The sequence below is a fragment of the Argentina silus genome (assembly GCF_951799395.1).
Source record: "Argentina silus genome assembly, chromosome: 19".
Taxonomy (NCBI): domain Eukaryota; kingdom Metazoa; phylum Chordata; class Actinopteri; order Argentiniformes; family Argentinidae; genus Argentina; species Argentina silus.
Window position 1 is genome coordinate 4,803,623 of NC_139673.1, and position 69,442 is coordinate 4,873,064.

The 69,442-nt window shown below is 47.0% G+C and overlaps 2 protein-coding genes across 3 annotated transcripts in view; one reads left to right on the top strand and one right to left on the bottom strand.

The window, feature by feature from the left end:
* Window positions 1-5,845, top strand: part of lrrk1 (leucine-rich repeat kinase 1) — a 40,052-nt gene extending 34,207 nt beyond the window's left edge. For both annotated transcript variants that reach the window (XM_083691559.1, XM_083691560.1), the window contains exons 32-38: window positions 10-127; window positions 714-830; window positions 2,158-2,355; window positions 2,531-2,745; window positions 2,972-3,427; window positions 3,627-3,728; window positions 5,495-5,845. In XM_083691559.1, the coding sequence (XP_083547685.1) occupies window positions 10-127; window positions 714-830; window positions 2,158-2,355; window positions 2,531-2,745; window positions 2,972-3,427; window positions 3,627-3,728; window positions 5,495-5,672 (1,384 nt within the window). In that variant the 3' untranslated portion in view covers window positions 5,673-5,845. The remainder of the gene's footprint in view (window positions 1-9; window positions 128-713; window positions 831-2,157; window positions 2,356-2,530; window positions 2,746-2,971; window positions 3,428-3,626; window positions 3,729-5,494) is intronic.
* Window positions 5,846-16,335: 10,490 nt separating this feature from the next.
* On the bottom strand, window positions 16,336-60,570 carry chsy1 (chondroitin sulfate synthase 1). The gene is made up of 3 exons (XM_083690962.1): window positions 59,920-60,570; window positions 57,864-58,359; window positions 16,336-19,235 (listed from the first exon to the last, which is right to left on the bottom strand). Exons 1-3 carry the CDS (start codon window positions 60,228-60,230, stop codon window positions 17,637-17,639), a joined length of 2,406 nt encoding a protein of 801 aa, XP_083547088.1. The 5' UTR covers window positions 60,231-60,570; the 3' UTR covers window positions 16,336-17,636.
* Between the last annotated feature and the right edge of the window lie 8,872 nt (window positions 60,571-69,442).

Sequence of the window (69,442 nt, forward strand, 5' to 3'; positions counted from 1 at the left end):
TCTCTGTAGGAACTACTCTGTGGTGAACATGGAGAAGGGTCAGGTGGAGGTGAAGCGTATGCCCTGTCCTGGAACCAAGCTAAGCTGTCAGATGAAGATGGACAACACCCTCTGGACCGCCACCGAGGTTGGCCAAGCACTCACTAACACTGGATTTCACTAGGCTAGTTTACATAATGCTGTTTGCCACTGGGGTTGGCCAAGCACTCACTAACACTGGATTTCACTAGGCTAGTTTACATAATACTGTTTGCCACCGAGGTTGGCAAATCATTGCCAAACAGGATTTGTGAATTTAACATTGTGTTATGTTTCTGGAAATGTACTTACTGTAGCATGCAATGTTTGAAGTAATTAAGGGACCGCCTCTCACCATACAATGTCTCCTTTGATCTACAAATAATGTTAAATCCCTGTACGTCCGTATCAGAGGGAATGTTAGCCCAGGGTTAGAGCAGTGTGTTGCTGTTTACCCCGTCATTGTTGCATGTGTCAAACCCAAAGAAGTGCCCTGATAAGAACTGATAGCTCCACAAATTGATTTATTATGCATTCCAAATGGTACAGTACTGCAAAACACAACATGGCCTCCAGTCCACATATACAGTACATGGCCCTGCACAAATTCTATGTGTAGAATGATCCTCAGTGTTCTCTTGGTTTTAAGTGTGTTGTTTTTTGTGTTGTTGTTGTTGTTGTTGTTGTTGTTGTAGGAGCAGGAAGTGTTTATCTACAGTCTGAAGGAGATGTGTCCTCTGAGCCACCCTCAGAAGCAGCTGTCCTTCCCTGCTGCAGTCACCTGTCTGTTCCCCATGCCAGCCAGAGAACAGGTGAGTGCCCTTCCCTCCCTGTCACCACCTCCCCCTCCCTGTCACCTCCTCCCCCTCCCTGTCACCTCCTCCTCCCTGTCACCTCCTCCTCCCTGTCACCATCCACAGCACTGCACTGTCTGTTCCTCACAGACGTGGCTGTGGACAGACCCTCTTGTGTTGCAGCTATAGAATGGAGTACAGCACACATTGTACATTGAATAGAGACTAGAAAAGAAATGTAGTTTGTTCTTCCCCACCTACCACATTCCAAAATAGGGTAATCTGCTATATTATTGGACTATATTGGATTTATTGGTTTATTTATGGACTTTCTGTTTACATAGCAACCGTATAGTACTTGGTAACAACATGGTTACTGGTTGCCAGCGAATTGCTCCCCAAACCAACCAGCCCACGACAGTTTAGTGCGTTGTTACGGTTTATTTGTGGTGCGACTGTCATTAACTTAACTCAGCCACTGTGGGAAAAGGACTGTAAAACGGGAGCGTTGCCTCTTTTACCCCCCTTCCTCTCCCCTTCCACTCTGGACCCCAAGCCCTTTGAAGTGTCCTCTCGCTAGGGGAGTCCAGGTGTTGAGCCTGGTCCTAGTGGAGCCTAGTGGAGTCTTGGGGCCTGGGGAACTGAAGTTCAGGCTTAATAAATGTTCGGGGGGGTGTGGGGGGTGAAGGATGAGGGATGAAGGACGAAGACACATCTGACCAGGATGAAGAATCATCTGACCCTGAATTGGTTAGGGGGTGGCGCCATGTCCACCTAGTTCCCTTTGATCCTCAGCCCCTCCCAGGTCTGGCCTCTACTGAGGTCAGCGTTAGTGGTGGACCTGTCAGCCCCGCTGTACTACAACAGTTAAACAGATGGTTGTTGTAAGGGGCTCGGAGGTCAGGACAGGAACTTGGAGGTGAAGGCCTCAAAGTGACACAGAACCTCTGGCCTTATGTAACACACACAATCAATCACACACATATTCCACCCTAATGAGAAGACATGGATTTAGACACGGACATGGATTTATGACCTGTATTTACTTTACCTGTTTAGAAGGGGTCCTTCAACCTCTACACAGCATCTCAGTCCAACTGTCCAAGTTTTTATTTTATTTTTCCATTCATGTTTTTTACACTGGAGACACTCTGTCCTACCTTCGGCTCTTCGAAGCATTGCTTTCCCACTGTATCCATCTTCAATCATTTGATTTATTTGTATAGCGCATTTCATACACAGAGGCAATACAGTGTGCTTCATAGGAAAATCAATATCTTGATCAGGCTTTCTCTTCCTCTCTCGCTCCCTGCCTCCCCCTCTCTCCCTCTCTCTCCCCCTGCAGTCCCTGGCGCGTGTGTTCGTAGGGATGTCTGATGGTCTGATGGCTGTGTACACCCTGGTGGATGACATGCCCATCGAGGGAGAGACCTACCTGTGCTCCCACACCCTCAACAAGACTGTGTTTGGCCTGGAGGACTCAGACCCCAGACAGAGACCCTACCCTGTGAGGAGCATGGTCCTGGTGGGCAGTGGCTCCCAGGTAGGGATGGCTTCTAATATCATGTACTGATGAACCTGCTATTCACATATACTGTTTTTATATTGTGATATTCCAATATATCGTGATATCATATCATTCAAATTTCTTGTTTACTAAATGCTACACATTGATAATAATCCAGCTCTCCTTATTGTCCTCTACCCCCCTCCTCTAGCTGTGGTACTCCCACGGTCCGGGCCTGCTGGTCATCGACTGCCTGACCCTTAAGGCGGTGCAACGCCTGGACCCCTACGGCCCCCCGTCCTCCGTTCGAGCCCTGGCCTCCAGCCTGTGTCTGTGGGGAGATGAGGCGGTGTGGACCCTGGACGACCACACCAACACCCTGCTCCTCTACCACGCTGCCAGCTACCAGCTCTGTGCCAAGTACAGGTGGGTGACACACTGCTACACATGGGGTGGAGGGGGGGGGGGGGGGGGGGGTAGGGTTAGGGGGTAGGCACAATATGAAGGGCTTTGAGTCCACAGTATGATGATAGGATGTGATATTGTGATGTGATGGATCGATTTCACTGCTGAAACGCATGCGTATGATAAACACTACAAACATTGATTGGCTGGTGTCTGACGTGGATTGATCCTCGTTGTGTTGTTACAGCTGTGGCGACACCAACCCTCTCCGGGACGTGTTCACCGTGACATTACCGTGGGTCACCAAGGCAACGACCCCTAACCTTGACCTTGACACAGAGGCGAGGGACCTGGAAGGAGAGGATGATGGAGAGTGGGGTAACGGGGAAGTGACGTTGATCTACAGCGAGAAGGCGGGGACTCAGATCATCCAGCACCAGGATTCGCTGACAGACTACTGCTCCATGTCCTCTGACTCCGCCCCTTCATCAGAGCATCTGGGATTTGATAGGTCCAGTTCCGGGGCTCTCAGCTCATTGGCTAGCTCCAGCAGTATGCCCCTCTCTACAGACTGTGAGCAGGACCACCAGGCTGACGCCGACCCTGAGCCTGACCTTGACACCACTGTGAACTTTAACCCCCCACCCATCCACCTGCAGGCCCTCACTGTGCTGGCCGTCAACGAAACTCTCTGGATCCCCAGGTAGGTACCCATAATGCAAAGCACACTATCCCGTCAAGTCACACACCAATCAATTGCCCCCATGGGTTGGTGTATGATTTTATATGATTTTAATTGTTTGTACAGAAGCACTGTGTGTTCACAATCATGTTCCTTTGGAACAATAAAGTTTGTCTTATCTTATGAACTGTAAACTGTAAACCAGGTGTTGTGTTGACAGGCATGGTGGCGATGTGATGGTGATCGAGGTGCAGCCGCAGGCGGGACAGCTCAGGGGGCGTGTCATCGCTGTTCTCAGCACCCCTTGGACTTCCTCTTTCGGGTGAGGCCACTCCCTATCCTGTCCTTTCCTTCCTGTCCTGTCCTTTCATTTTTACATTTACATTTTTGACATAAAGCGACTTACAACAAGGTCGACTGTCCTTCCTGTCCTGTCCTGTCCTTCCTGTCCTTCCTCCACCATGATTATAAAATCACAGCTTCAGCAGTCTTGCTTTTGCATGCAATCCTCTTAGATGAACAGGGGTTTGTAACTTCAGAGGGCACTAGTACGTGGATATATCTCTGAAGCAGGCGCACACTACCTGGATCTTCAAGGGCTGCATTGTCTGCATCTTTCCTTTGAGTCAGTGACTGAGGTGGACCTGGGGAGCCAGGTGTGTGCCCTCCACCCTCGCTGGCCAGTCAATGGGGCTGATTGTGAGGGGAAAGAAGAGAAAAGTAGCCCATTCTGCAGTGGACCGAGGAGGAGGACAGCTGCTCCGAACACTTCTCTGCAGCTGCTCTGCCTTTAGATGGATTGCCCTGCCAAAGAATACAAAAGCAATTATAGCATCCTGACCCCATAGAATAGTGGGGGAAAGGGGTCCATTTGCTATAATGAACCAAATGCCAGGGCAATCTCTTTCTGCCGTAACATCACTTCCCCGGGCCCGTGGCAAATACGGCAGTGAGAAATGGGCCTCATCACAACTTAATACCCCGGAGGGGTAGGACCTCTCTATCTGCAGCTAAGTCTGCAGTACTGCCACAGTAAAAAAAAAAAAAGAAAGAGCAAGATATTAATTTGCTGATTCAGCTTCAATAAAGCCTTAGCAAGATCCTTCATCATGTGCTTACGGTGGTAAGCCCCGCTCTGTAATTATTCCTATAAAAGGCCCAGCAGCTGCTCGCAGGCAGTAAGGGCTTTTAGCAGCAGGCAATAAAAAGGCCACCCAAAGCAGGGTCCTTAATAAGCAGTCATGTCAGCGTGCACCTGTAACACAGGTGACACTTCACCAGACGACATGAGAGGCAGTGAGAATCAGACGGGGCTTCTGTTCTGGGTTTCAGTGAAATTCTATGAGTAATTCTATTTCTATATTCGCTCATTTCTGTTTCCTATGGCAACAATTAGTGGTAACAACCAAATGACGTGCTTTGAGTGATTATTTTTGTTAACCTTGCAATTAAACGGGAGGTGAGAAATTACATTTTCTCTACTTATGCTGCGACTAAATGGAGGGTTAATTGTCATGCCTACCATGTGTTGATGTTAAGTTATGTCTCATTTTGCTCGGAGGGAATAAGTACTATTATACTCGCCTATGCATGTAATCATCAGGGGTTGTATATTACAGAACAGAAGAAGACATCAGTAGAGGATAATTATACACCTCAGCTCAAGCAACGACAATGGGAAGGAGATAATAAACAAGGGTTGTTCTGTGTGATCAAAGGCAACAAGATAGGTCAGCGCCCTCTTCCTTCCCAGAGGTCTTAGTGTCAAGGCCCTCATAAATCATGATTAGGATGAAGTTGCCCACAAGCACTGATCTACGGTCAGTTATCTCTTTTTACTTCTGGTTTAGGTCAGTATTTAGTAATAGAGGGCAAGCTGATTCTAGATCACTGCTTAAGGTAATTTCTACCTGGGGCCATAAATTACATGTAAACAGCTTGTTCTGTGTCCTTAGTGGCCTTCTGCTTCCCAGTAAAGACCTCTAGGCTTCTACGAAGTCCACATACTCATTTCAGGGTGCCCCGAGTTTAACTCTCTCTCTCTCTCTCTCCCCCCCCACCCCCTCTCTCTCTCTCTCTCTCTCCCAGGACCCTGAAGGAGGCTGCGCTGGTCGCAAAGGACACTGTTGTGTGTGGCTTTCGCAACGAAAACAGCGAGTGGTGCCTGTGTGTCTGGAGGGACTGGGGCTGGCGAGAGCTGGAAGTCTTCCACCAGTCCTACGAGGAGTTGGGACGCCTGGAGACCAGCATGAGAAAAAGAAGGTAGCCGTTGTGCTGCGCCGCTGCTGCTGCTGCTGCTGCTGCGGCTGCGGCTGGGGTGCAGAATCGCAGCTCTGTGCAGACACCCGGCCCGGCCGTCGGGGAATACACACTCACAGGCCACCAGTGTTCGTCAGAGCGGGGGGCCGCGGGAGTTCTGACATCAGAGCGACGTGCTAGAAGGGGGGTGGGGGGGGGAGGAAGGGGGGGGGGGGAGACAGCGTATGGTGAGGGAGAGTATATGGGAGGAGAGGATGGTCGAGGGCAGGAGAAAGGGCAGCATGAGAGGGGAGAGAGGAGGTGTTGAGGGAGGAGCAGCTGAAGCTCAGGCCCCTTGGACCCTGTCAAAGGCACCTGTGTGTGTGTGTGTGTGTGTGTGTGTGTGTGTGTGTGTGCGCCACCTAAACACTACTCTGAGGACGGGGGCGACAGCTCTGGTGGAGGGGACAGCTGTCCAGACAACAGGACAGGCTCCCAGGCCCTACAGCACTGTGACAGTCTGACCCAGAGTGGGTTAAAGGTTGTGTGCGTGCGTGCGTGTATACTTGTGTGCGTGTATGACTATCCCTGTGTGTGTGCTTTTGACGAGAGCGAGTTTAGCAATAAGTAAATACTGTACCACCATAAGAAGTTGCATGTTAGCCTCCATGACTCATCACTATGCAGACCAGCAAGCTGAGGCTGACAGAACAGACTGCTTCACCACTGCATTGTACTGTATTTCTGCCACCCGTGAACCACTCTTACTGCTGTAGCTCTGCTGGACATCAGAGGAGGCTCCGCAGAATTGTAAACATGTCATGACATCAGTCAGGGTTGGATCTATTGGTCAATTCTATTTTAATTCATTGAATTCAGCAAGTGAATTCCAATTCCGATTCGAGAATTTAAAAAATGCCCGTTGACAGTAAATGGCACATCTTAATTCTACAATTTCTGCAATTTCTGGTCACTCCTAAGATGACTGACTTGAGATGGGAATTGCCCCTCCATGAACACAGTGAAGCCCATCAGATTTGCTCAGACCGTCTGTGCTCTTACAGAAGATGCCAGTGTACTGCACTATCTAGTGTGTTGCTACCTGCTTGCAGGCCTTTTATAAATACTCACTGTAAGAGAGTGGGAAGGAATCTAAGGGAGAGAGTGAACCTAATTTATTCTGTAATATATTCATACATACTTCCTGCATGTGTAAATAGACTGTGTTGCACTGTACTGTATATATTGTACTTGACAATGAATAAAGTTCTTATAATAGACCATTTCATTAAATGAAAACTTTATTGACGTGCTGTTGCTTCCTCTTGTCAAATATGAATACTGAACTATACTAACAAGAGAGAGAGGGACGTGTTGAGAGAGATGGGGGGGGGGGTAGGGTACATCCTAGGAGAGAGTGAGATATGCAGGAGGATTCAAGGAGAAAAAGGGGGGACAAAGGGGGAAGAGTGATACAGTAACTTGATCCTAATAGTTGTCGCTGTGGGACGGAGGGAGGGAGGGAGGGAGGGAGTGATGATAGAGGGAGGGAGGGATGATGGATGGGTGAAGGGAGCTGATGACAGGCCCCCACATGGACGGAGGAATACAGGCCGTCTGCACCAGACCTCAAGCTGCCAGACAACACACACACACACACATACTGTACACACACACACACACACACACACACTGTACATACACATACACACACACACACACACACATACACACTCAAAGGAAAACCCCTAAACCCTGCATTGATCCTTGGAGAGGTTGATGCATGATGTAATGATCTTCCGATAGAAAACTGATCCGCCATGTTGTCCAGATCTGCACTGCGTGAGCCATAAAGCACGATGGGCCAATGAGACAGGACCTCTCAGCCGGAATGATCCAGAAGTCTTGAAAAGAAGCCACTGATGGAGGTTTTCTTGGATGTACTCGCAAATCCTCTCGTAAACAAGATGACAGAATGGGTGCCAAGGGTTTACTTAGCAGCAAACATGGTGGCATAGAAAAATATCATGAATGTTGCTCTTGTGACCTAAAAAGACTTGGCTTTCTGTAACTCTGATATGAATTAAGTCTTACTCAAGCTTGGGGTGCCCGAGTACAAACTCTTAACTGAACAGCAGTCTATACCACCGGACTGGTGCACACAAAATACATGGCCTCATGGACATATCTGGATGAGTGGAGGTAGAAATCAGAAGATGTGTGTGTTTTGGAGGTAGAAATCAGAGATTGTGTGTGTTTGATACCATTCCTCATTCTATTCCATTCCATACATTACAATGAGTCCGTCCTTCAATTTCTACCTCCATCAGCCTCCCCTGAGCTTGATGACCCCACAAACACCCAGTAAGCTCCTTCCGCTGAACTAATTCAGCTCTCCTCTATTTGAAATGTCAATTTGGTCGATTTTCAATTTCAGTCGGTAGTGCAGAATAGATTAGGTTTTCTAGAACATTCATTACTAGGCTGTCAATGTTCATCCCAAAAGAAAAAGACTGCCAAAAGTGTTAATACAGTATATAGAAAATAGGCCACAACATCTGAGTGGCAACTGGTGGCCTCTCAGCTTTGATTCTGCCCTTCTGTCAGGTAGTCAGACAGAAGAGGGCAGTGTGGAATCCTCTACTCCACTGCTCTCCTTCAGTCAGTGTCACTGCTCTGTGTCACTGATCCCTCAGGGCTTGACGTAGACGTGCCTTTACAGCAGGTTTCACCTTCAGGCACAAACCTGGCATCAGCTCACCCTCCCTCAGTCCGAGCTCTCACCGTCTACAGGGAATAGCGCAACACTGACCTCGGCCCAGCGCCTACAGAGGTAACTTCATCCTACTCCAAGACGAGGAGAGGTAGCACAGGCTCAGTTTACATTTCTTTAATCCCTTCCGGAACATTCTTTCCCACTCAGTATATCACAGATAACGTAATCATCCACACCCAGTCGGCAGGAGGAAAGTGATACGGCTGAGGTGCTGCTTCCCCCTCCTCCAGGGCACCTTGCCCCCTTATAGCAGTCTATGGGCTCTATTTTCAGCCAGCACAAAACCAATGCAAGTCCAAACGCAGGCGTATTGGCAATTTGTGTCGGCGGTAACTGGTGAAATCACCACAGCGCTGAAGGCTATCTCGCCTGCGCTCAGGTGGGCGGAGGAGTGGTAGAGGCATGTTCCTGACAATGGGCAGGTCAAGGTGCGCTGCTGATTCCTGGCCTTGAAACTAGCGTTCATATTTCAGACACACCCCGTAACGCCGGTGTTTGTGCTGTTTTGAGTCGAGTGAGTCAACAGCACGTTGCTGAGGCATGCACGCCGCATCCCACTGAAGCCAATGGACTTCCGCCGGACCTCAACCACATCGGGCAGTCTATGTGCACGTGGCGTAAAACGGGGTTTGAATAAAACCCAACGTTGTTGAGAGGCTAACCAGTGTTGTCGTGGTGATAACAGTTAGCATAGTATGTCACAAAGTAACTGTAAAAGCCGACTTCCACCGGAGCACCGCGCAGCATTTCAAAGCAGGACGCGACGTGTGGTGTGTGGCAGGCGCGGTGTTGCATCATTCGCACGAATCATGGTACACATTTGTGAGTAATACTGTGTGGAATATTGGCAGTAATCTATCTCCATAAGTGACGTTTTAGGGGCTGCAAATTAGTAAAGGAGTGCCTCGCATCCACGTTTCTGTCCACATGTTTCTGTCCACATGTTTCTGTCCACATGTTTCTGTCCACATGTTTCTGTCCACATGTTTCTGTCCATATGTTTCGTGTTCTATGTGGTTTATTTGTGATTAACATTACTGCATCGTGGACAGTTTTGCACTGGATGTTCTCGTTTTGCTCTTGGATGTACAGCAGGATCCAGCCCTACGGTACAAGAGGCTCTGTATGATGAGCCAGCACAGCTAGAGCCAAGCTCAGAGTTGGAGTTGGAGGACAGAACACACACACACACACACACACACACACACACACACTCTCATTCATACACACAGTGGGAGTGAGGAGAAGAGACACATACTGAGAGGGAGAAAAGGAAAAGAAAAGAAGAGAGAGAGACACACACACACACACATTCTATCGCACACAAAAGGGACGGAGAAGACGAAGACACACACACACACACACACACACACACACACACACACACACACTCTATGACACCCAAGAGGGAGGTAGAAGATCCACACACAAAGGCGGATGGACTCATTCATACACACACACACACAAACACTCATTCATACAAATGCACACACACACACACACACACACACACACTCATTCATAAAGACAGAGGGAATAAGGAGAAGAGACACACGCTAAGAGGGAGAAGAGAAGAGAAGAAGCCCCCTTCCCCCTCCACCACACACACACACACACACACACACACACACACACACACACACACACACTCAAGTAGACACACACTTATCCAGTAATCCAGAATCAGCATGGCCTGGGTTGAACCCGTGTGCTGTGTGGTGCAGCATCCCTCCACTTCATGCTATTATCAACAGATGACAATTACACATTCTCTAAAACACCACTGCCCCAGAGACCAGCCTCTCCTCTCTAAAACACCACTGCCCCAGAGACCAGCCTCTCTTCTCTAACCCACCACTGCCCCAGAGACCAGCCTCTCCTCTCCTCTCTAACCCACCACAGCCCCAGAGACCAGCCTCTCCTCTCCTCTCTAACCCACCACTGCCCCAGAGACCAGCCTCTCCTCGCTAACCCACCACTGCCCCAGAGACCAGCCTCTCCTCTCTAACCCACCACTGCCCCAGAGACCAGCCTCTCCTCGCTAACCCACCACAGCCCCAGAGACCAGCCTCTCCTCTCTAACCCACCACTGCCCCAGAGACCAGCCTCTCTTCTCTTCTCTAACCCACCACAGCCCCAGAGACCAGCCTCTCCTCTCCTCTCTAACCCACCACTGCCCCAGAGACCAGCCTCTCCTCTCTAACCCACCACTGCCCCAGAGACCAGCCTCTCCTCTCTAACCCACCACTGCCCCAGAGACCAGCCTCTCCTCTCTAACCCACCACTGCCCCAGAGACCAGCCTCTCCTCTCTAACCCACCACTGCCCCAGAGACCAGCCTCTCCTCTCTAACCCACCACAGCCCCAGAGACCAGCCTCTCCTCTCTAACCCACCACTGCCCCAGAGACCAGCCTCTCCTCTCTAACCCACCACAGCCCCAGAGACCAGCCTCTCCTCTCTAACCCACCACTGCCCCAGAGACCAGCCTCTCTTTTCTTCTTTAACCCATTACCCCAAAGCACAGGGATGAATCTACCCACGGTAACCGGAGAGCTTGAGAGCTCCAGCCCATTCACCCCACACACAGATAAGTGGCCATTTCCCAGGCCAGCCAAGCTCTCTCCCTCGCTGTCTGTCCATCTCCATCTCCATCTCCATCTCCATCTCTTCTACATACCCTGACTCACTCTTGACTCAGGAGCACTTACATAAGATAAAGAGTCATGACATTCCCTATTCAGTCCACATTATCATGGATAACACTCCTGGTCTGCTGTAACTAGTAGAGGGCGTTTTTCAGATATATCCACATAATGGTGTAAAAGAATGAGTATGTTTTGTTCATAATCTGATGATCAATCAAACATTATTATATATACCACATGTTGTGCAAAGAATGTAATGCAATGCTCTTTACAAGAAACAAAAACACAAACAAAACAAAACACTGGAGAGATGATATTACTCTCTGTGCGTACTCCGAAGATAAATTGTAGCATCCACACATTTGACAGACAGCTCAGTGGGAATACTGATACTTCCCCACCCCGACTGTAAGACAACGTAAACAGTGAATCTCTACTATCACTGATAATTCATTCCACGTTTCCCCCCCCGACTGGGGAGGAATAAGATCAGCACAAGTTTACTTTACGATTTCATGCGTAGATTACAGTAACATGCACGAACGCGGAGCATAACCCTCAACTTTACGAGGCTTGGCTTGTCATCCCGCTCGCCTCTCTCCTTCTCTTGTTCTCGCTCCCTCTCTCTCCACATCTGTTCTCGGCGAGGGGAGCGGAGCTTTGATCCAGCTCCTCCGTGGATAGTTGAGGACCTCCCAGAGCTGTGCAGGGGAGACGCCTGTCAGTCAGCCTCAAGCCAGAGCAGAGGAGGGAGAGGTGCAGGAGACCACTACAAAGTAGGATTTCGCCAACTGTTTGCTCCCTTGTTTTGTGAAGATTTTAAAAATGACTACAGTCTCAATCAAGCCAGAATGTTCATAATGGGGCAATTCATCATAGTAGATTTTCAAATGACACATAGCAGAGCAACATCACGTACATCATGTATACATTGAGTGAGCCTTTATTTGACATCTGTGTGTTAAGCAGGTACTTACTTACAAAGGACTGGGGGGTACAAGCATTATTACCTGGTAATTGCATCATTAATTACACCTGCTTGTTCTTTTACATTCACGGACTCAAGCGCCAATATGTGCCATTTAGTACCAGGTAGTTACCAATGGTGTGGAATTTATTCAGGTAAGTACCAGAATGTACCCCTTGTAACACATACGTAGTTACCAAATAGTTTCTTCGTAAATACTGGGTGAATACCTGATGAAACAGGGCTGTCAAATAGCGGCTTACCAAACATTTTGTTGTCATGAAACTAGTATTAATGGAGGACAATGCACCACTCAGCACCTCCAGGCCAGCTACGTCCATCGCATGAGGCATTGCACAGCAGTTTGATAGTGGGGGATCAGAGCGGGGGAACAGGGGGGTTTATAAAATAAACAACACCTTAGCATTCCCCCCACAGGCTGGGACAATGCCTCTGTTGTTCACCAGGGTTGCATGCTGTTTAATGTCTCAGGGAGATTTGGCTTACTCAGGAGGAAAGCCTCCCCAGGACGCTGACCGCCTGCCTGCCTCCCAAAAAGATTTTGTGTGTGTGTGTGTGTGTGTCTGTGTGTGTGTGTGTGTGTTTGTTAGAGCTTGTGTATTGTGCAGTATGTGATGTGTGTCATAAGCAGTTCCAGGCAACACACACACATATACACACACACACACACACACGGTCGTCATCCATTACGTGCTCTTAGGTCCCCCCCACCCCTACCCCGGGTGTGTTTGTAATGGGTGGCAGTTTCACAACAGCACATTTACTTGGTTAGTTGGACACACATTGGTTTGGTTTGGTTTGAAAACAAAGCAGGCATACAATATTAACATGATTAAAGCAATCTGTCTGAAAAGACCATTGTGCTCCTCTCAACCGTCGAGAGGCATTGTTTTCTAGTCTTATTTGAATAAAAGAGTTTCAAGGAATAATTAGAGCTTTGCCAATAATTAGTTTTTCGATGCTAAAAAAAGTTTCATAATCAAATGGATTTGTGATAAGACATTCAGCCTAGTCAAGGGAGGATATAGATCTTGTTTGAGGAAATAAGTTAATATACACAGCTTATCTTCCGCCCATCTTCCGCCCAAGACCCATCTCTTCAGGCTACATCTTAACTGTCCCTCCTAAAGACCTCTTTTTTTGTGACTGCCAATAGCCAATAGATATTGTGACTGCCAATAGCCCCTGGTCCTACCATAGATTACTTTTTCTTATGATGACTGATGGATTCACTTACTTAAACAAATGCAATTGTTGTAAGTCGCTTTGGATAAAGCCAAAGATGCCAAAAAATGTAAATGTTATCTATCTTAGCACAATAAACAGAACATCAAAAAAAATTTTTATAATCTTTTCAAAGTCTGTAACATGTTCAACATTCTCATTTTATCCTGCTGTGATTTGGCCTTATCATAAAATAGCCTCAATGTTTGTAAAACATTGTCAGTACATTTTTACTTGTTTACAATTGTCTCAGCCATGGCTCTCATTTTCTGTGATGTGGACATGCTATTGCTCCCATGATGGCGACTGCCACAGATGCTGTCATCTCATGTGTCGTAACATCCCGGCTCCTCTCCCCGGTCAGATCAATCTGAGGACAATCTGGAGTGTCAAAACCATGTGGGCCACAGATGATGGCACAGGGCAGAACAGTGTTGTCTCTAACGCAGAGGAACCGGGATTGGGAGAACGTAACAAAGACGATTAGCTCAGTGCTCGTACCCTGGGGAGGATGTGGAGGGCATGTTTCGACAGATTGGTGCAAGATTAGGGCACCTTCACAGTCCACAATAGCCCCCAAACACACCCAGATCCCTGCAGGAAACCTCCCAAATTGTTTCCAGTTCAAGTTTGCCCCTGAGGAATGGCAGCCGTTACACCCTAATCAAAATAACATGTGGCCAGGCCAGGAGAGCCAGCAGAGCACAACCCAACGGAGGAGGAAGATTGAATTCTATCCCCTTAAGAGTGGAGCAGCTCCAGCCACGTTTCATCTGCCCAGAGGAACAATCCATTCCTTTATTGCCGAGTCATGGCTTTTTTGTTTTGTGTTTTCTCTCTCTCTCTTTGTGCAGAAACAATAGACACTTGTGGAATACTTTGCAGGGAACAGTCTATTAAGTCAATATCCGTGACTGATGTGGAACGGCTGGTCCTGGGTCCCCTGTGCTGGGGACCAGGAGCAGAGTGGAACAGAGAGCAGAGGAGTGCGGTTAGCTCTGAATAACCGAGCACAGCGTGTCGTCCTCTGGTTGGAACATTACGCAACGTGGACCTGTCACTCCCTCTCTCAAAGATGGTTGGCTATGGGCTATGTGCTGAGAGAGAGAGAGAGAGAGAGAGAGAGAGAGAGAGAGAGAGAGAGAGAGAGGGGTTGGGGGGGAGAGTGAGAGAAAAGGGGAGAGAGAGAGAGAGAGGGGGGGGAGGTGGGGGGGAGGAGAGAAAAGGGTAGGGAGAGAGAGAGAGGGGGGGGGTAATGAGAGAGAGTGAGAGAAAGGGGTAGGGGGGGAGAGAGAGAGAGAGAGAGAGAAAGGGGTAGGGGGGGGGAGAGAGAGAGAGAGAGCGCACCTCCTTGCCTTTACCATTAGGGGTAACAACACAAAACTGACCTCAGTTCAGTGTCCCTACTTCCGTCTGTCTTGACAGTGAAACTGAGACTACTTGGCTGATGCAGGCTGCAGGATCCTCCTACAGGGCCAGTAAGATAAGGCCCTATGCAAATGCCAGGATAAGTCAATATTGTGCTTTTGTGTCTGCTCTGGGGCCATAAAGACCACAGGGGGAGGGTCGAAAGAGCCCAGCCGTGTCTAAGCCCTGCATACATACACGGAAAGAACTCCACACACATCTCAGGCATGAATCAGACGCGCGCACACACACACACACACACACACACACACACACACACACACACACACAAAAGGCATGTCACCCAGGCATGTCTTAGGCCTACAAACACAGAGACATAGGGACCAAAGGGGCCCCTCTGACATTTCACCTCTCACAAAGACACAAGCCGCCTCCTGAGGAAAATATACAGCTTGAGACTTTCACTACTGGCCCTGAATGTACAGACACATGACCCGAGAGATGCCATGAAAACTCTAGAAAGGCCTAGGAACTCTGGCTGTGGAGGGGCCATTCAGTATACCGATCTTGATGTCTTGATCTTGACTGTAGGTGCAGCTGTACCTTGAGTACAGAGATTCCCCTGTAAAGAAGCTTGCTCTAGACCAGGGGTGCCCACACTTTTTCGGCTTGCGAGCTACTTTCAAAATGACCAGGTCAAAATTGATCTACCTACATTAAATATAAAAATATATATTGCGAAATACATACATGCGAATGCATGGTGACACGTGACCCGTAGAAGAGAAGCGATCTCAGACTGGCCGCATTGCACTTCACACTGGCTCAATTGCCTCGTACCGTGCTGAAGCACAAATGTCCGTCGTAAAAAAAAAAAAATGTTTTAATGTCACGCGATCGACCCGCACTACTCTCGCGAACGACCGGTCGATCGTGATCGTATTGGGCACCCCTGCTCTAGACAGTACTAAGTAGAAGAATATTAGGTACAGTACCTGTTCCTCCCTAAAGTTAATCATATCTAATCCTAAAAGTTCAGTTCCTCTACTACTACTAATACTGTACTACGAAAAAGCCAGTTACTGAAAACATCTGGGGAGAGTAAAATCACTCACTTGCCACTCAGGAAAAGCTGCCTTTTTGAGACAGTTTCTCTCTGAACAGGACAGAACGCAGCATGCAGTTCTGAGTTCGTCCGTCCCTACGAAGATTTACGTGAGCCAGATGATGCCACAGAGCTGGTTTCTATTAAACCCTGTGAGCCTACCAGATCACATCCAGCCATGGTTAGTAATTTGGTATTGTCCTAGTTTCTGTTGCCTCTCTAGGGCTCTGGACACAAACGATCGTTTTTCCTTGCCACACTCCAGGGCTTACTCTTAAGTTCATGACAACATTTCTACATGGTTGTATATTGCAGGCATTTAGCACCAGTCAGTCTTATTCAGAACAACAATCCTATCTAGTGTCATTTACATGCCAATTTGAGTTTAGTTTTATTCATTCAAGTTGTTATTTATTCAAGCTACAGTACAGTAGCTAACAGCCAATTTAATGATTTAACACTTTGAATGACTTCACCAGAAGATCACATTATTTGGATTGGCAGGAGAAAATTAGTTTGTTTGTGACCAGGCCAATGGACACATACCAAACAAGAAAAACACGACAGCACCAGCGCATTTTGATAAACATTTTTTAATTTTGTATTTCTTAAATATAAAACCTTTCCCAGTTGGACAGGAATGAAAGAACAGAAATATTTTTTTTAAAAAAGCCCCAGAAAGAAAAAACAAAATACTATTGTGGGAGAGCAGTCATTCCTCCTGTTCCAAATGTAGCTGGTTAAATTGATGGCGCCTTCTGCTGTCCTTGAGACGGTGGTAGAGGGACCTTTTAACCACACCCAGGGGGCCTGCTATAGAAGACCTACGGAAGGGACCAGAGGGGACACAGAACTAAATTCTAAGAAATTAGAATTAGTTCCAATTCAATAAGATAACACCGACTTCCCCCTCCCCTGATCCTAATTCTGAATCATTACTAATCTACAGGCTTTAAAGTTCCCAGGAGTGCTACCAGAGGCCTGGATCCAGGATAGTGCTCAATCACTCACACTCTCTCTCTCTCTCTCTCTCTCTCCATTCTACAGTACAATTCATGTTTGTTCCTGCAACCCCTAGAGAACAAGACAGACAGACAGACACACACACACACACACACACACACACACACAGATTTCTAAAGCAGACTGTGCAAAAACTCTTTGGTAATCAGATGAGTTTGAGAGAGAGAGAAAAGAACATGGAAAAAAAAAAACTATCCAACAACTGAGATGGTTATACAATCTTTCTAATATACATATTCCAACAGTCAGAACAGAAAATGGAGACTGCAAATTCAATAAATTAGACAGCGGAAGATGAATCGCAGATATTAAATCCAGCAGTTGGGTTCACAGAAGTACATAATGAATGAAAAACTAAAATCAAAAGAAAACAAAAACAGTGTTATTCTGTATTATCAAAAACATAAAAACAAAAACATCACAAACCAAAAAGGAATCAAAATGGCCCTCCATCAAAATTAAGATTGATGAAATGTTTGTTCATATCACCCTCACATTCACAATCAAGAGTACAGTTACCTTTTCGAGCACTGCTGGTCTTTGAATACATCAACATCAATTTGTTCTCAAAACATGAGACAAATAAAATACTTAAGGACCTTGTGGGTGTACTTCACTGAGGTACACAATAATCATATCCCCTAAATCCGCATAGTCTCTATAGATACAGTCAGTTCTGTTTCAGTTCGTTGTTCCTTGTATTTTTTTTGTTTTCTTAAAAAAAGCATATTCCAAAATATATCCATGTAAGTCTTTGTTTCTGTAAAAAATAAATTAGGTAGTTAAAAACACAGCTAAGAAGAAGAGAGGGGGAGCGGCCACCGGGTGGGTCCGGTCCAGTTCTGTTGTGGCCGGGCGTGTTCTCACGCTGTCCTGACCGATCCGTTATTGGGGCTGCTGCCCAGCCGCCGGAAGCCATGGTCGTTCTTCTCGAGCCACAGTTCAGCCAGCTGCTGTGTCGAGCCGTGTGACGAGGCTTTGGAGCCCAGGCACATCTTGTACTGCTTGGGCTCCAGGTTGGGGTCACATATCACTGGGTGGTGGATGTGCACAATCCCAGTGTCCGTGCTTCGGAACAACCTAATCCCTGATTGAATGAATTTGTTAAAGAGGTCCACGTCCTCCAATCCCCAGCCTTGTATGGAGGTGTCAAAGCCGCCAGATCTGGTCAAGTCTCCCTTGTACACACAGACGATGCCAAAGCCATAGTGCCTCCACAGGCCCGTCTTGGAGGTGAAGGCGTAGTGGTTTTCACTGGGGACCTTCCCGGCGTACACCACCTTGGGGTCATACTGGCTGAAGATGATGGGAAAGTAGGCCTGCTCCCCCAGGACCGTGTTCCCCCGACACCTCTTGAGAGAGTCAGCTGTGAAGACCAGGTCCACGTCACAATAGAAAAGCAGCGAGTCGTTGGAGAAGTGTGAGGAGCCCAACATCAGGGCCAGAGCCCGGTTGAAAGACCCCGACACAGGTTTGATTTCCATCTCTGCACGGGGAAACTTCATGTGGTACTCCCTCATTAGCTCCACCTGTTTCACCCTCTCAGTATTGTTGTCTGTGCTGAAGACGAGGACAAGCAGCTTCACGTTCTGTTTGGGGATCAAACATACCCGCTCGAAGTTTGCCATGAAGCGAACAAAGGTGTCGTAGCGTCCCGACAAAGGTACCAGGATGTTGATCTTCTTCTCCTTGGGCTCCTTCTGGTCCTGGCTGGAGCTGGACAGCTTGAAGGGAACGAACATCTTGAGGGAGTTGGAGAGGAAGGAGAGGGAATCAGAGTCCTGGTTGATCCTGCTAGCAAGTGCCCTGGCATCCATCTCCTCTTCTTCTTTGAACTGTATCTGACTAAAGGTCTGCTGCAGGTAGGCATGTCTCCTCACCGGCACGGTCATGGTCTTTCCTTTGTGCTTCTTGTACAACAGCAACAGATCCAACACATACTCTGCCCCATACATGGGGTTAACCCTCCGATAGCCGTACTGGATCTCCTTGAAGTCGATGACGCGCCCCCGCGATTTAGCGTTGGCGTTGATCATCTCCATCACCTGCATGATGATGTCGTCCAAGGCCAGTTTCTGGGAAGCGTCCATGCCCCGGCGGGGGGGCTGTCCGTCAGCGGCAGTGAAAATGTACTTCCCCGTCAGGAACTCCCACTCCAGGACCTCCTCTCTCAGCCGAGGGTGGAAGCGCATGAAGGACGGAGCCATGCCCAGTTGGAGGTCCTCGCGGCTCGGCTCGGCCGCTCCGTACCGGCCCATCTGGACGATCTCGCGGTGGAGCTGGACGGTGCGGTGGCGCAGTTCGGCGATCTTGCGGCTGAGCATGTAGCTGTGCAGGCGGTACTGGTATGGAGGGTTCTTGTTGGGGTGTAGGGTGATGGCACGGTGGATCTTGCTGTTGTGGAGGTCCCTGATGTAACCCTTCTTGTTGGGCTCATAGTTCTCATAGAACAGCTGCTGCATCTGGGGAGAGACAAGAGGGATAGAGGAGTTAGTGACACAATATAATACGTACTGTGTAGACAAACACACACACACACACACACACACACGGTATAGACTAATTTGGGGGGGGGGGGAGATATAATACCCCAAAATATTCTGTGATGTGAAAAATAGCCTTAATATTATGCAGCATAGCATAACTTTCTCACAGTTTCACACACCCCTCTACTTTGTAGGCCCTGCACTGTGCCAATAGGAATATTAGATAGATGCAGGTAGAGTAACTGCAGCCAAACAGAGCTGCTGTTTATCAGATGTCCTGCTGCTAATGCAAAGTCCAAATTATAAAGGGCTCAAGGAGCGCATTGTAGGGAGCTCAGGCGAAGGCTCAAATATTGACGAGGAGAGCCTCTTTGGTGAGTGAGTGTTTACTGCAAACTTGTTGAAGCTTCACAAACCTAATGTTCCCCAAATCACAGGAGGGACGTATGTGTAAACTGTGGGACAGCTGCTAAGGCCCCTATTGGCAGCGACTCAACCATGGTCAAGAAGGAAGGGTCTGTGTTGTTGCCTCCCGATGAACGGAGCATCAGAGAGCCAGAGGTCTATTTGCGAACGACGGTAACGTTCAGAAAGGCCAATTTGGGAGGACAGCTCTGGAATGCAGCCACAAGCCCACTCCCCGGGGAAAGGCGATACACAGAATCGGACAGGACGGGCTCAGAGAGCTGGCCTGAGAGCTCTGGAAAGCGATACCTAAACTAGTGTACGGTCACAGGAACCGACTGAGTAACTCTCTCTCTCTTTGCTTTTCCATCTCTCTGCCCCGCGTTCCTCTGCACCTAGGAGTGGGCAAGCGGCCAACAGAAACAGTCCCTGGTCTGTCATCAATGGAAGTCTTGAGCAAACCCGAGCTTCAGAGTGTGAAGGGTCAGCCATTACATCAGATTCAAGGGCATCGCATGACAGCCTTAAACGTGCATTTATTTAATGCATAGTATGACTTCCTACATTAAACATATGTCATGTACACCGGTGAGGTAGTATCCTAAAACTACGAGAAGGTTGCATGCAGCAGTTAACCCCTTGCATGTTTCATTCACCATTCATGCTCTGAGAGATAAAGGGTGAATAATCAGCCAGTTTGAGCACAACACCAGGGATGCATCTCAATAGTCTAAAAAGTGTCTTCCTCTCCTTGGCTTCCCTGCACGAGCACATACCTGATTTGGATATTTATTTATTTTTTAAATCGGGATCTACTGTCATTTATCCATGTTTCCAGAAAAAGGAAAGGAGACAAGGAGACAAGGAGAGGAGAGACCAGGTCGTGTTGGTCTGAGAAAGCCTACGTCCAGCTGTGAGGCAGCAGCAGTTGTCAGCAGCCAGCCAGCCAGCCAGCCAGCCAGCCAGCCAGCCAGCCAGCCAGCGAGGATGTTTACGTCTCTCTCCCATGGCTTCACAGTCATTACCATCCCTCTAATTACCTGACCTTAACTTCTGCGTCTCCGTCACCAGTTATGACTCATTATAACGATTTTTCACAGTCATTAACCCCGTAACACTGCTGTTCACTGCACTTTCATCTAATCACCCACAATGGCTCATTAAGGAACGAGAGAAAAGATAAATCGTAAGTCACTGCTATGAGTTCAAGCCTCATGTCACTCCCACTTCAAACAGAGCTATTAGATGCAGCATGTGGGTAGCCGTAGGCTTGGTGGTAGAACTTGAACCAAGCCCAGTGTGCATACTCTTTAAAGAGCGCCGCTTTCTCTTTTCCAGCACAACCAACGAGGAAAGAAAGACTAAAAACTATGACATATACTAAATCATATACGAGTGTCGCCTCTGGTACTTGTGCTGGAGATCCAATCTCCCAACATTAAAATGAGAGAACAGAGAGCAGTAATACAGAATTAGTCATACGGATGTCTTATCTGCCCTGTGCAACCAAAATTATCTCCTCAACAAAGTCAACACACGCTACCAATCCATCAAAATAAAGCAAAACAAACAGTTTTATCAAACCAACAACACAGTCAATTACAGCGGACAGAGTTCTCAGTAATGCGGGGGACGCCAAATCAATTAAGTAAATACTCCCATGAGCAAACAAGGAGTCATTGTGAAGCCATTGCATTAATGCAGTGATACAATTGTCCTGCAGGCTCCAGTGCTCCTCAGCCTAAATAAACACATTACCACAGGGACAGAACCCTGCGTCGCGCTGAGATAACGCAAAGAAATACACTCCGGTTAAGTGATGACTCCAGCCTGGCTCTTGTCGGGGCTCGGCGAGGGGTTCCACTGGTCTAACTGGAAGAGTGAGATCTGTGATAATACAGCAGCAGGCTCAGCCAAGGGAAACAACGCCGACTCAATTCACCATTTAACGGAAATTACAGAGGACAAGTTGTCTGCAATCACCATTACGGGTGAAAATAGAACGAGGCTAGCGTATGGAAAAATGTCTCAGGTGTTGGAATGTGGAGGAGAGCGCTGTAGGGCACCTCTGAGGAAAAATGTGGTCCTGCTGTTTGGTTAGTAATAACGGGGGCCAGGAGTTTTTCCCTCATCATGTGATCTCGCCAGGGTATCCTAACCATGGACCCTAAAAGCATGTCTGCATTGATTTTCTTTAACTTCGATGGAAAAGTATAATAAGATCAAAAATAAATAAAATCGGCATATTACACTATTTTCGTGGGTTACGACGTCAATAGGAAAAGAGCCGGGCGACGCTACCAGAGATCATTTCAAAGCGGAGACGATCAAGAAACGAGGAGACCGTCATCTCCGGCACGCGTGTCATAATGGTGTGCATGTGCCAACGTCTAACAGTGCCTAACGTTGTTCACATCTTCACTTCCTCCAAATATCTCTGGTAAAAGCTGCTGTCACCTCCTGGCATGATGTCATGTCCCGGAGTCTTTAACCCTAACCTTTAACGATGACTTTTATAATTCTGTGATTTGTGCATAGGCTGCTTATGTACACTCCGTGTGTGTGTGTGTGTGTGTGTGTGTGTGTATGTATGTATGTATGTATGTATGTATGTATGTGTGTGTGTGCGTGTGTGTGTGCGTGTGAGAGAGATGCAAGAGCTGGGCACAGCCACACACTTTTTCAGTGTGCAGAGGTGCAGCATTAAATTATGGTCCACTGACATTAACGGCCCCCGCTGCTGAGTCAACATGCAGCGCAGCGCGCCGCAGTGCTAGGGCTACCATTCATCAGCAGTAAGGGGTTAGTCGCAGGGGTCTGACTAGGGACAGGACTGAAGATGGAAGGAGAGGAGAAAGGAAGACAAAAGGAGGAGAGGAGACCCAGCTGGCAGATAAGGGAAGAGGAGAACAGCAGAGAGGAGAGGAGAACAGCGGAGCAGAGGAGAAGAGAGGAGAGGAGAGGAGAGGAGAGGAGAGGAGAGAGCTGCACCGGGTACACCGGCTACATTTAATCTGCAGCACAATGCAGGCGCCTGCAACGGGGCGAGCCATGCAAATCTAATTGGAGACGCCATTATGCCCCTGTAATTGGCTCTTTTGTGGCGGAGTGTGTGGTCTGTCCAAACTGATTTTGTCTGCATGTGGGGTCTGTGCCTCACACCTACGGCAGGACCACAATAGGCCTGAAATTGAGATCTCTGAGGGGAATGGCTGTACAACTACAGCTGCATTGTGAGTGCAGATGACTTCATTATTGTTATACTGCAGGGCCCCGAGACTGAATGAGCTGTGTGAGAGACTGCTCAAATCAATAGGCCTTTGACTTTGATCTGTAGGACAGTATACTGGGAGATGGATGCCGTGGGTAGTATCTGTATAGTATCTGGTAGTATCTGTCTTCTATGCCACACACACACACACACACACACACACACACACACACACACACACACAGGCCAATCCATATTTCAAGTCTCAACTCGGTCTCAAATCTCTTAATTTCCGCCTTGAAATTGAGTCATTTTCAATAAGCGATTCATAGGCCCTACACCACAGGAGGAGGAGGTATGAGCTTGGTTTGATCTCACACAAGCTTTATGCCTCTCATACAGAAAATGTGTTAATTACTTCCAAACTAGTACAAATGATGAAGTCTCAGGCTGTAACTTCAGAAGCACTCGTCCACTTATTATAAAACCACTGCTCTACAGTATCCATCTAGCCTAACTATTCAGTAACCAACGATCCGCAGAGTCCTGAGTGGAGCCGTGAGAGAAGCTCATAAGACTAAAACAAGCCAATAGTGCAGCAGTGCAAGGCTGAGGCCCCTGGTCAGGATACTACAGCAGTGGTAGGACAGGATATGAAAGCAGAGCTGAGCAGCAAGCCAAGGCCTACAGAAGGACACTCATCCCGTCTCATCTGAGCCAAGAGACTGGAGGGACACTCACCGAAAACCAACAAAATGTAATACTGTTTTATTAGTGGCCTTGAGTGAGCAAAAAGGACGTCATATTCTACACTTTTTTTCCCAAACTCAAAAGACTTTATTGAGTACAAGACGACACGCTTTCTAGAGGAAGACAAGCCGTCAGGTTTTCCAGGTGATTGCCAGAGGAAATAGGCTAAACTGTGTGTGTGTGTAATGTACCATTACACAGGAGATGCCTGGACATGTGCTGACATGTTACCCTCAGCTCCCTGCAACCCAACACAAACAGTACCAATCTGACATAGCCTGCTACAGGCCTGGAGTGTTGGAGAATGTGAGTACGCAACACCGACTCTCACTTAACTTCCAATGTAAACACTTAAACACTTAGCAGTTGAATGCTCAAGATCACAAACAACTAGTTTCAGGCAAGTTAGGCACACAGTGCACACACACACACACACACACACACACACACACACACACACACACACACTTTCAAAAACTGTGTGTTTTGGTTTAATCAAGTTAACAAGCAGCTGCTGAGGAATTAGCAGGGTGTGCACACCAAACTGATTACACAGGCTGGTACAGTGACAGGCTGGTACAGTGACAGGCTGGTACAGTGCATTTGTGTTTCTATAGGCCTACAGTATGTCTCTTCATCTCTCTCAACAATCCCTCAAACATGTCCCTGTCCCAGTTCTCTACAGTCAACACTTCGTCTCTCATTGTCCCCTTTATATGAGTAGAGGACGCCATATGTGTTTCTCCATGGCCCAGTGCCACCTGCCAGGCTGTGTGATCCCAAGGTTGGTCAGGTAGGTTGGGTTACCCCTTCACCCCTTCCGGGCCCCAGCAGGGACGGAGACACTGGGCCTCTCATCCTCAGCCCTGAGCCCATCTCTCACCCCCTGCTCATAGGACAGACACAGACACGCTCATCTCATGTTAGTTAGTCTGGAGGCCACAGGCCTGAATGGACACCAGTCACTGCTCTGAGGGCTCTGACAGATGCTGCTTGTGTTTTATCCATACGTGTACTGGACAGACAAGGCTGCATTAGGGGAAAGCAGCCTATAGGCAATTCATAACAGAATGAGTTGATTTTTCACTTTAAAACTTATGCCAAAAAAAAAAAGTTGGACAATTCTAACAACTCTAACTGAAAATAAAAAATAAAATGTCACATTCACTTTAAGAACAAAGTTCGGGAACAAATTACCCTAAAATCTCCCTGTTTTTATTGTTTTTTTTAAAGATGTAACTAGGTTTCTCCCAAACTCTGTTAAATATCTACTGCAAATTAAAGTTCAAATATGACTGCAGAACACACACAGAGACACCCAATCTGCTCCTAATTTGCCTGCAAAATGAAAACGTTCTTTATTATCTGCAACCGGTGTGGGAAGGATCCTAAGAATCGGCCTTAGGGACACCACACCATAAGTGTCAGTCTTAATCAAAGATTAATCATTTGATGTTGTTTCTGTAGAAGTGTGCAACCTGTATGTCATCATTCTCAATGGAAATATGCTACATATTTGTGTCTTCATCCCCACTACCCCCCTGTGCAAGTTTCTCTCCTGAAAAAAAAAAAAAAAAAGATAAAAAGAAATCTTCCTTTCTTCTAGCATTGTGACTGCCAATAGCCCCTGGTCCTAGCATAGATTACTTTTTCTCATGATGACTGATGGATAGATGACTCACACTCACTTAGGCAAATTTATTTGTAAGTCGCTTTGGATAAAGGCCTCTGCTAAATGCCATGAATGTAAATGTGTGATTTGCTGGCTTTGCTTTCCCCACTGTACTGAGGATGTTGAGGTGCTTGATGATTGTTTTACTTGGAGCCAAAAGGGTTCCTTAAAGGCTTTTCCCACAGGGACAGCCAAAGAACCATTTCAGGTTCTGTACAACTGCCAATTTCAGTAATTCCGTTGCCGATTTGGTTATTCTATTACCGATTTTGTAACAGAATGGCCAGTTTTAATCACTTATTATTTCATAAGCTAAATTGATATCAATAAAAACACTACAAGTATTTGGTAGGTCAACCTATACTTCTTACTTTTGTTAACTTTCATTATCCTCACTCCTCATGAGGCAGAGAAACTTGAAAATATCTTGTATGGGGATTTTTTGTAACACAATGATCCAGAGACTGGGCAATGACTCTTAAACTTACAGAAGCCAAATCATTTCCTAAAAATGAAATGTGTGTTGATATTAGTTAACTGGGGTCTATACTTGAATATGAATGAGGTTTGATGTTTGATGTTTTTCTGAACCCCTTTAAATACTTCTTCTGGGAGATATATTTTCTTAGACGCTTTTCTATATGTTTGACCAGAAGTCAAAGCCTTTGCTTATCCCTATTTTTATGATGGAAGATGGTTAAGAAATGTATTTATGACTCTTAGCTTTCATCTGACACCCCATTTGATATGCTCTGATGAATTTCAAATTTCGATCGTCATGGGTCATTTTACACAGAACTGCCCCTACACACCCTCAGCAGTTCTAAATCCTCTTGTGGCCATTTAAACGTCCATAGAGTGGCTATATGGGTTTGATAACTGATTGCCTCATCTCAAAGCTCTTTTATTTTTTAATGCATAGCTTAATATAAAAGCACATTTCACAGGCTGTTAAATGCAACATTTCTTTCAACCTCTCATATGATGGGTCAACAAACCCTAACCCAATAATATATAAAAGCTCAAGAAGCGCATGGACAGTCTAATACAAGACAAGCGAAACGAGCCCAGGGTTAGTGGATAGGTTAACAGCCAGGCAACAAGGGGGAGCAAACCCTGATTTACTCCATCACTGGAGAGACCAGGAGCAATCCAGGGAAGACCATGACTGGGGTCTCAATACTCTGACACGGCCTCCTCTTCTCACCTCCTTTCCTTCACGACCACTGAGAGGTAAAAGGACTAGATACATTTCCACCACATTGAGCTGACCTTTCATGTCCTTTCAGATCAGTGGTGAATAATGAGATGAGGAAAGGCGGAAAGGAAGTCAGTCAAGGCTATTGGGAAGGAGCCCGTGTGTGCAGCACAGCACAGCACACCCAAACCCCCTGACATCCATCTTGATAAGGGCCTTGTCACTCAGTGCTGCCATATGAGATCAGCTCTAGTTACCCCAGTGTGCTGAGATCACTAATGAGGGAGGAATCTGAAATACGCCCTGGTTTCTCTCCCAGTGCTGAGGACAGGACAGGCCTGGGTGAAAGACACCAGAAAGGGCCCTTTGTTCCCCTCCGACTCCCCTCCATCCAGATGTCTTCCTTAACCAAGTGCCCCATGTCCCATGAGGAGTCAGAGATGGGGAGGAGGTTACCATGGAATTCCAACACTCCCATTCGATAAATTAAATGTAATTAATATCAACCAAATATGAAGTAATTCCAAAAACGTGACGATTTTAATTGGGGGTAAGTCGAGTGGCACAATGTGAGGGAATGGGCCGTGTTTTATTGTCGTTTGACAGCTTTTTTCCCACCCTATAGTTGAGTAAGCAGGAACGAACATGCTTGGTGACCACAGCCTTGTGGTGTCAATTCACGTTCGACTAACTGCTCTCTCTTCCGAGTCAGCTCCACCACAGCTGACGCAGTTCTCAAGCCAGCAGACAACAGATATAGCAGTTCCCACCTCGCCTCAGGCCACACCGAGACACGCCCAGAACTGACCACTCCCACTCGTGCCACAGGATGTGATGCACGGATGTGCCGAGAGCCAGGACGCAAAGAACCGTGCCAAATCTCACCAACCCCAACTACTGATGACAGGATATTAAGGAATTGTATGAGCCTGGCACACTGAATGCGAGTTGGGACTGCCAACGTTTCAAACGAAGAGTTGCTGATCAAAGAAGTCACAGGCTAAACCTTACTCATCGCAACACAGTTCTGCCAGGCCAAGCCCATTCCTGCGCCCATGCAAGAGCAGACAGGCACCAAGGCCAGATTGTGGTTTGGCAGCTTCTATGCGCTTAGAGGTTAATTAAATATTTAGAAAACCAGACGAAAAAATGTAATCACACCATACCTTATCTGACTTAAGCATCCCACAGAGGCTTTTCGCTTTTATAGAAACGCTGTGATCTACTGTGGCTATGTAAGTACCTCACACAAGGGTACAGTAGGCTAAAACAAACACAAAGTCATAGTGGGGATACATGAGAAATGGATTAATATTAGGCCCTAATGCCTTCTTTCAGAGGATCTTCTATTGATTTGGCTCCTATGGTTATAAAGTCATTTGGTATCCAAACACTGCATTAGAGAGAAGTGTCGCTTGGCTAAAACTTAGGGAGGGTCAAATCGCGGTGGCAAGGCAAGAAAACAAATCAATCACTTATCTTGTTCCACTGCTCCTATCTTGGACATTAAAGTAAATACAATGGAGCGGCTATCTGGATAGATAAGGAGTTGAGGGAAAGGGCCTCATGGCTCAACTCAAGTCGTGAGCTCCATCTCCCAGCTGGGCCACGACAGGCCTGGGTGTCTCCTGATATCATACCCCCTCACGCAGCCCTCCCTCTGGGCAGACCGGCCAGAAATCACTGGGTGACAGGGCGTCTCCTGATAGCTGCCCGATAACATGTCCAAACACACTGGGAGAGGTTTAAAAAAGCATCAATGTACAATGGACCAAAAATAAGCTCATCATCGCTATCTGGAGAGGAGAGGGCCTATTTCTGAGCTCCCTCGAGGGCAGAGGAACGTGCAGGTCACCTTACACTAAATCAACCCATTTGCAGATGCATAGAATTCCAAATGCAGTGTAGTTTTACAGGCTTATACAGTCCGAAAATGATAACCCCTGTATAAAAAGAGCCTTTGTCTCGGTGTAATTATGTCTCAAAACGCTCACTTATCCTTTAATAAAGTCAGAATCGGTCCTAGTAGCAGAGTGCTGAAAGCAGCCCTCTAAAAGCCTAGTGTTGAATTTCTAACCTTGGCACCGAAGCCCCAGACAAAGCATCGCTAACTGTGAGAGAACGGCTAGAAAGTCTAAACGAGCTGAAGAAGAAAAAAATGCAATTGGAAAGTCTGGATCAAGAAAAGAAAAGAAAAAACCCATAGGAAATTCCATATGGACCTGATCCTATAGACTAAGCATGGAGTATGGCCAAGTGCCTGGGTACAGTAGCTACAGAACCTGTGCCGGCCACTACGGGTCATAATTCCCCAGAATGCCTCAGTGTCCTGCCCGTGCCTGTTGGGCATGTGTCAGCACCAAGCAGGAACTCATAAATCAGCAAGGGAGCTTATGTATCTCTCACGTTCTCAGAAAGACAGACCGAGCTCCAACCATGAATATCTCCCAAGAGGTTTAAATGATCCATTCTCTCAAGTGAACAGATGTACAGTACATTTACAGTCCCCTCCACAAGTGTTGGAAAGAGAAAGCATTGGGTCTTCTTTTAGCTCTATCCTCCAACAGTTTGAATCTGAAATCAATTACGTAGTAGATATTTTCTGCTTTAATTCAATGCTTTCTTTTTTCAGATTGCTTTCACCATTTAGAAATTACAAACCTTTTTAGATATACATACATACATACCCCCTACACCTTGTCTGCTCAAGAACAAGCAAATGCCTCCAAATTGGATGGCATTTCATCATACAGTGAGACAATGACCCCAAACATACTGCCATTGAAACTAGGGATTTTTTCAGAGCTAAAAGCAGAACATTCTTTTTCTACTGTAACTATACAAACCATGCCATTTATCACAACAGTAGCTGAACAATAGTTTCTCCTTCAGCCCAGAACTGAATCTAAAAGCTTCAAGCTGGCACTTGGGTAACTGGGTTCACTGATAGTGTGTCACCACCAGGCAGATGTTTGTGAGGAAGTCTGATGTTGGTCGGTGCTGTAGGGTATCGCTGGGAGACTGCAAGCTGCCAAAGAAACTGTACTGTTCTGTTCTGGGAGGGAACAGGGAGGGAGGGAGGGAGACAGTGAGTCTGACCTTCCTTGGCATTTCCCTCAGGAGGGAAGCAACACACTGCATGCATCGCCCAGAGCCCGAGTTCATAACGTTTCAGAGCAACACAATCTTATCTACAGCAAGCAAAACTAAAGGGAGATGATAGTAGCCATCCAACCTCAACAGCAGCGTTGCCCGGGTGATCAGTCTGCACTCAACATTCCTATTGGGCCGTAGCTCAAACCTGGGCTGTGGCAAAAAAAAACAACTGATTTTCTTGCTTTAGGTGGGTCATCATGGCCACTACAGGGAGACAATACCAGGCACCATGTATCTGCAGTAGCCTACACCAAGCCATGGAATAATACCAACCATCCTGCCAAAATAATCAAAATTAATTGATCAGTAATCAGCAATTAAGGAGGAGGAGAAAGGGCGAGGGCCGTCATGAATTAATGTATGGCTGTTTTGCAAGTTACATGATATAGTGTTTGAGAAATATTTGCAGATGCCCTGCTATGAAACTCACGCAAGGTGCACAAGGAGAGGCATAGCCTACATGAAAATGTCTTGTTCATAGACTCCGGAGATTACAAAAACACATTTTATTATGTGACATTGGTCACAGACAGGGTTGCACAGTGTGAATATCATATTACTCATTGAGATAGTTCAAATGTATCCACTGTGAATTGACTTAGAGCCATCATGACACACAAGAGGCTCAATTCACTCTCTGATCAATGCATGCTTTCAAAATAGGATGGCTTGAAGAATCAAAAACATGGCAACGGCTTTCATTTTGCTGTTCAAAAATAACATTTCAAAAATATCTGCTCTAAGAAAAGCCTACAGATGAACCTCATTGAGTGCTAGGTCAATGGGTTTTAAAGCCCGGGCTCTGCTGTATAACTTGTGCCACACCCCGACCCTGGGCTGGGCTGGGCTGGGCTGGGCTCGGCTCACAGATCTGTCAGACGCTGTGGCTCCTTAGAACTAGAAACATCCATCCTGATTTCTGTCTTTGCTTAAGAAAAGAGGACAAACTGCTTTGGTAGGGAGTTGAGGTAAAAGGGGTTGAGTGCCAAGTCTTTCAAGAAAGACTTAGGAGCCTCTTTAGTTCTAAGGTGCTGTGGTGGAGCCGTCCAATGGAGAGACACAGTCAAGTCATTGTGCTCCTGAAGGGGGAAGAGGGGAGAAGCCCTGGAGACTCTTCTATGACTGTGACAAACCTGGCTCAACTCAGCTCAGGGACGTGCGTGTCAGAAGATGAGAGTTTGCCTTGGCTGGGCTCGGCCAGATGAGCCTGGCAGGAGAACAGAGAGATGCTCCTCTACAGGCTCCCCCTGTCTCTCTCTCTCTCTCTCTCTTTCTTTTCTCCATCCTCCACCCTCCGTCTAAAAATACCCAGTAGGACAGAGGAGCAAGGCCCAGCCTGGGCCAGCATAAAGGGGCGTGGAGGCAAGGAAGGTACTTCTAAGAGACCTTTACAGCAGATTACTGCTTCCTCTCTGAGTGGAACATATTACTGTAATCTCTTTTCCATGTTTGATACTGTAAACCAACACAAAAACAAAAACACCTACTGTACACCCGAACCATGGCCACAAGTAAATGCGCACAGGAAGGCACACACAAATCCCCTCTAATGCCTCGGCCTCCACTACAACCAGCACCTTTATGCAAACAGACATACACACAAATCCCCGCTCAGGCTTACGCACTCTACAGGCATGAGCAAACTAAAATACGCTTTGTATATATGCTCATACCACGAAACGTGTTTGATCAGAAAGAATGAGCAGAGAAATGTCAACATAACACAATCGGAAAGCCTAAAGGACTGTGTACCGTGGTTCAGCATGGCGTGAAAAGCCTGCTTGTGTGATCTAGTGTAAAGATCAAATTAGTGTTTATGTTTGATCAGGCGTGATTTATTGAAAGGGTCTGCCTGTCAAGGCCTCATCTCAGGCCCCAAGCAATCATTCACAATCACAACTAGTAGGTATGAGCTGACAGCTCCTTCATTACCGCCTGTAGACGGCTCTCGCAAGAGGGTGGATCCACGGCACAAAACGCTCACTGACTTCAAAGCAAAGTCCAAAATTAAAACCCTCCATAAAATGAGGAGTAAAACTAGCCGATATTGGATGTTTTTAAAAAAAAAAAATGTTTTATTGTTGATGGTAATTGCAGCTTTGCAGTGGGCTGAAGCATACTTGTGGAGTGCTGGTGGTCCGTAGAGCTAGCATTAAGTGAGTGCCGCCCAAGGAAGCTGGAGGAAGAACAGGAACTGCGATGTGGGCGAAGGAAAAGCGTGGAGACAAAACGTTTATATTGTACACAAACCGAAACACAAGTGATTGAAAGTGAAACCTTCTCTGCATCTCAGCCCTAAACAAATCCCTAAAATCTCAGGCCTCTCATTCTTTGAAGTCCTGTTTATTTATCCCGCCTTGTTTACAGGTTTCTAGGGCTGAGTGTAAACTATGGGAGGAAGGGCACAAAATGGCACCTATAAAAAGGCCTGGGGCCCCTCAGTGTCACGTCCCAAAGTGGAGGCTTTCCAACTGTTGCCCACTGGTGCCTGACTATTCTGAAGTGAGCTGAGCGAGCCAGAGGCTCCAGGGTAAACAAGTGGAGGGAGACCATGGAAAGAGATCACTCACATCTGATAAGCCCAGATAGCTAAATCACATCCTCTTCATAGGACTTCCTGCTTTAGATAAAAGACTAACTAAGAATAAATAAACAAAAAACACTGACTGCGAGTGCATCTTCCCACCCGTGCTGCCCATCACTCCAAATCATTCCTGTCAGCATCAATGCTCCTTAACCAACACCTCTGTTTAGGGGTGATGTTTCCTGGCCGAGAGCCTCCCTCCTGTTGATGAGAGCGCCGGTGCTGAAGTGCCTTATGGGAGCAGCCCCAGGGTCACTGTTATTATCCTCTCCAGCCAAAGGCCACGGCAGAGTTCACTAAGCTTTAACTGACACTATGATGAACTACATTCAGGACACGCCAGACACTTCCATCATATACCTGTAATACTATACCAATAGACATCGACTGGGGTCGATCATCATGAATAGAAGCAGTGCACTAATTTTCTAAATAATACTACTAGCTTAGTTAACACCCATCCCTGGTTGGTGCTCTGCTACCTCCCCTGTTACTATTGTAGGTTGACATAATATTCATCCCTGGTTGGTGCTCTGCTACCTCCCCTGTTACTATTGTAGTTGACATAATATTCATCCCTGGTTGGTGCTCTGGTCTGGAGGCCACAACCAAGGTACTGCAACATGTAAGGCCTTGCTAGAGGACATAACTATGGGCTTTAATGTGCTGTGTGCAGGACAGAGATCCCAGCTGGGCTCCTGACTAACCACGCGCCACTGTGTGTTTCCAATGAGCCGCAAACTGGACCCCAGCCAGGTAGCCGTAAATCAAGACCTGCCGACACTGTGTACGATCAATATAGGCAGGGGCCAGGGAGACATGCTGGGAGAAAGGCTGGGGGAGAGGCAGAGGGAGACAGGCTGGCAGAGAGGCAGGGGGAGAGACATGGGGAGAGGGAGACTGGGGGAGAGACTGGAGGAGGGCAGAGGGAGACAGGCTGGCAGAGAGGCAGGGGGAAAGACATGGGGAGAGGGAGACTGGGGGAGAGACTGGAGGAGGGCAGAGGGAGACAGGCTGGCAGAGAGGCAGGGGGAAAGACATGGGGAGAGGGAGACTGGGGGAGAGACTGGAGGAGGGCAGAGGGAGACAGGCTGGCAGAGAGGCAGGGAGAGATATGGGGAGAGGGAGGCTGGGAGGGAGACATGGGGAGAGGCTGAGGGAGAGGAAGGAAAAGAAGCTGGAACTGGAGAATGTAGCTCACACTGAGCTGAAGTTATACAATAATATTCAGTGGGAAATTATTTCTGTGACATTGGCCAAAGACTATACACAAGATTAAAGAACAAAAAGAATCTCTCATGATGCTGGACACCTCTTTCACACTGTGTTGATCTTATCCTGTAATAATATTAGCAGAAGGCCAGGTAATCAATGTGGTGACGGTAGGCCCATTAGTTTATTAATCACCAATTAGACTCATGTTTCTTCTCAGCTTTCCAATCCTAGCATGTGGCTCACATGCAAGTCATTTCAGTGAACTCTCCAAGTGTGTATTTTGGGGATGGGCAGTGAAGTTGAGACATGCACACTAGCAGTCAGCGCTTCGGAAGCCCCCCTACCCCACACCCCCATCCCACTGACAGAAGTTTAAATGCAGGGTTCAGTGAACAGGCGAATGGGTGGGGGGTTGGTAATTACAGCTCTAGGTCTGTTTGATCCTGCCAACGACACGGCCGGCCGCCCCAGGTAGAGAGAGCAACAGCTGCAGGCCTTAGTTATTGCTCTAAGTCCAGATGTCACCACTTATACAGGAGCGGGCCTTGGATGGTTACCCCCTTCTGCTCCCTCCGCCTCCCCTAACCCCTCCTCACCACCAACATGACAGCTGAATCCCGTCCACTGACTGACAGGACACGACCGGGCTCCAGTGTGTGGAAGGCTTCCCTGGGAAGGCTGGTGGTGAGGGTGAGGGTAAATGCCTGAGGGTCCGTACCGCGACAGAGCGCTAACACCTCATTTGAGTCCTCCATCTGAAAGCCGACAACGGTGTCCTTTCCTTCATTCCCACCACTTAGAAAGTGAAGTGGACAGGATGTAGGTTCTCATATCAGGTCTCGTCTTGTATCCTTTGAGATTAATGGGGAGATCTTCTCCTTGATGCGGAGATATTTCTTTTCACAGATCTTTTCCCCTCATGACCACAGTTCTCCAACTTTGACAGTCAGCAGTAGTGTGATGAAAAACGACCCAGTCTCTATGCCAATGGTTGATGACAAAGGAGAGGAACCTGGTTTAAAGTATTGGGCCACAGTCTCAGCTCAAGGCTGGTAGGCTGCTGAAGGCTTAACCCTGTCTGGCAGCAGCCCTGAATGCAGGGAGGATGGAAGGATGGGAGGACAGGAGGATAGGAAGATAGGACTGCCAGGGACAGGATTTACAGAGCTTTCCACCCTGATGACAGGAGCAGGGGAAGAAGCTGTCCTCACACTACCTATAACTCAATTATTATGCCTCACACAACACACACACACATAATAACCAATAATTAATCCCCTCACACACACACACACACACACACACAGGTCTCAAAGTCGAAAAAACACACAGCTGAAGAGAAGCTTTACCGATTCCAGGATCATGCTGGTTCCAAATCCTAACTATAAGCTAAGCTAACAAAATCTCTGACTGGCAAAAACAAGAGTTTGATTGAGGCGCAATTTTTCCTCCTCATTTATCAACAATCCTTTGGCAGAGGAGCATGCCGTGGCTAAGCTCTCCCTTGGGCACCTGGGACATCCCAATAGGAGCCCATTAGCAACACAAACCTAACCTAATTAAATGTGTTTATCAGTCGTCGGAAGACAGCACGACGCAGAGCTGCACAATACGCCCCACACTGTGCCCAGTCAGTGGGCACCAATGGCATTGGCGTGCCTCAAGATAAGCTCCTTGGCCCTCTGTAGGCCAGGTTTTCACCTTAAAAAAAAGGTTAATTGCAAATTTAATTCAACCTAACAGTGTCTTCTCAATTTTGGGGGGCGAACTGAAGCGAGGCAGATGGACGACAGAGTGGAGAATGAGGTAGTGTCTGTATGGGCTTGACAACAAATCGCGAGTGTGTGTGCGTGCATGTTAAAAGCCAGTGAGCAGGACGTGTGAGTGTGTGTGTGTGTGTGAGCCCCACCACCACAGTAAAAGTATTTCCAAATGTTAATTCAGTGCTCCTCTGGCACCGCGCTCCCCGTGAAAGGGAAGCAGCTATTAGCATCTGCGAAATCAGCTGTGCTGGCTGGCAGAACGAACCGGAATGCACACCCGCCCTCAGATTAGAGAGAGGGGTTCTCACACACACACACGCACACGCACACGATAACAGGGAGGGGTTCCGTTTCTTCTGAGATCACAGGAGGAGGGCAAACAGGAATGCCCACATGCCTCCTTACCAGCAGGAGGTAAATAGGTAGTTGATATTTTTGACAGATTATTAAGTACCCCCAATTACACATAACTCTCCACATCAGACTCGGGAAGTCAGAGTGCGTCTGAGTGAATGGAACATTGTTCCCTGTGTGTGGAGAAGGACTTGTGAGAGGGCTCTGGTGTGAGAGAGTGCATTAACACAGCCAGGGAAGACATTCACAGTTACCCTGAAACATTCACTGTACATAGTGAACTCTTATAGTTGCCTTCAATCTAAATGGTTTATATCTAGTGAAAAAAAACTACAAAACCCAGAAACACAGATGTACATCCCAATCTGTCTTCTCTCACTAACTCTCTCTCTTTTTGACTTCCCTCTCTCCTGCTTCTCTACTCTCTCTCTCCACCTTCTTCTCTGTCCGTCTCTCTCTCAAAAGCTACAGTGGTCGTCAGGTAAGACCTCTCAAACTTCTCACGTAGTCCAGGCTCCCAGACGTTAGGCCCACATTCCACCAGGCTGCATGCAGAGAGAGAGAGAGAGAGAGAGAGAGAGAGAGAGAGAGAGAGAGAGAGAGAGAGAGAGAGAGAGAGAGAGAGAGAGAGAGAGAGGGAGAGGGAGAGGGAGAGAGAGAGAGAGAGAGAGGGAACTCAAGGGAAGAGGGAAAGTTACTGGGCTGCACACGCACACATCATTGAAGGGAAGGACGCACTTTAATCAGTATCGCCCATCCACTGCAATGCGCTTGTGTGTGTACAGAGCAAAACAATGGCAGTTATTTTCTAAACAATAGAGAGTAATGGCGAAAATAAAAACGATGAAAAACATCATAAGTGGAAGCGAAATGGAGCCATTGGCAGCGTATGAAAGGGAGGTTCTGGATTGCGTGCTTTAATGGAACAGTCAAACAGGGTTTTATTGGGAGTCCCAGGCACGATAGGTCCTTTACAGCCCTCAGAGTGGATTCATAGGTAAACTGTATGAGGTTTTGTTTCGCTTCAGTCCAAAACTGCAGAGCAATCCGCCTATTCTCAGACACGGGGACATTTTAAACCGGCAGTGAACCATTTCATCAAACTATAACTCTTTTTATATTTCTAAAGTACGCCTGCTGCTACTAGTCTAAACAGCAAAGGTGGTAGAACACCATTTTCCCATGACAATGTTCATCTCCCTTTCCAGTTAAAACAGTGAGTCACCAGCGGGCAGACTGGTACACGACACATTTCTCTCCATGGCCCTGAGAGTGACAGCCATGTCGACGTCTTAATCTTACTCCTGCCAATTCGAGACGTTAATAGTCGAAGACGTTTGATGTGGCTGGACTCACAGGCAGTCGGAAAACGCAGAGAAACATACAAACTCTAGAAGCTCTAAAAGGGTGGACTCAAAAGCTAACCCCAAAGCAAGTGACAACAAGCCCTACACCCCAAAACCACAGAGACATTCTCACTCATCTCTCCACTCTGATTAGAGATCTTCCAGAGGCATAACAATGTGTTGTCTGTTCCGTCGTGCCAAGAGGTAGGTGGTAAAAAGCAAGGGACTGGGCCCTAATCATACCTTTGCCGTGCCATTCCACAAAGAACGCTTTAATCTACAACTGAACGACAGGAATGTGCGTTAAGGCAAGATACGGTTTAATTGAAATATATACCACATTTCATCACATAAAACACTTGGCTGTGTGAAACATACAAAGATTACATGCTGCTAGAGATTCTTAATGGATTGCTTGGCTAAAGGGAGTCAATACCACAGCATACAGAGGCTGGTGAGGATTTGAAGATTACAGGGCAAAAGTTACTTTTGATGTATCTAGGCAGATGCAAGATTCAAAAAATAGCATTTAAATCATTTTCCACTGCATAAATATACCTCTGATGAACTTCTGGAAAGCACTCATCACAGCACACGACCCACCGTACTGTAATGAGTAGATTTTGGCCTGTACCAAATCTTTACATCCTGATATATGACCCATTAATTAGCCCATAGACAGGAATAGTTTTGGTAGCTTGGCCTACTGCAACACAGCTTACCAAAAACCACTAACGCAACTAAATCTTTCCATTCATTACCAGACTCAATTGTCAATGGGGCAAAATGTAGCCTAAGTAGCCTAGCGGGTAAAGAAAAAGAAACAATAATCCTCACATCCCCTAATTTACGTTTTAAAAAAATAAACATTTAATTCAAAGAAAACATTCCGTGGTCATTTGAGATGTTCTGCCACTGTTTTCTTCTCTAACAGGGCCAGGAGGCTCTTCCCTTTGGAGTGCAGACGGATGAAGTTACCCACAGACACACTGATCCACGGTCAGTTTAGCTGTTCTCTCCCAGTGCTTAAAGATTAGGAACAGTGGCTGATAAAGCTGATCTGAAATCAGTGCTTGAGACCAGCCTTTACCCAGACACTCCCCCTTCCACATCCCTGGTCACCAGCTGGAGCACTGCAGGGAAACCTCTCCCGGGGTGGGCTGGAGCCTGGAGGAAATTTGACCATGCTAATGGAAAAAGGAAAAGGAGAAGAAGGGGAAACTATGGGACGCCCTGGATTCTTAGGCGGACTTGAGTGTCGGGTTGGAAGATCTGCCTCGTCATAACCAGAGGATTTGCTGAGACGGCTCTTTTCCGCTGAGCAGAGCAAGAGGAAGCAGGGTGAGGAGATGGAAAAAGTGAGATGTTCCCAGACAGTCTCTCCTGGTTTGGACCGACTGTAAGGCAGAGAGACGTGCCCACTGGATGCCATTAATAGACTAATCAGGAACGGACAGGGCTGAGGACAGACAGGTCCTACTGTATGTCATTATTATAATTGTTACACTCCATTCAGTGTTGAGTTCAAGTTCAATTTCTTTACGGCAATAAGAAATGTATTGTTGAGCATTTACTTCACCTCATTAAATGTTCATTTTGAGAAACTCTTTTCTCATATTTGTTGGAATATAGCCTAAGCTTTTTTTTTTTTATATAACTCATTTGAACCCTTCCCCTTGGCTGGCTTACTTTATATATTACTTATACTATAATATAGATATACAAATAATGAGTCTGGGAGTAGCCAGGCTGTCTCTAGACGCTGGTCTCTACTGTCTCTGCCCTGAGGACGCAGGTGCCCTGCTGGTTGGCTACTTAGATGATAACAGACCTGAATTATTAAATAGTGGGTTATTGAGCGATGTTAATAATTGAAGCTGGTTGATGTGGCTGGACTCACAGGCAGTTGGAAGACATAAAGAAACATACGAAAAAAAAGACAGTTTAAACAAAAAGTGTCAGTAAAAAAAAAAACAACGACCCAAAAACCCAGCTCAAGTTAAAACAGGAACAGATAACATCTCTGTTTCACAGGCAGTTGAGACGTCAGCATAAGACAACCACACAGGATATGAATGCATTGACAACGGACAGCATCTCTTCGCAACGTTACCAGAATTACAAATGCAGACTGACTGCCTTCCATTGCTAAGAGGCCTATTCCCTCCCGTGCATTTGACGGATGAGTTCGGCGTCTCTGTCAGGGGTGCCTGTGAGGACGATGGGGATGATGATAAATCACTTCTCTGGGTTCAGCCAGAGCAGGACATGGGCAGGAGGGAAAGGCTGCATACAGAATCTCACGCTCCACTCAGCACAAACTCCACACTCCAAAAAAATGTAATGGGTTCCCAACGGCCCTCAGTCTCGTCTGTCTCACCCGGTGGCAGCTGACATCCAGTCTGTTCAGAGACGTGCCCCGAGTGTCCTTCAGACAGACAGACGATCCACCTAACACTGCAGCCAGGGGGCGGTGTCCCGATATAGGCCTCAGGCCACTTAAACCACTTCCTTACTCATCTCCTCTCCACTCTCCCTTCTCTACTTATCTCCTTGACTCCTCTCCCGGGGGCAACAGAACTAGGTAGGGGGCAACAGAGCTAGGTAGGGGGCAACAGAACTAGGTAGGGGGCAACAGAACTAGGTAGGGGGCAACAGAACTAGGTAGGGGGCAACAGAACTAGGTAGGGGGCATGACCTGGTTAAAGAGCAGGCCTTTTGCCAGAATATGTCCGTCTGCCACTGCACTCCTCTCTTACCTCTCTCTCTCTCTCTCTCTGCCCTCCCTTCCTCCTACTGCCACACCACCTATCCTCTGTCTCTCTCTCTCTGTGTGGCATTTCCACCCTGCGTCCCCCCCCCCCCCTCTCTCTCTCCAGTCTCCCCATACAGAAGTAGATCCTGGGGGACTGAGACCTGTGCCCCTGCAGACAGCAGCAACCTGAGCCTCCTCTCAGCTTTAACCTGCATCAACTCACGAACAAAGACAGCATTCTAACCAACCAGGCCCCTCGCCACGCCCCCCCGCGCACACGAAAGGGAGCTAGAAGGTGCTCAGGAGCCCCCTCCACACATGCACAGATATACACTCTCTCACACACACACACAAACACAGATACTCACACACACGCACACACTTCCCTCCCCCCCCCCCCCCCCACTGAGCTTTCCAGTCCTGACACACTGAAGGGGAACTCTGTTCCAAATATGACCAGGTCCATTAGCACCCCCCCCCCACCCCCTGTTTTTATCCCCATTGCACCCTTAGATTGAGGGAGGGAGGGGGGAAGCCAGGGGGGCTCCCTCTCTGCTGTCAACAGCTTGGTTGTCTCTCGCTGTCACACACACACACACACACAGACACACACACACACACACACACACAGCCCCTTCCAGGACCAGACAAGGTTATCCTCCATCAGCCTGGCTAAGACTGTGGCTAATCTAAAAGAGGAACTTAGGGGGAACTCAGGGATAAGCTATAGCCTATAGGACTCCAGAAAGTTGATCCCTAACAAGGAGGAAGAAAAACCCTCAGCAGGGCTCAGCAACGCAGGCCTGACCGGCGGCCGCAGAGACCCGTCTCAGACTGGAGCACCGCAGCGAAGCGGTGGCAGAAGCTGTTGATTTTGAGACGGAGGGCTAAATTTGAAGTCGTCGTGTTTGGTTGAGAACAATCATGTGGCGGGGGGTTTGGAGGAGCTGGGCTCAAAGCGCTGTTTACACGGCCGCGTCTGGAGGAGAGCGGCTTCTGCAGGTCACAAAACCTTGAAATGACTTTGGGTTTGGTTTGTCTGAGGAGTTGAAGGAATTCAGAGCATTTCCACACACATTTTAAAAACAGAGCGCTCACATAATTTAGACATTCATGCTTTTTGTGGAGTAAAGTATTTCCGGGACATGGTCATAGCAACCAAGACAGTCTTATCTGCTAAACCACAGTGTGTATTTGTGTGTGTGTGGTTCTCCAGACATCTCTAGACTGACATGGAGAACGTTAGACACGGCCCATGGGGAGTGCTACTGCACTGCATGTAACTGATTGATTGACTGATTGATTTATTGATCAATTGATCAGAAATGCGTGTTCATACAGGCCAATAAAAATAATTTCCCAAGTGACCTTTATTGAAATGTAAGTGTCAGCTACTGTTTCTAGATTGGCTATTACAGACCTGTCCAGCCAAGGCAGAGGCAGAACCAACCTTACAGAACTACACACACTCCAGACACAGTACCGGGCCACACCTCAACAGGATTGGACAGTATTGTACTGACTGGTTGTTCCTTGCTGGAACCTGATAGGCTGCTTTACCAAGAGGGGGCTGAGGGTGGGTTTGTTTACCCATCTCCCTGCATGTTTCTAAAACAATGGATGACAGCTTTCGGGGATGATGACCCATTTCCCCCTTTAGGTTGATGCTCCTGACGCTTCCTGCATACAGTACATGATCAGGGCAGTGCACAGAGCCTATGTAACATGAGGAGACGTGTACATAACATTAGATATGCAGGTGCAAGGACAGACAGCAAGTACAGTCCTTCATATTGAGAGCATTTATCAATATGACTGTTTTACCCTCCTCTGGAGGAGACAAGCGGTGGGGGCTCGTACGGCCGCTCTAAGACTCTTACAGACTAATCCAGTCTAATTGGATGGAGGGGGCTTAGCCACCCCTGTGTGATTGACTGTGATGGGTGTCATGATGAATAGAGCTCGATGAATGGACGTGCCTCAGGGTCTGACAAGTGACACACACGTACTACTACTACTACTACTGCTGGGCAGTTCCATGGAAAAGGACCCATGAGGACCGAAATGTGAAATTTATCAGAGCATATCAAATTGGGTGTCAAATGAAAGCTAAGACTGCATATTCCGAGGAAATTCTGAGGAAGTGTGAGTCAGACGTACATTTCGCAACCATCTTCCGTCGTAAAAATAGGGACAGGCAAAGGCTTTGCTTTTGGCTTCCGTGTAGAATAGGGCTGCCATGGTAACATCGCCACTGTACCACCGTGGTAGTGTCAAGCCACCCGCAGGGTTAGGGCAAACTACCACAACAACTGCTATTGTTGTTGGTTGTTGTTGTTTGGGTTTTTTTACAGTTTTTTTATGTTTTATTATGTGTGACTTGCGCCATCATTTTTATTCGCTTGTACCCCTAAACATTGAGCTCTGAAAACTGTTGAACAGCTGTGAATCTTGTGTCTCAACTCCCAATAATGACTGAGAATGAACAAGTTGCAGTCTGGGTATTACTGAACACTGATTTAGACCAATTTTCTCAATTTTGGAGGTAACAATATCGCATTCCACTCGCACTGCGGCTCAAATGAGGACAGGCATTTTTTCCTCGGTCATTAAGCAAATTACATCGCTAGATCAGCTAATGAGTTGATTTGAGCTAAACTGTAATGCAAGACAGCAAGTTAGCTACACAGTGAATTTACAGTTGCAGTTAACTACAGTAACGAGCTAGCAACTCCATCTCAAATTGAAAGCTCTATTCACCTCGTAATTTAAGGCATGAAAAGTTACCAAATTTTTAATCTGTTCTTAAAGTAAATGTGTTTTTGTTTTTAGTTTTTTTAATTTCTGTGGGAATTGTCAGAAGTAGTCCTTGAGCATAGAGTTACATTTTTAGAGTATGGTTTGTTAAACTTTGCTATCAAGGGTTTTTGTTTGGTATACGTTTGAAAATGAAAATGTAGTTTTTATTGTGAATAAAAACTACATGAATGAGATGATACACATCTAACCTTTATATAGCAGCAATGTGTGTCCAGGACCATTTTCTCTTGGGAACAATGAAGCGTTTCTTTCGTGTTATCTCTCTTATGTATCTTATTGACGGTAAATCAATTTCGAATCTCTATGAGTAGAATACCAGTTCAATCATCATCAGGAGCATATAGGCTCCAGATGTCAGGCTACAGCTATGGAGGATGGGAAAGGGACGGAGTCCACTTGCCACCCTTGAGAGACTAGGACTAGTGGATTAAAGCACATGGTGAAGTAATTAACGTCAGACCAGGAGCAGGTCATGAGGCCAGAGGAGAGCAGGGTGGTCCGGCGGTCACAGCGAGATCTCTCCCTCCCTCCCTCCCTCTCAGGGGCACATAGTGTAAACGAGGAGGCTTATGTCAACCAGAGGGTCATGGCAGGGGACCTCAGCCTGGACACTGGGAGTGACTCTGCAAGATTACTGTAGCAGAGCTGTCATTTAGGCCACACGCTACCGTCTATATCAAGAGAAAGTTACGAACAAATATGTTTCTTTTCAATTTAACTCGGATTTCAATATCCATTTGGAAAGCGTCTGGACTTATTTCGAGACACTTTCACAAATCAGATTCAGTGGAGTGTGAGGGAGGCGCAGTCCTTGCATTCCTGCGGAGGCATAGCTGAGTGCCAGGTGAGCAAAGGAGAGGTGGCTCTTTGTAAGGGCTCCAGCACACAGACCAGCACGCCGCCCGCCCGCCGCAAAGCCAGACCAAACGTGGGACATTCAGCAAGGAGGTGGAACAATGCAGAGAAGAGAAGAGCAGGCCTCTCTCTCTCTCTCTCTCACTCTCCCTCTCCTTGTATCTTTCTCTCTGCTTCGCTCCCTGTTTCTGTTTGTCCTTCCCTCTCTCCTCTGTCAGCTTCCATGTGGTTTTTGGAAGCCTGGCGGGATTCTCACCTGGGTGAGAGAGGAGAAGAAGAGCGGAGGGGAGGGGAGGGGAGGGCGCGGCGGGAAGTGTAGTGGACAGCCAGACGGTGTGATCTGGGCATGGACACATAAATTACCACGGCGACACCACCCGTCTTCTGCCTGACGTCAACCCCATGCCCCACAAATCAGCTTTATCTCGACCTCTGAGACAGCGGAGAGGTCACTCACGCGAGGAGGGATAGAATTAGGGTCATGACCTCAAGCTGGGGGCAGGTGAGTCATGCTCCTCCTTGTTCCTTTACCACGCACAGGGGAGGAGAGGGTGGAGACAAAGGGGGACGGGGAGGACTGGGGTGCAGCGTATGTGATGGAGGAGGAGGAGGAATGTTGCGGGGGGGGGACTGGGGTGCAGGTCTGTGTGATGGAGGAGGAATGTTAGGAGGGGGGTGGGGGGGGGTACTGGGGTGCAGGGTATGTGACAGCCAGGAGGAAACATTTTAGGAGGGGGGGGGGGGGGGGGGGGTTTAGGGAGAAAACATGGAAAACATGCTTGTGGCCATCAACACTTCACCTTCCACAGACACTCATCACAACAACAATAGTGGAATTTAGACATAGTTAGAATGTCGAACATAACTGCTAACATGTCAGCCTGGTCGACCCTAGTTGAATCAGGTGTTACACACACCACCCCCCATCGCCCCATCCCCCAAAGCTGAGACTGAGATTTAGGCCGACTGTGCTTCTGCATTAAACCTATAACAGAATCACTCCCGGAGGAGTGCCACGGCCACAGATGCTCTACATTGAAAACAAAGCCATGTGTACGTACTATGGGAGGATGGGGCTGCCGCTCCATACAATGAACCATCTGCTGCTCATGGCAGCTCCAGCCAAACAAACCCACATCCTCCCTGACTCACTCTATGGAATTACCCAAACACAACATGGCTTCAAATCCTGTATACAAGATGGTTTTCTGTTACACACATTTCCAAAAAAAGGGAGTTCACCAACAGCTCCTATAGGAACCGCAGTGCCGAAGCTGCTGGAGAGGCTTGTGAGATTAGCACCCGACACACTCAATCGCATCAGGACAAAAAGAAAAAAAAACACACCGCTGTAGCAATTTCGTTACGTTTCGGTGTCGACAACAGCAGCGGTTCAAAGCGTCTATCTCAGGGTAAATCATGTTTAATCTCCTCCTATGCGCCTCAACAGCAGCACCAGCCAAGCATAACGTAGAGGGTCACCCTCGGGAACACTTATGTTAATACCGTGTTATCAGCACAGCATACTGGGTTTCTCCCGCCACCAGCCTCCACTGGTTATCAGCTATATTTGTTCAAGATTAGAGAAAAGATTAAAATAACATATATATACATTCGGGCAGATTACACTCAAACAGATTACAATTCTTATCTGGCCCTGAGGAATGCCCTGGGATTGTGTGGTAGGTCTACACGGTGTTTACATAGTTAACTCTCACGCCTCTCTATCGTAGCAAGTCATACATGTATCTACACACCATCAGCTGGGGCAGAACGGGGGATTAGTATATGACACCGGGGGAATGAGCACTTGGCTTGGTTTAACGGTGCAGGGCCAGAAACCAAGCCGACAGTGCAATATGGTCCGCTAATGCGTCAGACGTTTGCCACTCATTTTTGGCTTTGTGATCCTGTTGTGGCATCAAAAGCTTGACATTGTCTATGACACAGGATAGTGACTGGGTAGTGACTCACGGGTGTCTGCTGTGGATTGTGAGAGCACCCATCTGCTCCCTGGTGCTTTACCCACAGGACTAATCTGTCGAGCTGTTCCAGAGGCAAGGGGGGGGCACGCATGCACACACACACACGCACACTTCCTTAATGGAACTGGCTGAATCATGTCGATACCAAGTAGTAAACGTCAAAAAAAGTGGTTGCAACTTGTGTAAACAAGTTTTTTAATAGCTTTCGCAATCTGTTGGTATGCTTAGATCATCATTTCAAATAGGCTGACGTTTCTTAAAAAAATAAGGGGGAGACCTCACAAACCGAACATGTTCAGAGTTGCCAGCAGAGTTGAATGAGAGACATTATTACTTATCCTAATTCCTAAGCATGACCACTAACCATTTTGGACTTTTTAAAATGTCAAAAGTTAGGAGCATAGACATAAATGATAAGGAGAAAAACAATATGTAACCATTTAGGAACCGGTACCGAAAAAATGTCCAACGATACCCAGCCCCACAGCCTGACCCTTTCCATGACCCACCTCCTTACCCAGCCCCCAGATCCAGGGTCTCTCTGACAGCAACCCCCCCCCCCCTCCCCCACCACCACCACGGAGGGTAAACAAACAGAAGGATGTGAATCCATCATCACCAGCCTCAGTTGCTGACATGTCCTCCCACTGTAGTCTCGGCTAGCTACCACCAGCCTGACTGTCAGATGTGTGATCACACACACACACACACACACACACACACACACACACACACACACACACACACACCATCTGTGCCAGATGCTCCAGCAGTTATCCCTCCATCACTTCCACAACAGGGCTCCAATACGATCCTGCCATTGAATAATTCAATACAAGCCGATCAAGACCAATTAAATTAATGAAGCAGACGGGGGCCTCCAGGCTTCAGGTGCAGGGAGCGGTGAAGAGGTGAAGTCGCCTTTCCGTTGACGCATATTAGGCCAATGTGACTTAATATCTTTGTCCCTGATAAACACTGAGTAAATAAAGGCAATAAATAAATTGAGACGGTCATAATGAGGAGTTATGGGAGTCAAGACAACCAATCCGAAAACGGACAGCTGCTCGCCACAATTAGCAAACGTAATAAATAATCAAATAAATAAATAAATATAATTAATAAATAAATAAACGCCTGCCTTTTCACACAAAATATGCGGAGGTAATTGAGGCTCTGGCCGACCGTCTGGCAAGTGAACGCTGGTCTGGAAATCAGTCTTTAAAACGTTTTTTTTTTTTTTTTAAAAGCAGAGAGGGGGATTATGTGAGCTGTTCTTTAGCTTAATTCTTCCCTGGTTTGGAGAGAAGCAGTGGTGGTGAGAGAGAGAGAGCAGTTAACTCAGAGACAGAAGAAACAGTGCCGTTCAATAGGAGCAGACCTCTCTGTCTAAATAATGAGCCTTGGCCACGTAACCTGAGAGGGAGAGGGGTCGATGCCAGACTCTGGAGGCCTGGCATCACTGGCGCACATGCACACGCACACGCGTGTGAGACATGATGACATTTTCATTGCTGCATTTTCATTTGTTCATGATCTCCTGCGCTACAGTTCACTTGCCGTGTAATTCCTCTCTTTTCACAGTACCTACTGCGACATCTCTCCTCTCCTCCCCTCCCCACTCCACTCCACTCCTCTCCTCTCCTCTCCTCTCCTCTCCTCTCCTCTCCTCTCCTCTCCTCTCCTCTCCTCTCCTCTCCTCTCCTCTCCTCTCCTCGGACGGCGTACAGCAGAACTCGCCATCACACAGGGCTGCTGGCCAGGGTATTAACAGGCCCATTTGCCACAGTGTGTTCATCAACCGTGTGTTTGGGCCAACATAGTGAGGCAGAGCCCAGAGGAGCAGGAAAATGCCTACAGACAGATGACCTTCTGGCTGGGACCTGGAAACAGACCAGGAGCCTGCAGACTCACAGACAGCCACGGGTTAAAGCCACAGCCAGGAGACTCACAGACAGGTAAGGGTTAATACCATACCCAGGAGAACCCTTGCCTGTCTGTGAGTAACAGCATACCCAGCAGACTCACACACAGGTAAGGGTTAATACCAAAGCCAGGAGACTCACAGACCATGTTTAAAACCACAGTCATAGGTAATGCGTGGTCTATGGCTCTAGTTAAAACCTAGCAGCTGATTTACTTTCAAGAGTGTCAATAAAACAGACGAAGTTGCTGCAAAAGTAGCCCCGCAACTGTTCGAGTTGTTCCCGACCGAGTTCAGCTGAACCCAGCTGATTATCTGAGTCACACGCACCAACGAAACAGGCATCAAGTAGTTGCATAAACAGCAGCCGGTCCACATGTCCCTAAAGCCAACTGTTCTGAGCGAGACAAAGAAACCCAATGAACCCAGATGAGAGACGGAAAAAAAAGTAGAGGGGTACAGATGCCAGGAGCATTAAGGAGTGCTACGGTGGCACAGAGGACTGCCAACGCATGCCAACACTAGCCAGGCAGACAGACGGAGAGGGGAGGGGAGGGGCTGAGACTGGGCAGAGCCTGTGAAGGAGGGAGGGAGGGAGGGAGGGAGGATGAGAGATGAAGAAGTGCGTAGTGTGCCAGCGCTGACCAGACAGACGGAGGAGGAGGAGGAGGAGGAGGAGAAGACAGGGAGACGGGGCAGAGTGAGGCAAGCAACGAGGGAAGGAGAAAGGAAAGGGAAGGAGAAGGGAGGGGACTGTCCTGGCTCTTCCTGGAGCCGTCGTCTGCTAAACGGTTCCTGGCAGAAGTGGCGAGGGAGGAGAGGAGACAATTAAAGAGGGGAAAAAAGCCAGAGTAAAAAAAAAAGAAAAGAAAAAAGAAAAAAGGAGACGGATGAGTTGGCAGACTGTAGGGCCTGCAGTGCAGTGTGGTGTGGTGCAGCACTGCAGAGAAGGCTCTGGCTGTGGTCGGACTGGGACCGGGGCTGTGGTTGGACTGGGACTGGGGGCTGCAGTCTGCAGAGCATATTGGCTGGACACTGCACCCAGTTGGAAGGACTGCACTGGGTCGTAACGAGGATGGGCCTGGGGTTGGGATTGCAGGGTGGGAGGGCCGGGGCTGAGAGAGAAGCCTAGAAAGAAGGCCTCACAGAAAAAGGAGCATAGCCACCCAGTGGCTATTCAAATGTTAATAGATTTTCGACAGTTTGGTTGCTTTCAGAGACTTTCAGTGCTTGGCTTAGTTTATGTGAGCACATATTTACAGTGGCGGCCCTGGCAGTCCAGAGCCTGTCGTCATCACTAACACAGAACAGGATGGCGTGTGGAGTACCGCATCAGCCCGTTTGTGGTCTGTTTCTCAAGCAGAAACAAAACAAATAGAGGTCCCCACATAGCACGGGTCACCTTCACACGGGACAGATTTACGGTCCTGTTGGGCCACCGACTGACTGAGCATCTATCAGGGCCTACAGATTGGATGGGGCTGTTTTTATTTTTAATCAAATGTTGAGTCAGTTGATAAAGGGTATAGCAGCATAGGCAGACACACACACACAGGCAGACACACACACACACACACACACACACATACACACACTGTGTGTGAAATGTGCCACTTGACGTCAGAGCCACAGATCTATAACCTACTCGGTGCTAGAGAGGCCAGGCTAGATCAATCAATCACCACCAGCTCGCTCTGACTCACGCAAGCCTACTTTCCAGTACACAGCACAACAGATCACAGTCACACCATGTCCCTGTCTCCTGGGCTTTAGTAATTATGATGCCAACCATGAATGGATGGATGCAAGTTGGCTATGGATATGGACAAGGTTGTGTGTGTGTGTGTGTGTGTGTGTGTAGACTGTGAAGTCCATGTCCATGTACAGTACCAGTCAAACGTTTGGACACAAACTTGCCAAGAGTGTGCAAAGCTGTCATCTACAATGTAGAAAATAATAAAAAATAAAGAAAAACCATCGAATGAGAAGGTGTGTCCAAACTTTCGACTGGTACCGTACTCACAAATCTTTATGACTACCCTTCACAAAACACCTAGGTTATTCTCTGTGAGCAGTGGGCGTAAGAAATGTCTGAAGTCCATGATCAGCTACAACTCAGCCAACATCAATACTCTGGTTAATCAAACACGATACATTTGGAAGAGATGTGAAAACTCTACCGCCATTGCCAGCTCTGGTGAAATGCAAGCAGAAAGAATGCACAACCACTTAAACCTAGCAGACATTCAAACATGATTTAATTAGATGATCTAATTACTGACTGTCACTGAGGCATTTTGCTTTCTATCCAATCCTCTGCTGGAGTTTGCCTTTCCTTCAGCTTTACCTTACCTGGGGGCATTCCAAGCTAAGCCCACATTCACCCCCAACTAAACCACCAGACCTGTTTAACAACTCCACATGCAAGTTAGGACAATAAGGGGTAGGTTACCTTGCATTGATGAAGCCTATTTTTGGAAATAAATGCTTTTTAGTCTATGTTGTCCCTACAACATAGTTGAATACACAGCATTCCTATAGGTCATAGGAATGCATCACCTGAGACAGTCAGACAAAGACCCAGTCCTGCCCATTGGTGGGACGGAATCCTGGGGTATGCTCAGAACAGGCTCGCACGAGAACAGGGAGTGGCAAGGACAATGACAGAGAGGCATGGCCGTGTACATGTATACACACACGTATACACGCACACACGGTATGTGCTGACTTAAGCAGCCAGCTCCTCCACTCCTCACATTACAGGTACCCTGAGGTGGTTTACAGCCCTGCCGTCTGAAAAGAGAGAGAGAGCGAGAGAGAGCGAGAGAGAGAGAGCGAGAAAGCTGACACCACCACAGACTGATTGCGGAGGGGAGAGGAGAGAGAGAGAGAAGAGGGGGGGGTGACGAGAGTTTGCGATGACAGCCTTCCCATTCCTCGTGGAAGTCAAGGTCGTAGGTCGTAGGCGCCACATCGCTGACACAAGCTGACAGCGCACCCCAAAGACACAGCACGCCGCTGGGTCACGGCACTCATGTACTGGTCAGCCTCAGGAGTGTCGTTGTAGAAACGAGTTGTGAATCAATAAATCACAATTGTCATTTATCTGAAGAAAACGGGCAGTGTGACAGTCTGAGGGTATTCAGGAGGGGCCATGTGTAAGGGAGAATGACACACACACTCCTAATCGTTGACTTGAGAGAAAAAGCACAACAACAACAACAACAACAACAACAACAACAACAACAACAACTTAAAACAGGAAGGGGACATTCCTGTTTTAGTGTCTCAATAGCCACAGAGGCACTTAATCAGAGTGGGGGTGGAAGTGAGAAGACACAGACAGAGGCTAATCAACTTCCTCTCACAGAGGCTCTGTGTCAGCTGCCAGCAAGAGAGAGGGTGAGAGAGGGAGGGGGGAGAGAGAGAGAGAGAGAGAGAGAGAGAGAGGGTGAGAGAGGGAGGGGGGGGAGAGAGAGAGAGAGAGAGAGAGAGAGAGGGTGAGAGAGGGAGGGGAGAGAGAGAGAGAGAGGGAGGGAGAGAGAGAGAGAGGGGAGAGAGAGAGAGAGAGAGGGAGAGAGAGAGAGAGAGAGGGGGAGAGAGAGAGAGAGAGAGAGAGAGAGAGAGACAGACAGAGATAAAAGGCAGAGAGAGAGAGAGACATCCAAAATTAAGAAAGTCACTGGCTGTGTTCCAAAATGCGTTCTTGCACTCTATCTAGGGTGTATACCAAGTACAGAATACACTCTAGATGAAGTGCAAGAACGCATTTTGGAACACAGCCACGTACAGACTTAGTGAGCATAGCCTGGCCATAGAGAAAGGCCGTCATAGACAAAACTGGCTTTCCAGACAACCTACGCTCACTCTGCTCACAAAATGAGGTAGAAACTGAGATACATTTCCTAACCTCATGCCAAGAGTATATTCAAATAAGATTTTTTTTATTTTTTTTTATTTCCCCCCCCCAAAATTCTGAAATCCACAAAGAATTTGAACAAAAACACTGAAAAAATACCATATTTAGTGGGCGAAATACCCAAATGTGAAATGTTAGCAGCAAAATGTGTAACTTTGTCCCACAGCCAGTGGACCATAAACTGCAGAATAACTGTTTATTGTTTGTTATTGTATTTATTAGCTTGTTAATATTTGTCTTCACTTTCTGACTGTTGTTAACTGTTTATCTTAGGATTAATTGTGATGCTTTGGCAATGTAAACATTTGTTTGCTCATGCTAATAAAGCCAGTTGAATTGAGAGAGAGAGAGAGAGAGAGAGAGAGAGAGAGAGAGAGAGAGAGAGAGAGAGGGAGAGGGAGAGGGGAGAGAGACAGACAGGGAGGGGGGGGAGAGAGACAGACAGGGAGGGGGGGGAGAGACAGACAGGGAGGGGGGAGAGAGAGACAGACAGGGAGGGGGGAGAGAGACAGACAGGGAGGGGGGAGAGAGAGAGACAGGGAGGGGGGAGAGAGAGAGAGAGAGAGAGAGGGAGAGAGAGAGAGAGAGAGGGAGAGAGAGAGAGCGAGAGAGCGAGAGAGCGAGAGAGCGAGAGAGCGAGAGAGAGTGAGAGAGAGTGAGAGAGTGAGAGAGAGTGAGAGAGAGCAGTGTATAAGTTAGGCCCAGACTGCCAAATGAGGGTGCTGTCAACACAACATAAAGCAGTAGAGAGAGGGTGGGGGAGTCAGAACTCAACAACCTACTGGCCTGCCATCTTCTGAAGCCATCTTCTGAAGTCTGCTAAAAAAAAAACTAAAAAAACTAAAAAACACTTTGAAAGGGAAAAGACAACTAGCAATTAGCCTTATAAAGGACACACCACCCCACTGTTGAAAGACAAAGTCTACACATAGCTTGGGCTAATATAGCTGTGTTATTCCTCCCTACAGCTTCAGACTGGCAAGCAGTCGCAGGGAAGTGGAGTAGGCTACCAACTCAGCAGCTGAGAGAAACACACGGTACATAACAGGAACCGGCGGCCCGAGGTGTGAATTCACTAACGCTGATAAAGCCGGCGCGAGTACCAGCCTTTATCAACTGAAGGCCTTGGGTTCGGCACCAGTACCAGCCTTTATCAACTGAAGGCCTTGGGTTCGGCACCAGTACCAGCCTGTATCAACTGAAGGCCTTGGGTTCGGCACCAGTACCAGCCTGTATCAACTGAAGGCCTTGGGTTCGGCACCAGTACCAGCCTGTATCAACTGAAGGCCTTGGGTTCGGGGAGGTTTCAGCGTCCTCATCAGTTGTGTTGTGTGTTGCGTGTTGTGATCCTCTTACCCAGGCTGCTCATTGGCACAGGGGGGCCTGATCCACATCAGAAATAGAAGTTGTTTGGGCTGACATCCAAAAAGTCATATGGCCCTTCCTTAATCACACAGGCTTAAAAGTCCAGGTACAAACTGACTAGCCCTACTTTTTTTGCCTGTGTGTGTGTGTGTGTGTGTGTGTGTGTGTGTGTGTGTGTGTGTGTGTGTCTGCCTGAGTTTATCCTGTCTCTCTCTTAGCTTTCACTTTCAACCCTCTACCAGCACCTCTGGCAGGAAGAGGAAAGGTGGCCTGACTGCAGCATTCAGCAGATGTGCAACAGGCCGCAAAAACCAGAGACAGATTAATGCAGACAAATTGAGCCGGGGTCGGTCGGGGAGAAATGTCAGTGTACGGCAGAGGGGCCCGAAGAAAAGAGCCACTATGACCTCAGCACAGGGGCGCCCTTGTTCCCGGGGGTTAACACACATACAGTAGGGCACGGTTAGAAAGCCCCGGCTCAGATTTGGCAGGATATGCGAGCCACTCAGGAGAAATTAGGATTAAGCGGTGGGTTCATACCTCGCAGCAGCGGAGGCTTGTGATTCCCATTAGCTCTGTTCTAGCATGTGGGTATGTTGGCGTGAGGGAGATGTGGTTGTTACTGCTGCCGTGACTGCGGCTGCTGACACAGGACATCCGCTGAGGGCACTTGCCTATGCACAGCCTGGTCACACACACACACACACAGGGTCGAATCCTGATCTGAGATGGGTGGACGTTAACTTAGATCTGCACGCGAATCATGTCAATTTCGAAGGGGGGGGGGGGGGGGGGGGGGGGGGGGGATTTGCGAGAAAATGCGAGTAATCCGCACGCTAATGCTAGCCTCCGTTGAGAAGAGGAGGAACGAGGGAAATCAACAAGCGGGCCCGCAGGGTTCCAACAGGGTTCCAACAGGCTTCTAAGGGTTGATGGTTTTCCTCCCATCAGCAGAGTGCAGATGTGTGCAGCCTAATGTAAGCAGAGTCTCTCAGACAGGGGATAGAAAGGCACAGCTGAGAGTGCTCATGTATACAAGAGAGTGTAAAACAAGACACGCCCCGGACACATCTCCAAACAAATGACACTGTAATTCCCTGTGATTAAATGCCTGCCTGGGACCAAACTGTCTCTCTCTCTGTGTTGTCTCTCGGGGGAGGGGGAGGGGGAGGGGGAGGGGGAGGGACAGACAGACAGACAGACAGACAGCCTGGATCACTCTTTAGGCCACAGACCGACCGACTGCCCAGATCCTTCAGGAACCCACAAACAGACATACAGTCAGACAGACAGACAGCCAGTAAGGCAGGCCCACCCAGAAGGATTGACACAAGATTGTACGGCTTTTTAGAGAGTCAGTCACGACTAGCAGACAAAGATGTATCTAATAGTTTTTCTCCCAAAAGTGTTACTGTCAAGCATACCATTTACATCTCCTGCAGGCACACAGAGGGCGCATTTCATACTGAAAAATCATGCAAAAATTAATCTCTTTGGCCTCCGTTTGTGTTTATTTTTAAATTGAGCTTGTAAACATTTATTTGCTCGTTTGGGGTCTAATTTTAGCGTGGTGCGAGGCAGTGCTGAAGAAAAAAAACACAGAATAACACACACATACACCAGCAGCCACAGGATGTCTCAAAATACACGAGGTTCGCCGCATACTCTGCTGTCTGAGAAAGGACAAAACTAGAGGGAGAGAGAAGGCTATATCAACCCTCTTCCAGTCAAGACTCAAGATTCCAAGGAAGTCAATGAGCCTGTCATTTACGATGGGATCCATAGCCTCTTTAACAGTATAAAACCCTCTGACTGACGCTACTGACCAGACACGGGCTTAATCCAGCTCACAGGTCCCATCTGCAGCTAGTTCTACAGCAGTCAGGACCTCTTGAACTCTGGACTGAGAGAGCAGCCACAGAGCTGCTGTGAAGGGCCTGTCAATGAACACCAGATAGGCAAACCTAATAAAGTGCTGTCCTACAGACTGCATGCCAGGCAGGACACAAATAGAGAATACCGTCACTAAACTGGCTGAACTGGCCTGATGAAATCAAAGCATCCATACTTGAATCATATGACCCATTCTACTTTTTGGGTGAGATATTTTTCACATGACATTTGGCCCGGTCATCCAGAAGTCAGGGCCGCTCACGTCAACCCTAATCCAGTTACCGATTGCTGAAAATGTTGTTATGGGTGGAAAACAAGATGGTTATGATCATTATATCTGGAGGTTCCATGCCTACTGTAGCACAGAGGGAGTCTGTTTCTGACAGTGAAGACATTGAAATGTAGAAACTAAAGCTCTCAAAGACCAACCGCAGACCTATAGAGAGGGAGAGAAAGAGTAAAAAAGAGAGAGAGAGGGAGGGAGGAGAGATACAGTGGGGGAAGAGAGAGTTAAAGAGAGAGAGAGGGAGGAGAGATACGGTGGGGGAAGACACAGAGTTAAAGAGAGAGAGAGAGAGAGGGAGGAGAGATACGGTGGGGGAAGACACAGAGAAAGAGCGAGCATGTTGAGACATTGTACGGTGGAGTAGAGATGTAGGCGGTAGACTTCCCGTGTATCGGTCTGGCAATGAAAGAAACCCAGCCTGTTAGTTATCTACAAATACTGTGATAAGCATCAGCGAAAATGACTGATTCCTACCATGACACATTGTGAAATTCTCTCTCTCTCTCTCTCGACTGAACACAGAGTTGATTCATTTGGATCGAAGACAATATGACATGACTCTCTGTAAAGGTTGGTGTCAACTGACGCCTTTGTTCACAGTCTCAAAATACTCTGGGCGGAACACTGATAGCAGTGACATCACTCTGATAAGGCCAGAGACAAGGTGACAGGGTCATCAGATCACTCTGGATGAGGTCACATGAAACTGACAGCAGGGGGGGATTTCCACTCAGCTCCACCAGAAAAGACATCTGACATCAACAATCAGCGCGCAGTTGTCTGACTCAAATGGTTGATAGAGGCTTCGAGTGTTCAATCATAATCATCAGCTGTTACAAAGGTGCTCACTCTGTGATCACAATGGAGATACCGCGCTCAGTGTTGGCTGTCCTGCTGCTCTTTTTGAAGTACTGGAGAGCATCCTCAGAAAATCTATTTGGATAATGGCTCTCAACAACACTCAGTCATTGTGGACAGACACATAGATACAAAGCTACCATAGCAACTAACCCCTCAGCCAACCATAGACAAATTCAGGAAGCCATAGTGTTTTCTTTTCCGAGAATAGGCTAGATACTCTGATCTGGTGTGTGTATATCAGGGGATGCTGGTGGAAGTAGAAATCAGAGGACAGGCTTGTTGTAATGCATGGAATGAGGAATGGTATCAAATACACGTTTGAGGAATTTTATCAAATGTGTATTTGATACCATTCCTCATTCCATTCCATGTATCACAACGAGCCTGTATTCAGATTTCTACCTCCACCAGCCTCCACTGACTTTCTCTATCTACGACAGAGGGGAAGGTATGAACTGTATGGTGTAGGGTTATGCTGCGTTCATGACAACTCAGACACTCTGAACCTCTGAGTTAAAATGAATGCAAGTTGTTTGCGTAGAGCTTCCTATTGGTTGATTCTGATACTCTCCGAGTCACAGCATGACACAGCATTAATATGTACAAATCCCCAAAACCTTGTTTCACTTAGCAAGTGAGTACAGATACAGGTCAAACAGAGGATAAGGAAGCCTTTCATCATCCACAGAGGTCAAACATGCTGTCCTCTAATGCCACCCCTTCATTCCTCATGCAACCTCCTCTCATCCCATCAATTCTAATCAACGGGCGTTGGTCCATACTCATACTGACGTCAGCCATATGACTCACATATCTACGGAACAGTTGGGACTGAAGTCAACCAGAATAAACATGAAGTGATTGCTCATTGATGACAAAAGTGGTTTTATTAAGAGCACTAAAAAGAGAAGCAATGTAGGGTTAATATTTGGTCTCACAGCAGGGACTAGTCGAGGAGATTCATAAATGTATAAGGCCCAGCTTGGGTCATACCCCCCCCCCCCCCTCCTCCTCCCCCTCCTCCTCCTCCTCCTCCCCCCCTCCTCCATCTCACTCACATTAAGTTTTTTTTGGCTTTGCTCTCTGTAACTAGCTAAAGATTAGCTGTAATTAAAAGTCACATCAAATGGGTGGTTAAAAGTGGCCCAAGGCACCTGTCATAAAGGTGATTGAAAGGTATATGAGGGAGAAGAGATGCCAGCCCTGACTAATTCCACCTGTCAGGGCAGATCCATTGAAAACTTTTAATAGAACAGATTCTCATTTGGCTCATTTCCACACGAGACTGATATTATATGTAAATGTATTTGAATAGAAAATATGTGCCACGCTGCATGTCTCAACGGCGACAATTCCACCCGCAAACTGATTTCGTCAGTTTAAATTTTATGATGTGAACCGCTGACAAGCAGTAAACAAACCTGTCAAGTACACACACCAACTGTACTGGCAGGCTGTCAAGAAAACAAATGTACACCTCTTAAGAGAAAGCGCCTGTCTGTGTCTGGTAAAGAGGGGGTTCAGTGGTCAGGCAAAAGAACTTGTCAATAGAGAGAGAGAGAGAGAGAGAGAGAGAGAGAGAGAGAGAGAGAGACAATAAATCAAGACATTAATTGATGGACAGTTGAAATAAGAATTGAGTCGGGCCCTCCCTCTCTCTAATCTCCGTCTAATGCCTGTGAGGACAGCACAAAAGCTCCAGAACTATTCCGGGAGGAACGCAATAACAAAGGCTCCCAGTTAAAAACAGACACCTTTTGCCAAGCTGCAACCTACAATTTGAAAGAGCCAAAATTATGGCTCCAAAATGTTGCTAAAGTGGGTTGACTTCAGAACAATGCACGTTAGAAAGCAAAAACTGGAACAAGGAATTTTAATTTCAGGTTAGGGAGAACACTCTTGCCCAATGCTGAGATCTATCTATGGTCAGAGAGGGAGCATCTGTGTGTTTGAGAGTACCTCTCAGCACATCACATCTGAGGTTGCCGAATCATCCTCGGTCTGCACATAAAACGCAAGGCAGGCAGGAGTATAAAGGAGAAGTTATGGAGTCATGAAGTCATTAAGAGGCTTTTCACTCCTTATCTCCTTTCCTCCATCTGAACTAAAAAACCTATTAGGCATCCGAACTGACTCCGAACAGCTTTCAAGCCTTTGTTTTCAGATAAGTACTGATGGAGACGGGATAAGGAGACGGGGGGCCACCTTAGTCTACTGAGACCCGCCCCAAGTTGTACTTTTCTGAAGGGGGACAGATCGAGTGCTCTAAACAGGCCCCGTATCTTACCTCGTAGGACCAGACACACTGCACCCCGGCGAACCTCCTCACACAGCGGCCAACCTCCACGTCCTCGTGGGTGGTGTACATCTCCTGCAGGCACTGGCGTATGTGAGGGACCATCCTCCTCAGGACCTCTCTGCTCATGATCACCCCCGGCCCCCCCATACAGAAGTTCTCCCCAGGCTCCAGAGCCAGCTTCCCCAGCTCGTCCCTGGCCCCCATCCCCGTCTGGCCCAGGAAGATGGCCTCGCTACTGTTGAGGCTACGCAGGAAGCTCTCCAGCCTCTCTGTCTTGATGTAGACGTCGTCGTCGGCCCTCATGAACCACTCGTACTGGTCCAGGTAGTGGTCGTGCATGTACTTGAGCATCATGAACGACTTCTTCTGAGGAGGGTAGGAGTCGTCCACGTTCCTCAGGGGTACAACGGGGATGGGGACGGAGGTGTCCGAGCCCTCACTGGAGAAGAACTCCACACGACCTGGGACGGTCTGGGCCCACGTCCTAGACAGACACACACAAAGGGATCAGACACACACGCACACACGCACACACACACACACACACACACACACACACACACACACACACACACACACACACACAGCAACATTGTGGGTGAGGACTTGACTTGTAATGAACCTGAACAGATCTTTGAAGGGGCTATGGATTATTGATGAGTGATTAAATGATGTTAAGCAGAGGGCTACACTCACACACTCACATTCCCCATATGTTAAGCTACAAAATCTAGCAGCAGTAATGTTTCATTGAGAAAAACAACTTTGCTTTCTAAGAGGTTTTGGTAATGACCTAACAAACAGCCTCTGAAAACAAGGCTCTCTTTCCCACAGATCTGTCCTGAAAATAACCCAAATATTTGTGCCAAAAATAAACTACAGACAAACTAAAAATGAGTGTGGATGTATAATTGTGCGTACAAAATATCATCAGCTGTTCACATCTTCACATCTGCCCATGTAGAGGCCATGAGAGGAGACTGAATCAAATCTAATATGGGGAGTATGCTGCTAATTCATTCCATTAACTACAATATCCTTGTATGTCTTTGCAGATGTGCAAGCACAATTCCCCCCCAAAATATATTGAATCTTCCACATGACTGCAAGTGAACAGAAAGTACTGTTAGGTTTTCACGCTTTCTTCTCCGTCCAAACCCTAATTTCATCAAACCCTCAGCCTTGCATTCACAGCATTTTCAAGGTCTGCACTAGATGAAGGGAATTTTAAACTAATGTCATTAACATTTGGTCTCACCAAACATCTTCATTTATTGACACCTTAATAGAATCTCTACTGATGTATTAACAAATTCTGACAGAAACGTCGAACAAGGAGAAAATAGAGCCGTCAGTCGTAGGACTCTATGAATGAAACTACCAATACTCATCTGAAGGAAAATTCATCACCACATGATGTCCTACTGCTGCAGCCCAAGAACGAATGGGTTTATAGATTGGCAAAGCCATGGACAGATCATGATTTCCACATTGTGGATAGCATCATTTCTGTTGACATTTTGCATGGTGCATTTAGGTGAGATTGTTGATAGGCCTAGAATTGTATCTACACATTTAGTCTAACACTGTCAAATTGAACATTGACTGTCTGCTCTCTAATGTCCACCCCCTGCAAGGTTTTGTCTTGACAGCAGCATGGGACAAAACCACCACAGTATTGTTGAGGTTCAGATACAAAAACAAATATAAAAAGATGACATTGGCACACATGCAATGTTCCCATGAAGGGTGATGCTGTTACTGAACCAATCGGTCCATTTGTATACATCTGGTAGGCAACTGACGGAATATACTGTTGCATTTTCTGCAGTGGCATGTAAATGTGGTAGAAAACAAGCAACAATGTTTCAACAATTGAAATGTAAAAGTGGTAGACAACGTTAGAATGGGAGGAGAGAAGGAACAGAACTGACGTGTACAAAACCACCAGGCAGAACATTGGTAGCTAAGACTCTCTGACTGGTGGATTCTCTTGTGTTAAAAGAAAAAGCAACATTCCTTGGTATTCCAATTACACACATACCTATGTGCCGCAACAGCGCGGCTAGTCAGGTACTTCTGGGCGGTCATGACGCCCACGAAGAGGAAATTGTTGGACCTCTGGACTGGCTTGTCGGTCGCCGAAAGTCCGTTATCTTGCGGAGGCCATAATACACCACCGTATTCTTTCCTAAGACCCCCGTTCAACCCGCAACCTGCTGGGTTTGCCTTGCGTTTCTGACCACCTTTCTTCAACTCCGTAGCCTTCGGCAAAATGAGTCTGGAAGCCAGTGTGAACCCGACCACCAGTCCCAAAAGAACACTAAACCATGCTCTTCGGCTTCGACCTGCCATTCCCCAAAACTTAACCCAACTCTGGATTCGCCGCTTATTCTCGCTGTTGCCTACACAGCGTCTCTGGAAACCTTATCGGTTAAATTGTGTGTCCCTCCAGAAAACTGGGCTCACACTCTCTCATGGTAGGAAAGCCTCTTTCTCTTGCCCGCTGTTGGTCCCGATACAGGCTGTAGTGTCTGCTGCCCACGTAGCAGCACAGCAGTATCCATAAAGCCACCACCTGAACACTCCTCTTCATGTGACCCCTCTAATCATCAAGCATTCCGTCGCTATCAATCAATGAAAAAAACTGCGACCTTCACCACAATTTATGGTTTCTTCTTCGCCCCGAGACGCGTCCCCATTCTTTACACTACCTCGCCATTGTGAGAGAATGTCGAAAACGCTTGTTACTGTAGCGAAACGGCTTTATTGTGCGATTTGACCTAGTGGAGTCACCGTAGAACAGCGCTGACTGGCTGTGCTGTGTGATTACGGGACTCTCTCTTTTCACGCCATTTCGCCCGGTGGGTGGTGCTAGACGTCACAGTGGGCGTGGATAAGTGTGCATCGCAATCAAGGACTTCTATGCGCGTCCACGTTCAACAAAGAACTCTGCCTGGGACGTTTATTTATGTATTATTTTTTGGAGACAGACAACAACGTTACGATTGCTAGCAAAAGTGAGTACTGTTAGCTGGTAACGTTGCTGCCTGCGTCAAAAAAAATGAATGTGTTCAGTTCAGTTATGTTTACATTCTGCAGTTTATGGCATATGGACTTGACATGGATCTTGCTGTTCGAGAACTTTTAAATTGATCGTGAACGAGGGGCTAAAAGTTGCTTGCTCGAAAGCTAATAGCAAACATCTTCCTAGGCTTGTACTTAGCTACTGTACAAACTACTGTAATTACCGTACAACTACGAAGCCTACAAGTTGATGTATGTAATGAATGGTTGAACATGTTTTCGAGTCCGGGCTTGATCGTCATCCCTGGAGTGCTCCGTCCTTGTGGCTATGCGAGGCAACGAACGCTGAGTGGCTAGCCATTTGTGTTCCGTGAGCTCCAATAGTAGAACTCCGCCCATCTACTTCCGGTGAATGTACATTTTATGTAAATGACTATTTCTTCAAAATAAGAGCGCTCAAGTTAAACTCCATTTAGCATTTAAACATAGTAAATAGGGAGGGATAAAGGAAACACAGAACATATGCAAATTGTCTTTAAAATATATATATATATTCAATCATCACCACATCATATTTGGTGTAGTATTGCCGCAGAAGGGTTTGTAATTGTTCTAATATCCGAATTACCCTAATGTAATAGTATTGCCCCAGAATAATAGACTGTACAGAAATATTTTTCAATCATTTAAACTCATCTCTGGTACCAGTCCACTGAGTCTACTCACTTCTAGAATGCAGACCAGGAGAGTTTGAGTCTAAAGCAATGTCTTACCAAATGTTGATGGCATTTTATTGGGGCCATACAGCAAGCTATCTATTTATTTTTGGGGTGCTATCCGAGGTCCTGAAAGAGTTTCCCTTATATAATCAATAGGTACTGTTCTAGCAAGTCCAGACAAGATGACAAAACAGATGACTTAATAATAGATATACATCCTTGTTTGAAATATCAACATTTGCATTTAAAAAGGAATTAAATGTGAAAAAATGGAAAGATCTACAAATCAGGCAAAAAGTTAAGTTTAAAGTTGTACTAAGGAAATGGAAATCATACAAATAATGAAAGAAAAAGATTCCACTTTAGAGTTAAATGGGTAGGTACAAGAGATGGGTTGAAATGAAATGAAGAATATTTGTGTACAGTCCAGTTTATACAAATATAACAGGCATGTTTCATGTTACATGTAATGCACCAATATACATTTCAGCAAAAATAAGAGACAATATTGTGATCCCATCAATTTCCTAACTAAGCGGAACTAAGCGAAAACGGCGAAAAACGAAACCGGAAGTCTTCATGGAGGAAGATGGAGCTAATTAGAGCTCACAGAACACAGATAACGAGTTGTTGGGCTTCTTCTCAACGCTGGATAGTGAACTCGACGCCGAATGTGACGTATGGCACCGCCCACCGGGCGAAATGGCGTGAAAAGAGAGTCGATTACGCAGAGTTCTCTCGTTTTTTTATCTTCAGCTTTGTTCTACCGTTATTTGACGCACACGTCTCTTCACAAGCGTAGAGTGCCCCGAAGTGACGACCGGGCGAAAGAATGGGGATCGTCAGGCACACTAAAAGATCTAAAAAGATATATATTTATATTAATAAACTGCTTACTAAATTAAATGTTGTCATTGTGCAATGAAATTGTTTGCTCGTGTTGGCTCAAATCAAGTGACGTGTGAATTGAGGAAATGTTTGCAGGACTTATAGCTTATGATTGGCCTTAGGTAAATGATCCAAATTAATCAACTCCATGCAATTAACAAGTAGGGTAGGCTACTTTCACTGGAAAGAGGATCAAACAGAAATCAGTGCAGCTTCACTACTGTATTATGAATGGCTTCATCCATGGACCGTTATTTTTGTGGCTTGATTTGCATTACATTGACTCCATCTGGTGGCAAAAGAGGCAATGGCAGGCGTGACGAGTGTCGACCTTTCTGACACGTACTGTACCATGATGATGCCACATTATTAGTTTAATTCCCAGATTGAATTACCAAAGTCCAAGATGTACAAAGACAACATAATGTAAAAAGAGCCTGCAGAGTTCTGGAAAAATGTCCTGCGTGATGAGACAAAGATTAACACCTGGTTACCAGGGAGATGGCAAGAGTAAAGTGCAGAGAAAAAAAAACTTCCCAATATCCACAGCATGACATATGGTGGAGGGGGTGTTATGGCTTGGGCATGTACGGCTTCCACTGGAATTGGCTCACTTGTCTTCATTGATGATGTAACTGCTGACGGCAGCAGCAGGATGAATTCTAAAGTGTACAGAAACATCTCAACTACTATAAGCAAACGCCTCCAAACTCATTGGACAGCGCTACATCATCAGATGTCCCAAACAGCATCAGAACTGAAACATACTGCCATTTTTCAGGGCCAAAAAGTGGAAAGTTCTTGACTGGCCAAGTCAATATCCAGATTTAATTCCTATTGAACATGCATTTCATTTGCTTAAGAGGAGATCTAAGGCAAAATGTCCTCAAAACAAACAACAACTGAAGATGGCTGCAGTACAGGCCTGGCAGAGCAACACCAGAGAAGATACACAGGATCTGGTGGGGCCAATGGGTCGCAGACATCATGCAAGGTTATTGCATACAAAGCATTGTCAACCAAATACCAAACATGAGTCCCTAATTTGGACATCTGATAAATCTGTCCCATCACTTTTGGTGGCCTAAAATAGAGGGACTATGTCTAAAACCTGTTGTACTTTCTCAGTGGTGAAACCAATATGTACACAAATACCATCAAATAAAAGCTGAGAATCTCTACTTTAACCTCACAGTTTGATTTAAAATCCAAACTTTTGGAGTGTTGAGCCAAAAGAAGAAAAAATGCTTCACTGTCTCATTACTTAGGCAGGGCGCTGTATGTGCTCAAAATATGACTTGCTGGCTTCAAGATTTGAGGGAAGGCCCATGTAATTAAGTGCAAATGTATAGAGTAGCCTATAAATTCAGTGTTGGAGGGTAGTTCCACTACTAGTTTAACTGCATTTTGCAGAAGCTTGGTAAATTCATTCACACACTTTCTGTCACATGAACTGGTCATCTTTCACTGACGGACTATCTTGTTTTGGATTAAGTAGTTTCAATGTAGTGAACTACTTTTTCACAGTAGCTTTAGATAGCTTAAGTGTTGGTGAACGTCTTCCCTTGTAAAGCAATTGGTAATTTAGTTAAATACATTTTCAGAGTTGCTTCTCCAATACTGTGTAAATTCCACCAGATGGCAGTATGGAGCAGCCAACGTCAGTATCTTTACTCTTAATTAACTGTAGTAATAATGAAGTGAACAGATTAACCACTCCTGTCTATATTATTGTCATGGGCATGAAAAGAAGATACAAGGTACAACAATAATTCAGTTATTATTTGCACTAATGCACCCGATGTGAGGTCAAATCCTGTATTGACGTGCATGTAAGGGAGTATCAGGAAACACTGTTGAATGCTGTACAAGTTGTTGTGCAACCTCAGTGTGTCCTGCACTATAGACATGTTACCAGTACGTGGGTCTCTCCCCTCTGAACGTCATACCGTGGTTGCCAGATTCCTCACTCACGTGTTGCGTGTGCCACACTGTCGTTGGTGCTGGAGAGGGTAGTGCAGGGTAGTGGTAGTGGTAGTGCAGGGTAGTGGTAGTGGTAGTGGTAGTGGTAGTGGTAGTGCAGGGTAGTGGTAGTGGTAGTGGTAGTGGTAGTGGTAGTGGTAGTGCAGGGTAGTGGTAGTGGTAGTGGTAGTGGTAGTGGTAGTGGTAGTGGTGCAGGGTAGTGGTAGTGGTAGTGGTAGTGGTAGTGCAGGGTAGTGGTAGTGGTAGTGGTAGTGGTAGTGGTAGTGGTAGTGGTAGTGCAGGGTAGTGGTAGTGGTGCAGGGTAGTGGTAGTGGTAGTGGTAGTGGTGCAGGGTAGTGGTAGTGGTAGTGGTAGTGGTAGTGGTAGTGGTGCAGGGTAGTGGTAGTGGTGCAGGGTAGTGGTAGTGGTAGTGGTAGTGGTGCAGGGTAGTGGTAGTGGTAGTGGTGCAGGGTAGTGGTAGTGGTAGTGGTGCAGGGTAGTGGTAGTGGTAGTGGTAGTGGTAGTGGTGCAGGGTAGTGGTAGTGGTAGTGGTGCAGGGTAGTGGTAGTGGTAGTGGTAGTGGTAGTGGTAGTGGTAGTGCAGGGTAGTGGTAGTGGTAGTGGTAGTGGTAGTGGTAGTGGTAGTGCAGGGTAGTGGTAGTGGTGCAGGGTAGTGGTAGTGGTAGTGGTGCAGGGTAGTGGTAGTGGTAGTGGTAGTGGTAGTGGTAGTGGTAGTGGTAGTGCAGGGTAGTGGTAGTGGTAGTGGTAGTGGTAGTGGTAGTGCAGGGTAGTGGTAGTGGTGCAGGGTAGTGGTAGTGGTAGTGCAGGGTAGTGGTAGTGGTAGTGGTAGTGGTGCAGGGTAGTGGTAGTGGTAGTGGTAGTGGTAGTGCAGGGTAGTGGTAGTGGTAGTGGTAGTGGTGCAGGGTAGTGGTAGTGGTAGTGGTGCAGGGTAGTGGTAGTGGTAGTGGTAGTGGTAGTGGTAGTGGTGCAGGGTAGTGGTAGTGGTAGTGGTGCAGGGTAGTGGTAGTGGTAGTGGTAGTGGTGCAGGGTAGTGGTAGTGGTAGTGGTAGTGCAGGGTAGTGGTAGTGGTGCAGGGTAGTGGTAGTGGTAGTGGTAGTGGTGCAGGGTAGTGGTAGTGGTAGTGGTAGTGCAGGGTAGTGGTAGTGGTGCAGGGTAGTGGTAGTGGTAGTGGTAGTGGTAGTGGTGCAGGGTAGTGGTAGTGGTAGTGGTAGTGCAGGGTAGTGGTAGTGGTAGTGGTAGTGGTAGTGCAGGGTAGTGGTAGTGGTAGTGCAGGGTAGTGGTAGTGGTAGTGCAGGGTAGTGGTAGTGCAGGGTAGTGGTAGTGGTAGTGGTAGTGGTAGTGGTAGTGGTAGTGGTAGTGGTAGTGGTGCAGGGTAGTGGTAGTGGTAGTGGTGCAGGGTAGTGGTAGTGCAGGGTAGTGGTAGTGGTAGTGCAGGGTAGTGGTAGTGGTAGTGCAGGGTAGTGGTAGTGGTAGTGCAGGGTAGTGGTAGTGGTAGTGCAGGGTAGTGGTAGTGGTAGTGGTAGTGCAGGGTAGTGGTAGTGCAGGGTAGTGGTAGTGGTAGTGCAGGGTAGTGGTAGTGGTGCAGGGTAGTGGTAGTGGTAGTGGTAGTGGTAGTGGTAGTGGTAGTGGTAGTGCAGGGTAGTGGTAGTGGTAGTGGTAGTGGTAGTGGTAGTGGTAGTGGTGCAGGGTAGTGGTAGTGGTAGTGCAGGGTAGTGGTAGTGGTAGTGGTAGTGCAGGGTAGTGGTAGTGGTGCAGGGTAGTGGTAGTGGTAGTGCAGGGTAGTGGTAGTGGTGCAGGGTAGTGGTAGTGGTAGTGCAGGGTAGTGGTAGTGGTAGTGGTAGTGGTAGTGGTAGTGCAGGGTAGTGGTAGTGCAGGGTAGTGGTAGTGGTAGTGGTAGTGGTAGTGCAGGGTAGTGGTAGTGGTAGTGGTAGTGGTAGTGGTAGTGGTAGTGGTAGTGGTAGTGCAGGGTAGTGGTAGTGGTGCAGGGTAGTGGTAGTGGTAGTGGTAGTGGTAGTCGTAGTGCAGGGTAGTGGTAGTGGTGCAGGGTAGTGGTAGTGGTGCAGGGTAGTGGTAGTGGTCCTCTGTGGCTCAGTGGGTAGAGCATGGCGCTAACAACGCTTAGGTTGTGGGTTAGATTCCTGCTGGGACCATATATACTGAAATCTATGCTCTCACTGCAATGTAAGTCGCTTTGGATAAAAGCGTCAGCTAAATGGCATATAACGCATGCAGTTTTCATTACCCATTTACTACACACATGCCAGGATTACAACATCCCCATTGCAGTCAGTACTGGGAAATGCATTGTCGCAATAACGGGAACTAAAATATGTGGTATTTGAAAAAAAAGCTTAAATGTAATCCTGAAGTGTTTGTCTTTAGCCCAAAGCTGTGGTGTCTTATCCACCAAGGGCCAATGCCTCAGCTCAGTCAGTCTTCGTCCCGATTCCAACAAGTTAAAACACTTCTCTCATACAGTATGTACCAAAGCAGCAGCACTCAGATATATATCTTTTGAGTATCTGTCAACTTGTACTTCAAGAGCTTCTATTTGCACTCTTCACATCAATCTGTGGTGGCCTCTGACCTTTTCTGCTAATGCTCTGGGGCACACTTGATTCATAGCTTTGCCCTAGCCTGAGGAAATCCCACACTAGGTCCACAAAGGGGATTGCGTTGTGCACAAATATGTTCAGCAGCTTCTCAATTTACTTCCTGCTGTGAATGTCTGTACACAAGCTGATTGTAGCATCCCTAAGGAGGACACAAAATACATTTGGACTGAGTGGTTCATGACTAAGTTTGTCTCCAGACTGACTAAGTTTGTCTCCAGACTGAGTAAGTTGATTTAATCTTTAACACAGTGTGTTGCTGGTAGTATTGCTGTGGCTGTCCTGCCTGAAGCCCTGGGACCTAGTTTCTGCTTGAAAACAATCTGCTTGAAACCAACTGCTGTCAATCTCCAGTGGGAGGGGCTGAAACTTCTCTTCAAGGTATTCAAGTCTCAGCTTTGACTAGAACTAAATACATTTGGACTGAGTGGTGAAGTCTGTCAGGTCGTTAACTGATTGTTAGGTGTCGTGAATGCAGCAGTCGCGCTATTCGTTCACAGATTTTCACTGTCCTGGTGCCCCGCTGGTGGAACGAGCTTCCCGCAGCTGTCAGGACTGCAGAGTCACTACCTATCTTCCGTCATAGACTGAAGACCCATCTCTTCAGGCTACATCTTGACTGTCCCTCCTAAAGACCTCTTCATCCCCACTACCCCCCTGTACAGTTTCTCTACTGTAAATAAAATAAAAAATTCTTCTAGCATTGTGACTGCCAATGGCCCCTGGTCCTAGCATTGATTTGTTTTTCTTATGATGACTGATGTATAGATAATTCACTTACTTAGACAAATGTACATGTTGTAAGTCGCTCTGGATAAAGGCGTCTGCTAAATGTCTCAAATGTAAATATAGCAGGCCTCTATTCCCAGGAAGCTGCCACAGCTCCCTGGCTCTTTTTCCCCATGACTGAGTCATTGTGAGTGGGAAAGCCGCGTGCGTGTGGACCTGGCTGCCTGGTGCTCACTGACCCTCACTTATACGTACACAGCAAGGGGATGGGCAGGCCGGGCCAGGCCTTATATGGCTGCTGACATCTCTGTGGAAATGACATCACCAGGCCTGCACTGAAGGCGAGAATGAATGCTCCTCTACTACGTCAAAGGCTTCTGTCTGTCCAAGGAGCATGGAAATGTTGGCTCTTGTGACTTGAGTTTCTACAGTCAGTCCAGTAGATAAGCTCCTAAAAAAAAAAAAGATTTTGTTCATTTTTAAAAGTGAGTATGAAAATAGGCGCACTTGTATATTTTTCTTGCGCTTTTTACTTGGCAGGCTAAATGAAAATATGTGTCGGCGCAGGCTGGATTGCTCAGGCAAGTCAGATTCTGTTTCCACCTGAAAAGCAATTAAACAGACACTTAGACAGATAGACAAATAGACAAATTAGACAGAACCTTTGAACCATCAACAGAAACCATTCTTTCAATGATTACCATTCTGCAATGGACAGAAGGGAAATAATCCAAACCTATAAACCTCACCACTGCCTCAGTGACATTGGCTCTGGAGGCCAAACAGGGCAGCCAATGGCCTCAGATGACTTAAAATAGGGCCTCTCTAATTACAGCCCTTCCATGGACTCTTTGATCTGTTGCTTTGGGGGGCTTGGGACTGCTGTTTTCCTAGGAATGAGGAGCGTAAGTTATGTGAGGTTACTGTAGTTTCCCCCGACATAAACAGCTGCTCTGTGAAACTATGAATTATAAATGCCTTTTTGGGATTCATGGTTCAAAATCATGGCTTTTTACATTTACGTTCACTTATCCTTACACTGTTAAATACATTAAAGGCAGGTTAAAACATGTAACCCAATGAATATCAGGGAAGGCTGGATAATGATGCTAGGGCCAAAGACAAGAGAGGGCATGACTCTTTTATTCCAGCTGCAGTCCGTTGCCAGTGCTTTGGGTTGGGTCCTTGTGGGCAAGACTCTATAAACACTCCCAAAAAAGGTCAGAACAATTGCTTTGCAAATAACTGTTCTTGTTTGTTTCAAGTCCTACTGTATGATGGATAGTGAATCTCCTAAAAAAATCTACATATCTGTACTTTAATGATTTCACCAAAGAGTTTCAGAATTATATAAAAAATATATAAATTATATAAATATCAGTATTGACTTGATAACTCTTTACCTGAAAAGAAGGGATACAACTCCAACAATGAATTCCTTTGTGTGTGTGTGTGTGTGTGTGTGTGTGTGTGTGTGTGTGTGTGTGTGTGTGTGTGTGTGTGTGTGTGTGTGTGTGTGTGTGTGTGTGTGTGTGTCTTTCTCTCTCCCTCCTCTCTCTCTCACATGGCTTGATTATTTTCCAAACTGCCACGTTGTGGTGTGTGTGTGT

Excerpts from the sequence above, each read along its gene's own strand:
- chsy1 (XM_083690962.1), bottom strand. The coding sequence starts at position 60,230 with ATGGCAGGTCGAAGCCGAAGAGCATGGTTTAGTGTTCTTTTGGGACTG. Across the intron at positions 58,360-59,919 it reads CGCGCTGTTGCGGCACATAG|GACGTGGGCCCAGACCGTCC; the intron begins GTATGTGTGTAA and ends GTGTCTGTCTAG. Across the intron at positions 19,236-57,863 it reads AGTGTGTCTGGTCCTACGAG|ATGCAGCAGCTGTTCTATGA; the intron begins GTAAGATACGGG and ends GTCTCTCCCCAG.